Below are 72,089 nucleotides of genomic sequence, written 5' to 3'. Positions count from 1 at the left end.
GAGGGAATGTACACTGAGGAGGCGCCCCGCCGTTCCATTGTGGTTTGAGATGATTGGCCCATAAACACTGCAGTTTCATCCACAGCAATCATGTTGGAAAGATTGTATTTAGAGAAGTCAGCATCCTCGATAAAGGACTTGAATGCACGTGCTCACTTAATAACTTGAGCATCTTCCAGCCTAGACAATGCTGTGGATCTTCCTGAAGACAGTTCACTGCGCTGAAGGAAATGATCCAGCCAGTGCTGTGATGCTTTGAAGTCTTCGGGGGCTATGTCAAACTGGGGTGCCATTGCAAGGGCAAATTCTTGAATCTGAGCCCGGTTCACAACCAAAGCTTTTGCTCTCCTGCCAACAACCCATTCACAGATCGGGTCTTCCAGCTCGGAAATTAATGGTTGCCGACCTGATCCGCACTTGGGCTTTTTAGCCTTTCCCTTGTCCACTTGTTCCATGAAGTGACCATACTCTGCTCGCCATTTGCGGACCAATCGGATACTCAACATCTTCTCTTTGCAGAAAGCAGTGAGATTTTGGCTCCAAGAGTCTTCCACCATTCCTTTCTTGTACTCCAGGGAGTAGCTTTTTCTTTTTGTGCTCATTTCTAGGGGTAAAAAAAATGACACTGGGGTATCAGGGTGGGGGAAGGGGCATCACTTAAAACGACACAGGAGGATCAGAGGGGGGAATCAAAATGACACAGGAGAATCAGAGGGTTGGGGTTACCATTTTGTAACCCCTTCTGATCCTCCTGTGTGTTTTAAGTGATACCCCAGTGCCATTTTAAGTGATCCCCCTCCCTCCACCCTTATGCCAGTGGACACCTTCACCAGACATCCCCTACCCCTTTATCAGACATTACCCCCTACCTTAGTCACCCCTGCGTGTCCACACAATGTGCCGACTCCTGCCCCGTGTGACTCACTGTCTAATTGTGAGTCAGCCAGACTCCATCAGGACAGAGCGAGCAGCAGACGGCAGTGTGTTCTGGCGGCGGCGGGAGTTCTCTGATTAAAAGAGACCTCGCACTTCCTGTCTGCGCCAGCTGTGCTGTGGCCAATAGTGACCTGTGCAGTGGTGCCTGCCCTTACGGTCCAGAGTTACCGTAGATTCGGGGGGCTTATTATTGGGGGCCTTATTATCGGGGAGGTCTTATTTTCGGAGAAACACGGTAAATACTGCTAGCTCCTGCTACATCCTCATAATTATTCCTATGCCTGAGAGACTGATTGCAGCCACGGTGTCACTGCAGCTAGGTGAAGGCCTTCTCTTTTTTTATTGTCATTTTATTGGGGGCTCTAACAACTCTTATCACAATCCATACATCCATCCATTGTGTCAAGCACATTTGTATATGTTGCCATCATCATTCTCAAAACACCTGCTTTCCACTTGAGTCCTTGGTATCAGTTCCATTTTTTCCCTCCTTCCCAGCCCCGCCTCCCCCTGAATCCTTGATAATTTTTAAATTATTATTATTTTGTCATATTTTACACCACCCGAGTCTCACATCGCCCACTTCACTGTCCATCCCCCAGAGAGGAGGTTATAGGTAAACCTTGTAATCAGTTTTCCCATTATCTCTCACCTTCCCTCCACCCTCCTGATATCGCCACTCCTGATATCGCCACTCTGGTCCTGAGGGGTTCATCTGGCCAGTATTCCCAGTATTTCCAGTTCCTATCTGTACCAGTGTACATCCTCCAGTCCAGCCAGATATGTAAGGTAGAATTGGGATCATCATAGTGTGGGGAAGGAAGCATTCAAGAACTAGAGGGAAATTGTATATTTCATCATTACTGCACTGCACCCTAAGTGGCTTGTCTCCTCCCGCAGCCCTTCTGCAAGGGAATGTTCAATTTCCCTAGGTCCCCACTCTGCATCCCCCTCATTCACAAAGCCTTTAGTGCCTGATATCTAATTCTTTCGATGCCTTGTGATCTCACAGGCTGGTGTGCTTCTTCCATTTGGGCTTCATTGTTTCTTAGCTAGATGTCCGCCTGTTTATCTTCAAGCCTTTAATACCTCAGATGCTATATCATTTGATAGCTGGGCACCATCAACTTTCTTCAGCACTTTTGTTTATGCACCCGCTTTGTCCTCAGCGACTGAGTTGGGACAGGCTGGTGTGCTCCTTCCATGTGGGTTTTGTTGTTTCTCAGCTAGATGGTCGCTTGTCTATTGAAGGCCTTTTTTTCCCCATGTTTTACACCAAGCTTTATGTCCTCCTCCAGGTTCTGGTCACCCCTGGTCACAACCTGGCCAAAGTATGTCTGAAGCCTTGCCATACTTTCCTCTAAGGAACACCCTGACTTGTACTTTTTCAAGACAGATTAGTATGTCCTTTTAGCAGTCTATGGTATTTTCAATATTCTTCTCTAGTACCACAAATCAAACACATAGATTCTTCTTTGATCTTTATTCAATGTCCAAATTTCAAATGCCCACAAGGCAACTGAAAATACCATGACTAGGGTCAGGCATACCTTACCCTTCAAAGCAACATCCTTCTTTTTTTTTTTTTTTAAACATTTTATTAGGGGCTCATACAACTCTTATCACTATCCATACATATACATACATCAATTGTCTAAAGCACATCTGTACATTCTTTGCTCTAATCATTTTCTTTTTTTACATTTTATTAGGGGCTCATACAACTCTTATCACAATCCATTCATATACATACATCAATTGTATAAAGCACATCCTCACATCCCCTGCCCCAATCATTCTCAAAGCATTTGCTCTCCACTTAAGCCCTTAGCATCAGGTCCTCTTTTTTTTTCCCCTTCCCTCCCCGCTCCCCACTCTCTCATGTGCCCTTGGTAATTTATACATTGTTATTTTGTCATATCCTTCTATTTTCAATATTCTAAAGAGGTCTTGTGCAGCAGATTAACCTAATGCAGCACGTCTTTTGATCTTCAGACTGCTGCTTCCAGGTGTTGCAATTGTGGATCCATGCCAGACAAAATCATTAACAAGGTCAATGTTTTCTACTTTTATCAACACTTTATTGGTCCAGTTATATGGATTTTGGTCTTCTTTGCATTGATTGATAATCCATATTGCATGCTACCATCTTTGATCTTCATCAGCAAGTCCATCCAGCCCTCCTCACTTTCAGCAAACAAGGTTGTATCATCTGCATGTAGCAGATCGTTTCTGAAGCCTTCCTCCAATCTTGATATAGCATTCTTCTTCATATAATCCCACATCTATGATGATTTGCTCAGCATACAGACTGAAAAAGTAGAGTGACAGGATGCAACTCCAAAGCACAAGTGTCCTGATTTTAAACCACACGGTGTTCCCTTGTTCTGTTTGTACAACTACCTCTTGATCCATGTGCAGCATCAGGTGTTTGAGAAGTCTCATTGCTCTTATGGTTATCCATAGTTTTTGTGATGCACACAGTGGAATGCTATGGCATGTCCATAAAACACAGCAAATATATTTCTACTATTCTCTGCTTTCAGCCAAGATCCATAGGACATCAACAATAATATCCCTTGTTCCACTCCCTCTTTTGAATTTGACCTGAACCTCTGGCAGTTATCTACCAATGTACTGCTGCAAACCTTGTTGGATAATCTCCAGAAAAATTGTGTTTTGCATGTGGAATCAATGATAATCTACTCGAGTTTGAGAATTATGTTGGATCACCTTCCTTTGAAATGGGTACAAATATGGGTCTCTTCCTGTCAGTTGGCAAAATATTTGTCTTCCAAATTTCCACACATAGATGAATAAGTACTTCCAGTGCTTCATCAGCTTGCTGAAACATTGCAATTGATATTCCATCAATTCCTGGAGCTTGTTTTGGGCTAATGCTTTCAGTGCACCTTGACCTTCTTCCTTCAGTACTCTTGGTTTATACTCATATGCTACTTCCTGAAATGGTGAAATCTCAACTAGTTCTTTCTGGTACAGTGACTCTGTGTATTCTTTAAATCTTCTTTTGATTTTTCCTGCATCAAAATGTTTTGCCCTGATAATCCTTCCATATTCCAACTCAAGCTGGAATTTTTTTCTTGAGTTTTTTTTTCCAGTTGAAGATATCTTGAGTGGGTTCTTTTTGGTTTTCTAACTCTAGGTCATTTCACATTTCATTATAATACTTGAATTTGTCTCAAGCTATCCTTAGAAATGTTCTATTCAGTGTTGTGACTTCAACCTTTCTTGTATGTGCCTTAGCCATTTTACAATTAAAAACCAAGTTTCAGTCTCTTTGACAACCACTTTGATCTTTTTCTTCCTTCCTGTTTTTTTAAATGAACTTTTCATGAATGATGTTTTTAATGTACTCCCACAGGTCTTCTGTCGTTTCTATTGAATTATTCAAATCTGTTGAGATTTCCTCAAAATTCATGTGTTATAGACTTGTATTTTGACTCTCCTGGACTTGTTTTAATTTTCTTCAGCTTAAACCTGAGCTTACATATTAGCAATTGATGGTTTGTTACATAGTCAGGCCATGGCCTGGTTTTAGCTGCTGACACGAGCTTCTTCATCTTCTCTTTACTCAGATGTGGTCAATTGATTTCTGGACATGCCACCTGGAGAGGTCCACATGCACAGTCACCATCTGTGTTGTTGAAGATAGGTATTTTTTCTGAACAAGTTATTGGTCTTGCAGAATGCTCTCATCTGATTTCCAGCTTTGTTTGTCTTACCAAGTCCATATTGTGTAACTGCTCCCTGCCTCTTTTTTCCAACTTTTGCATTCTAGTCACCAATAATTTTCAATATATCTTGATTGCATGCTTGATAAATTTCCAATCAACATCTTTGGTAGAATTCTTCAACTTCTTCATCATTAGCTTTTGTGGTTGCTGCATATATTTGAACAATAGTTGTACTGATTGGATTTCCTAGAAGGTTTATAGATATAATTTTATCATAGACAGCATTATAATTCAAGATTGATTTTAAAATGTCCCTTTTGACAATGGATGTAAGGCCATCACTCTTGATCATGTTATTCCCAGCATCATAAATCCTATGATTTTCTGATTAAAAATGGCCAATACCAGTACATTTCAGTTCACTGTTGCCTAGGATATTGATCTTTGTGCATTCCATTTCAATTTTGATAGGTTTCTATTGCCCTAGATTCATACTTTGTACATTCCAAGTAACAATCATTAGCAGATTTCTGTAGCTATTGCTCCTTACCTTGTGTCTAACTTCATCCACAAATGAGTCCTCTCCCACAGGCTTTACAGCACTCACTTCACCGTGGTGGACTCCATTCTGAGAAAGCAGCTCCTCCTCAGTCACATTTCAGATCCTCTCTTACCTGAAGGGCCCATCCTCTGGCACTGTCTCCAACAATGTTCTACTTCCATTCATTAGCCCTTCAGTATCTGACAATATCTCAAAGCTATGAATCACGCTTTCAGCAGTTTGGATGACCCAGATGGCTTTTGAAATATGAGTGATATAGTTTCTAGCATCACAGCAACACACAAGCCACCACAGTAGGACAAACTGATGGGCTTGTGGTAGTGAATACATGAGGTAGGTGGAATACAAGGAAAAATGAAAATGTGTAGAAGTGGTTAATTTTACATTATGTGTGGGAGTAACTGAGCATGATCAGTTGTAACAGAAAAAACATCAAGAATGTTCTAAATGTTCTAAAACTGAAAGTGGTGATGAATGTATAACTCTTCTTGATGTGATGGAACTATTGAATTTTATGATATGTGAATTATATGCCAATAAAACTGTTCAAGTGAAATGATGTTTTGCCTTGCAATGCAAGAATGTTTAAAGTAACAATGACATATTACTTTTAAGAAATCTGATGACTAAGTGGCCATTCAATTGGATTGTAAAATAAAATACTTAACTAATATAAATGATTTTATTTATGCATATTTTCAACATAGCATACATAGCAACAATAAAAAAATCAGATTATCTTCGTGTTCTGAAAACCCTTGTTTATGTTCATATGTGACACTCCACTTATCCTCCATTGCTCATACCTCAAAACCCACATTCTGTCCTATTTAAAACATACTCTCTGTGTGGCTTCAATCCAAATCCTGTGGTAACTGCACGTTCTTACTTTTATCTATCACCTTTTTCTTGCTCCATGCTTGTTATTTCCCCCCACTCAATATGGTTACAATATTTGTCCTCTCCTTTAGTGTTTTTTAATATTGGTACTCTTTATTTTATTTTAAATATTTTTGATAATTTAAAGTTGTTACCATTTCATGAAATTAGTGTTTGTTTTATGAATAATCCTAGAGACAAATCCTCAAGCAAACCATCTCTTGTTAGCAAGTTAAAGAATAATTTGTTCACCTGCATATTTCATGTATTTATTTAGATGAAAGTAGTTACTTAACAGAGTGCTTTGGAGAGATAAGTATAGAAGACCAAAATGTTAAATTTTATTTGAACAGTTAAAAATTTGTCAGTTGATCCCCCTTCTGAAGCACGTTGGACCTGATCTGGTTTTCAACATTTTCTGTATTTTGTATTGTTTTTGTTGTTTGCTCATATTAAGTTTTAGCTCAGAGGTGTTATGTCATCAGGTGTCACGCTCTTGAAGTTGTCTTATACATATTTTTCTGATTTTTGGTATTTGAAACGCAGGATTGATGAACCTATAGAGACAGCAAGTAGAATAAGGGTTTCTGGGGTGCGGGAGTGTGTGGAAGAGTGGGGCTGGTGGCAAAAGGAAGACAATATTAAGGAGTCCTGGAAAGAGAAGAATGTTTGGAAATTGATTGTGGTAGCAATTGTACAATACTTCTTGAATAAACTATGGAATGATAGGCTATATTAATGAAATCTCAATTAAAAATTTGAATAAATAAACAAGAGAGAGAGAAAAAATATGACAAATGGAACTCATCATCTCATTGCCTCTTGCATGCAGATATATTGCTCTATTGCCTATTACTTTCACCAGGTCTTGGGAATCATTGTTTACTCCTTTTTATCCTTAAAACGAATTCTCTAACACCCACTAAATATCTTGGTCCTGTTAATTTCAAGTCTTAAGCACCTATTAGCCTCCATCCTTATTTGAATTAGTCTTTTTGTTGTAGTAGTTAATTACTACTGTAACCTGGTTTATTGCAACAGCCTTCTAATTGAACCCCCACATTTTTCTGACCACATTATTTGACCATATCAACTACTTACGTCTCAGCCAAAGATGTAAGTTTATCTGGCTGCCTGTGATTCTTTGCACTGGTACTATATTTAGGTAGTTTTGCTAGTACTGTCTTCATTATCTAGAGTTGCTATAACAGAAATATAGCAATATAACAGATATATATATATAGCAATATAACAGACATATATAAATATAACAATTGAGTGACTTTAACAACCAAAATTTTATTTTCTTATATTTTAGGAGGCTAGCAGTCCGAAGGTTTTCTTTCCCTACAGATTCTGTAACAAAGTTCCTTATCACTTTGAGCGTCTGCTCCTGTGTGAGCGTCATTTTCCATGGCTTCTAGCTAGCACTCTTTCTTGCTTGCTGGTTTAATTGACTTTTATCTCTAAAGAGATTGACTCAACACACACTCAACCCTAAACCTGACTACTCAATCTCTAATGAGATCATAATCAAAGGCATAAAATAAAAAAAAACAAAAAAATGTTCACTGCCATTGAGTAGATTCCATCTCATGACCCTCCTACATGACAAGGAAGAACGTCTCCTGTGAATTTCAGAGACTGTAATTCTTTATGGGAATAGAAAATTTAGTTCTTCCAGGAGCAGCTGGTGGTTTTGAACTGTCTACTTTATGGTAAGCATCCCAACTCATAAACCAGCAGGTCTCCTCAACCACAGGCAGAGGGGTTGGGAATAACGATACATGTTTTTGTGATGGTAAGGGCATCATTCAATTAATAACAGGTTCCATTGATCAGTGGACCTTGCCTTTAAGAGAATGAAATGTTGCCTAGTACTGTGTCATTGTTATTAGTGTGGGTGTATTAGTCTGGAGACTTTAGAGAAACAAATCCACAGAAACTCATGTATAAGAGAGAATTTTAGATAAAGGGTAAGTGCACATCAAGAAAACATCCCAACTCAGTGCTGCCCAAGCCCACAAGTCCAACATTAATCCATTCACACATATGTCCAACACCAATCTGCAAAGTCCTCCTCCATCTCACAAAACAGACTCAAGGATGATGACTGCAGGAGGAAAGCTGAATCAGTGAGCATGCAAACATCTCAGCACTGGCAGGGGTCTCCACACGGCTGCTCCAGCACCCAGGGCTGCATCAGGCTAGGTCCATGTGGCTTCTCCTTGGGGATGTCTTGAAGGAAGTCAGCCTTGCAAGGTGAAGCAGGGAACTTCTAAGGCAGCTACAACCTGGTCTGACCATCACAAACCAAGAGACCCGAGAACTAGAAAGACAAGGCTCACCGAGCCATTTACCCCTCCTTCCTTCAATCAACCTCCCCTGTGTTTATTGGCCAGGTTGGCACAATAAACTAACTACCTCAGTTGGTATGTTTAAGCATATTGTTTCAGCCACTGAGCAGTCCATCATCCTGAATGTTTCTTATTGTTTTTATAGATCCTATTACTTTATCAATGATTACATCTTTTCACAGTACTGGTCTTTCCTGTCCAAAATAAATTAGCTGAAGTCTTCTTCTTTTTTTAAAAAATCATTTTATTAGGGACTCATACAACTCTTTTTACAATCTGTACATACATCATTTGTGTCCAGCTCATATGTACATATGGTGCCATCATCATTCTCAAAACATCCACTCTCCACCTGAGACCCTGGCATCAGCTCCTCATTTTCTCCTCCCTCCTCTCTCCCCCTCCCCCTGAACCCTTGATAGTTTATACATAATTATTATTTTATAATATCTTACACCATTCGATGTCTTCCTCACCCAGTTCTCCGCTGTCCATCCTCCAGGGAGGAGGTTACATGTAGACCTTGTCATCTGTTTCCCATTTCTCCCTCACCCTCCCTCCACCTTCCTGATATCGCCACTCTCACCACTGTGCCTGAGGGGCTCATCTGTCCTAGATTCCCCGTATTTCCAGCTCCTATCTGTGCCAGTTGTACGTCTTCCGGTCCAGCCGGTTATGTAAGGTAGAATTGGGATCATGATTGTGTGGGGGAGCAAGCATTCAAGAACTAGAGGAAAATTGTTTGTTTCATCCTTGCTACACTATACTCTGTCACCTCCCCACAACCCTTCTGCAAGGGGATGTCCAATTTCCCCCAGATGGGCCCTGGGTCCCCACTCTGCACTCCCCCTCATTCACAATGCTATGATTTTTTTTTTTTGTCTTTGATACCTGATACCTGATCCCTTCAATGCTTTGTCATCTCACTGGCTGGTGTGCATTTTCCATGTGGGCTTTGTTGTTTCTCAGTTAGATGGCCTCTGGTTTATCTTGCAGCCTATGGGACCCCAGATTCTCTATATTTTGACAACTGGGCACCATCAGCTTTCTTCACCGCACTTGCCCATGCACCTGCTGTGTCTAGCTGAAGCCTTCTTATTTATAGTTTTTAGAGTATTCTGTTTGTATTTCTTCTAAGATTCATTTGTTTGTTATTCTGGAAGTCTACATTATATAAATTACATTTGAAAACATTACAATTTGAGTGCACCAACTTTTTTGCCTTCCCTTCTTTTGTTTCAGATTTCATATGCTTATGAGGAGAGTGAAAAGAGTTCCTTAGTTATCAAAATGGCATCTTTGCATTTTACAACTTTAAAGATATCTTGGGCAATAGATTTGGCTAATGCAATACATTGCACTACACTATTGGCTTTCTTTGTTTCTGATGTTCAATTCAAGTTGACTAACCTTTGACAACTTCAGTTTATTTTCAAGTCTTTAAGACCCCAGATGCTATATCTTCTGATTGCCAGGAACCATCAACTTTCTTCACCACATTTGCTTATGCACAGATTTGTCTTCAGCAATCGTGTTGGGAAGGTGTGCATCATCAAATGCCAATTTGAATGCAACAAATGTAAAAATGTGCTTGACGCAAAGGATGTATATATGGATGGTGATAAGTGTTGTAGAAGCCCCCAATAAATTGATTTTTAAAAAGTCACATATATCGTACATTAAATAGTTAAACTATATATATGTGTGTGTGGAAATTATTAAAAGGATAAACAAAATTATGCCACAACTATATTTGGTTATTATAGTTAGAAATGTTAAAATGTGCTTCATAATTGCTGACAAAAATATCGATTGATATACTTTTGTCCATATAAAAGTGTATGAGGGATTTGTTTTCTTATTAAAATAGGGATAAATTTCAACTGGACGCTCAAAATATTTTTTAAATCAAAATTGATGATTCATCATTAATAATAAAATGTTTTTAGAATAAAAATAAAAACCGAGGTCAGAGGAGGGAATTGTATTAGAGCTTAAATTCTGGGAACTTCGTTTGCAGAAGATTAGGAATAACAGTGGAACATCCATGCTGATTAAGCCTCTATTGGATTCTCTTGGACCATTAACCATTGACCAGGAATGTGAATATTCTTTCTCTCAGACAGAGTACATTAGAAAATGGATTACTGCAGATATAGTTAGGCTAAAATTTAATATATTATCATTTGTTTTCCCTTTGATCCATTTTAAATTTGTTCTAGTTTTTATTATCTTCTGCTTTCTCTTGGAACGAGGCTTCCTGTGCTTTATTTTGATGTAACTGTGGAGTTTTTTAATATGATTTTATTTACATAAAATCCAATATTGGTAAATCTATAGAGACAGTAAGTAGATTAATAACCCTTTAGGGTTATAACTGGATAGATTGGGAGTTAATGAGTAGCTAATAATAATGGGCATAAGAATGAAGAAAATGTTTTTAAAATGATTATGGTGAAGATTGCACAATTATTTTTAGTATATTTAGTCCTTTGAATTGTATAGATTGTATAGTATGTGAATTACATGTCAACAAAAATGTTCAAAAAAGGATACCTGGAAATGTAATTCAGTCAGTTAACTAACATGAAGGAATACTGGAGTATGGGGAAGTCTAGTCTAAACTGACTAGAAGAGGAGAAGTCTCAGAGGCAAAGAGAGAGAAGCAAGATGAACGTATGTAAACAGAGGCAGAAATTTAATCATCCTGTTACAGTCAAGGTAAGTGTGGGACCAATAGATGCTAGAAATATCAGGCTCTGATAGCGCTACGAATTCAGACGTCTACCCTCCATAACCAGGAAATAATGAAGTCTTATGGTTTTAGGCCACATTTGTAAAATCTTATTGAGGAAGCCCTAGAAAATAAATACAGTGTGGCCTATTTGTTTCTTGGAATAACTGATATGATTTCTATTTTCCCATCTGGCCACATAAAAATTATTTAGCACACCTGATTTCAGTGACCTAAATATTGTGATTTTTAACTCTGAGGTGATGAGATATAGATGTAATTTTTGAATTGGATGATTTTATTCTGTCTGTGGTATGCATGTGAAAATCAAGCAGTTGAATTCCATACTGTTAGAAATGATGATGATTTCAAGAAGATTCCAAGGTTCTAGTAACAGAATCTGTGAATATAGTACATTACATTGTGAATATACAACATTACATTGAAAGTTACTTTGCTATGCTGTTGATTGAATTATGATTGAGTCTTAAAATATATGGATATTACACTAGATTAACCAAGTGGGATCAATGTAATCATATAAGCCATCAAAGCAGAATTTCCTTTGACTGAAAGCAGAACGCATGCAGAAGAAAGTGAAAATGGGGAAATTTCAAGCTTGAGAAGCTTTAGGTGTACATTGCTGTTGCTGAGATGTCACTTCAGACTCCTGTGATCTAAGACCATTGTGATCTAAATTCAGCTCCAAGTTAATCACTAGGAAGAAAAAAATGGTCCCCGATCCTATAAAACTAAGGAGGTGATGGCTCCCAACAGCATGAAAACCTTCAAAACAAATTATTCTTCAGACCCTCCAAAAGGACACAGCAGTGTAGACAGCTTTATTTCTGTCTTGGGAAGAGAAAAATCAGTCAAGCCCATGCAGAACTATGTGATAAGAGATAGATTCTGTTTTAATGCATATACTTGGGGTGACTTGATATGTCAGGAATAGGAAAACTACTGTATGAGAAAATTTGTTTAGATGATAAATACATATAATTTTAGTAATTTTTAAAAAACAAAGGAAAGAAGATGAGAGCTAATAGCTAACCACATGTACCAAGAAATATCAGGGAATACAGAGATCATGAGTACGCAAATTGAGTCTCTCAATTAAGCACCGGAGGCGCCCCTCTTCTCTTACACTAGGTAAGTATTACTTGCTCCGTCCTGCCTCCTGCTCTGGCCATTGGTTCTGCTGCAGCTGCTCTCTGCTGCTTCTCCACCGCACAGTTTTCTTTCCTTGGATCTAGGCCATTCGCTTTGCAGGGATCTCGACCATTAAAGAAAACACATCACTGCTAGCTCTTCTTTCTTGGTTGTAGTTGGATCCATTACTCCAGCTACTGAGATGGATCATTTTATACAAAACAGGAAGGCAAAATCGATCAATTCCCACATTAGAGATCCAGGTTTTTACAATAGTAATTAACCTTGTTAACAATCACTCACAAATGAATCTTAAAATCCTACTAGAAACTTCTCCCACCTTCTCTTACCCTAACCCACCAGGAAAGGAGTAAATACACTTAATCTGCATGGTATAACTCAGTCTGTTTGTAAGAATTACATATATATGTATATATGTTAAAAGAGTCATGACATGTAAATGACTGTATCATAATTTTAAACAGAAAGGAACGGATACATCTTCAGTAACAAAAAATGATACTTTACAATTACTTTATATTAGTAATGCACTTTAGGAAATTTAATTTTAACAAAATAAAGTAAATACATCAGCAAATAAGATATAACTCATATTCAATAAATGTGACTGTAAATTAGGAGTTTGTCACTAATTCTGATACAGCTTTTGTATGTGTTTGTAGAAAGGAACAGAAAAATGTAAACAACATCCACTTTATTTTGTATTACTTATATTTTGAGAAAACTTTAATATGCTACTAATTATATGAAGCAATGTATATTCAGTTATTCTAAAAACAAAGGTTTATGTGATAACAATTTTAAAGAAAGATACATGATAGTCAATTTAAAGAACGACATTCCAGATAAAAATATTTCTAGCCAACCCACGAGTCCAGTTTTACTTATACCTGTATTCTGTTAGAAAGTGAAATCCTAACGCTTAATCCTATTGCAGTTTCTATCGTGCTGTTTTAATTTACTCCAAACTATAACACAGACTATTACAGTAAACTGTTCATTTGATATTAGCAATCCTTTAAGTTTAACTGACTAGAAATCATAACTTGTTTTCTTAAATTTATATATTTTTGTATTCATTTTAAAATTATTTCTATTATTGTTACTTTTTAATATGAATTAGGTGAAAGTTCACAAAGTAGATAATCAATTTTGCACTCAACAATACATAAGTATTTCACTTGAACTTATTCATTACAATCCTCTCAATGTACTGTCACTTATCTGACTTCCTTCCTGTTTCTATATTTCCTAATACTCTGAACTTTTGTCAGAAAAATTCTGCCATTATAATGTGAAATGGTTGATTATTCTAACACAGAGTGAATTCAGTTCTAAACCTAAAGGTGACTAAGGAACATAGATTTGGATGTCCAATCAATGTCCATCTGATCAGTATTATTTTTAGTTTTCTTCCTCATTTTTCTACCACTGTAATCATGAGTGAAAAAATTCCAGCACTGACTTGCAAGATTGAAAATTTCTATGGGCAAAATATTAGATGATACAGGAAGCATATAAAGCACTAGAAATAATACGCAGAGCCACGGTACCAAAACAAACTACATCCCACCATTTCAGGAGATAGCATATGAGCAAGCAACAACGATGCTGAGAGAGGTGCAAGCTACATTGAAAGCATTACCTGAAGACAATGCTCCAGGAATTGATGGAATAGCCATGGAAATGTTTTGACAAACTGTTGAAGCAGTGGAATTGCTTACTCCTCTATGCCAGGAAATTTGGAAAACAAATATTTGGCTAACTGACTGGACGGGCTCCATATTTGTAACTTTTTCAAAGAAAGGTGACCCAATAGAATGCTCAAATTATACAACAATATCATTGATATCACATGCAAGCAAAATTTTGCTAAAGTCCATCCAACAATATTTGCAGCCATACATCAGCAGATAGCTGTCAGAGGTTAAGGCCGATTCAAAAGAGGATGTAGAATAAGGATGCAGATGCTGATATCAGATGTATTACGGATCAAAACAGAGAATACCAGGAAGGTGTGTACTTGTGTTTTATGGACTATGCCAAAGAATTCTACTGGTTGGATCAGAACAGACTACATACATCCCTGAGAAGAATGGGAATTCCAGAACACTTCATTTTATTTATGTTGAACTTGTGCATAAATGAGTAAGCAGTTGCGCGACCAGAACAAGAGAATACAGCATGGTCTAACATCAGGGCATGTGTGTCAGGGGGTATCTTCTCAGCATACTTATTCAATCCGTAGGTTGGGTAACTAATCAGAGATGCTCGATTTTCAGGGTCTACACAAAAACGTGATTTTTTTTTCAAAGTTGTGTATTTAATTTTTTTTCAAAGCTATGTATTTTGTATATTTTTTAGCAAATCAGTTTTATCACCTTCAAAGTACTCTCCGTTACATCTATCAAATCTGCCATTCCATTCTTAGAAACATTTTTCAAACTCCTCTGTTTGGATCGTTGACAGCACCTCTCACATTTATTTCTTCACCTCTCCTATGGCCTCAAATTGCTGTCCTATCATGTCCCTCTGCAATCACAGGAACAAAAAGAAGTCACATGGAGTGAGGTCAGGTGAATCAGGTACATGGGGAGCATATTGTTTTTTTTTTTTTTTAAAGAGGTGGGTTTTTTTGGTTTATTTTTATTAGGGGCTCATATAACTCTTATCACAATCCATACATATACATACATCAATTGTATAAAGCACATCTGTATATTCTTTGCCCTAATCATTTTCAAAGCATTTGCTCTCCACTTAAGCCCATTACATCAGGTCCTCTTTTTTTCCCCTCCCTCCCCACTCCCCCCTCCCTCAGGAGCCCTTGATAATTTTTTTTAATTAATTAATTTACATTTTATTAGGGGCTCATACAACTCTTATCACAATCCATACATATACATATACATTCATAAATTGTATAAAGCACATCCGTACATTCTTTGCCCTAATCATTTTCTTTTTTTTAAATCTTTTTATTGGGGCTCATAAGGCTCTTATCACAATCTGTACATACATCAATTGAGAAAAGCACCCTTATACATTCGTTGCACTCGTCACTCTCATAATTCACCTTCCACTTGGGTTCCTGGAATCAGCTTGGTTTCCCTTTTTTTCCCCCTATCCCCCTCCCTCCCCGATCCCACCGCTGGAGCGGCCATCTAGCCCAGAAGCAACCGAGCCCAAACGGAAGCAGCACACCAACATAGGTGACCATGAAGGACAGAGGAGACCAGGTCTCCAACATCAAAGGTGGGGTGGTGGTGAGAATCACATCACCGTGAAAGAGGGGGAGTGCATGATGGGGACCCAATGCCCACCTGTAGAGAGCTGAACACCCCTTCCAGAGGGGTAGTGAGGAGGAGATGGGCCACTCAGGGTTCAGTGTAACAACAATGAAACTCAAAACCTTCCTCTAGTTCCTGAACGCTTCCTCCCCTCCCAATCATCATGTCCCCAATCCTACCTTGCCTTGCGGACCTGGTTGTACCAGAGGATGTACAGCGGTGCAGTGGGGATCTGGAGGCACAGGGAATCTAGGACAGACGAACCCTTCAACACCAGCGGTGGGAGTGGCGACACCAGGAGGGAAGGGCATGTAGAAAGGGAGAACCGATCTCGGAGATCTATGTGTAACCTCCTCTCTGGGAGATTGGCAAGGGGGAAGCGGGTGAGGGGAGACGCCGGGGAGTGTAAGATAAGATAATTATAGATTATTATTTTGTCTTATCTTTCCCTATCCAGAGTCTCCCTTCACCCCCTTTTCTGCTGTCCGTCCTCCAGGGAGGAGGTCACATGTAGATCCTTGTAATCAGTTCCCCCTTTCCAACCCACTCACCCTCTACCCCCCCCCCCCCAGTATCACTCCTCTGGTCCTGAACGTATCATCCACCCTGGATTCCCTGTGCCTCCAGCTCCTATATGCACCAGTGTGCAACCTCTGCTCTTTCCAGTCTTGCAAGGTAGAATTCGGATCATGGTAGTTGGTGGGGAGGAAGCATCCAGGATCTGGGGGAATGCTGTATTCTTCATCGGTACTACATCACACCCTGACTGACTCATCTCCTCCCCTGGACTCCTCTGTGAGGGGATCTTCAGTGGCCGATGAATGGGCTTTGGGTCTCCACTCTGCATTTCCCCCTTCATTCACTATGGTATCCAAAAATAAATAAATAAATAAAAATACCATAGTATTTAATTTTTTTAACAGAACAACCTTATCACCTTCAAAGTACTTTACCTTAAACTTAGTAAATTTGTCTAATCTGCAATTCCATTTTTGGAATAATTTTTAAACTCATCTGATTGGATGACTTATAATACCTCACATTTTATTTTCTTCACCTCTTGTGCACCATTAAATCACTGTCCTTTCATGACCTCTTCATTCATGGAAACAAAAAGAAGTCACATGAAGGGAGGTCAGGTGAGTATATGGTGGGGCAAAAGGGCAATAGAAGCAAGTTGTTTTTTGCCAAAAACTTGCACACTGAGATGGCTGCATGACCAGGTGTATTGTACTACTCATACACTTGAGTTTCCCCCATAGTACTTTCCTCGTAAGCTGTGTTCAACATCACAACAGTTTCTGTGGCATTTTTCATCAGTAGGAAACACTATTTCACAGTCACATGCTGTTCTGTTAAATTGGCCATCACAGAAATGAGGTTTGACTGAAACAGCTTTCATGAAAAAACACACTGTGACCAGAGAGAACCTTCCAAAGAGATGCCACTGAGTGCACTAACTCAGAGCAAAATGCTTGATGATGCACAATTAGTGGGAAAAAAATGTGTGCTATGATAGTTTGGCTCTGCCCGGCACAATTCCTTTAAAAAAATGTTATTACACCTTTGTATGAAGAAGAATGCTGTATCAGGAGTAGAGGAATATTTATTAAACACTTCCAATATGCATATAACACAACCTTGTTTGCTGAAAGTGAGAAGGACTTGAAGCACTTCCTGATGAAGATAAAGGACCGAAGGGTTGTAACCTTCATGATGGATTCCAACTCAATGTTAAGAAGATCAAAATCCTCACAACTGATCCAAAAGGTAACAACATGATAAATGGAAAACGTTGAATTTGTCGAGGGTAACATAATCATTGCTCAGAGAAGCAGCTGCCAGGAGATTAAAAGGTGCATTTAGGTAAATCTGCTGCACCATACCTAGAGTATTGGAAAGCACAGACATTATTTTGAGGACTAAGGTTTGTCTGATCCAAGCCAGGGTATTTTCAGTTGTTCATATGCATGTGAAAGTTGGACTTTGAATAAAGAAGATGGAAGAGAAATGCATTCATTTGTGTTATGATTCTGGCAAAGAATTGTTGGAAGCCCCATGGACTGCTGAAAGGACAGACTAAGCTGTTTTGGAAGAAGTACAGCAGAGAGCTCCTCAGCAGCAAAAATGGAAGGGCTTCATCTTACGTATTTTGGACACTTTGTCAGGTAAAACCAGTTCTTGGAGAAGGACATCATGCTTGCTAAAGCAGAGGGTAGTAAAAAGTATAACAAACCCAGGGACAAGGGAACAATATGGGATCCAAATTGGTGGTGAGGGATAAGTGGCAGGCCTGGTAGGGAATGGCCAAGGGTAAGATTATGTAAAGAAGAGATATAGCTGTAACCCAGGTGGGGACGGAGCATGATAACGGGACAGGAGGAAAGTCAAGGGAAATAGAGGAAAGAGCTAGGAGGAAAGGGGCATTTATAGAGGTCTAGACAAAACATGTACATGCAAATATATATATGAGGATGGGGAAATAAATCTATATGTCTATATTTATAGGTTTAGTATTAAGGTGGCGGAAGTACCTTGGGCCTCTACTCAAGCACTCCATCAACGCATGAATACTTTCTTCTATTAAATTGGCATTCTATGATGCTCATCCTCCTGACACAACTACTGAAGCCAAAGCGGGTGAACAAGAAAATGTAGTGAAGAAACCTGAAGGTTCCTGGCTATCAAAAGAGATAGTGTCTGGGGTCTTAAAGGCTTGAAGGTGAACAAGTGGCCATCTAGTTCAGAAGCAACAAAGCCCACATGGAAGAAGTACACCAACCTGTGTGATCATGAGGTGCCAAAGGGATCAGGGATAAGGCATCATCAAAAAAAAATCTTACCATAGTGAATGAAGTGGGAAGTGCAGAGTGGAGACCCAAAGCCCATTTGTCGGCCACTGGAGACCCCCTTCCAGAGGGGTCTAGGGGTAGAGATGAGTCAGGGTGCGATGTAGTACCGGTGAAGAATACAGCTTTCCCCCAGATCCTGGATGCTTCCTCCCCAGCAACTACCATGATCTGAATTCTACCTTGCAAGACTGGATAGAGCAGAGGTTGTACACTGGTGCATATAGGAGCTGGAGGCACAGGGAATCCAGGGTGGATGATACCTTCAGAACCAGAGGGTGAGGGGCGATACTGGGAGAGTAGAGGGTGAGTAGTTTGGAAAGCGGGAACTGATTACAAGGATCTACATGTGACCTCCTCCCTGGGGGATGGACAACAGAAAAGATGGTGAAGGGAGACTCCGGATAGGGCAAGATATGACAAAATAACAATCTATAAATTATCAAGGGCTCATGAAGGAGGGGGGAGTGGGGAGGGAGGGGGGAAAAAGAGGACCTGATGCAAAGGGCTTAAGTGGAGAGCAAATGCTTTGAAAATGATTAGGGCAAAGAATGTACAGATGTGCTTTATACAATTGATGTATGTATATGTATGGATTGTGATAAGAGTTGTATGAGTCCCTAATAAAATGTTTAAAAAAAAAGTATTTCTCCAGTGAGATAGATTGACACAGTGACTGCAAAAATGGGCTCAAACATAAGAACAATTGTGAGGATGGTGAAGAACCAGGCAATTTCTTCAGAAACACAATTTCATTCTGTTGTACATAGAATTGCTCAGTCACAACCTACTCAAAGGCACCTCACAGCAACTCCGTCATCAGGGTTGTATCCTGTCACCATACTCATTCAAAAGAATCGGGGAAACTTCATTTTATGAAGAAAATTGCTGCATCTGGGTTGGAGGAAGGCTGTGATAGGTAAAGGACACAACCGGGCTTGCAGACAGTGAAGAGGATTTGAAGCACTTCCTGAGGAAGACCAAAGATTTCAACCTTCCCTATGGAAGGCACCTCAATGCAAACAAAACCAAAATACCCACAACCGGACCAACAAGTGGAGAAAAGACTGAAGTTGTCAAAGATTAAGTTTTCTATGCTCACGGAAGGAGCATTCAATAGGTCAAACTACACACTGCACTGGGTCAATCTGTTATACAAGACCTCTTTACAGGGTTGAAATCAAGGAAGTTCCTTTGAGTAATTAGGTGCAACTGATCTAAGCCATGGCATTTTCAATCTCCTCATATGCATATAAAAGTTGGGCATTGAATAAGGAAGCTAGAAGGTCAGTCAATGCAAGATGAATCAAATTATGGATCTGGTTATGAAAGTTGAAAATATCATGGACTGCCAAAAGAGCAAAGAAATAATGGTTGGAAGAAATATAGCCAGATGCTCCTTGGAAGAAAGGATGATGCGACTTTTCACTTATTTTGGCCATGTCATCAGGAGAAACCAGCTTGGGAAAATGATATCATGCTTAGTAAAGAGGGGAGATGACGGAAAATAGACAGGCCTTTGACAAGATGACTCCATACTGGGGGATCAACAACAGGTTACACCAAAAGAACTATTTTGAAGAAGGCTCAGGACTAAGCAGTGTTTCATTTACTTGCAAACGGGGTCACAACCAACTCAAGGGCTCCTATGTAACAACAACAACACACTCTCTACTTTGGAACTCCTGAAAGGCTGCGTTGGGACAACATGTGCACTGGTACAGACAGGAACTGGAACCACAGGGAATCCAGGACATATGACCCCTTCAGGACCAGTGCTGAGAGTGGTGATGCCTGGAGGGTGGAGGGATGGTGGAGTAGAAAGGGGGAACCAATTAAAAGGCTCTACATATAACCTCCTCCCTGGTGGATGGACAACAGAAAAGTGGGTGAAGGAAGATGTTGAACAGTGTAAGATGTGACAAAATAATAATAATTTATGACTTATGAAGGGTTCATGAGAGAGGGGGAAATAGGGAGGGAGTGGTGAAAATGAGGAGCTGATATCAAGGGCTCAAGTAGAAAGCTAATAAATGTGAAAATGTGCTTGACACAATGGATGGATGTATGGATTGTGATAAGAATTGCATGAGCCCCCAATAAAATGATTAAAAAGATTCATATAAATCTTAATATTTATCAGATAGTAACTGTAGAACACACATTTGAAATTTTACAAGGTGATTTTTTTTATGTTGTAAAAGTTACAATCCTTGAGATTATTTTCTTGGTTTTATTCATACATATTTTATATTTTGTCATATACATGCAAAATTATTGGTTTATTTTTCTATTTATTAATTTCATGCATTTGGAAATACTACTGAATTTTGTGTAATGATCTTATATCCTGCGATTTGGTCAATTGACTACTTAGTTCTAGTAGCTGCTTTGAGAATTGTTGTAACCTGGTCATCGCTGGAGGACCTTTGCTGGGAGGTCTCTTGACTCTCAAATCTCATCACCACACGTGGTATTAGCTGTAATGCTTTGCAAAAACCCTGTGTCAGGTTGAAATGTTCTTTGCATTCTGAAATTGCCAATAATTTACATCCAACTGGGTGATGAATTTTGTTAAATTGTTTCTTTATCTTTGCACTGTTAATGTTATGCTTCTTAATTTTGTTCAAAAGCTGAATGATAGTCTGTTTCTCCATATTTGTAATATCACAGAGACTGTCCTATAGTGTCACTTTGCATTGGCATTGACTCAAGGACAATGTGGTTTTTTTAGTTTAGTTTTACATTTAGTATACTATAAAAACCTAATATAATGCTGGTCTAGAGAATTCATGGTAACACAATCATTCATATGTGTGTTGCCAAAATTCCCTCTACCTGCTCTCCACTGTAAGTATTAATTCAATTCTCTTGTTGAATCCACCTGTTTGGTACACTTTGTGACACCTGCCTTGTCATCCTTTTGATGACTAAAGTAATCAGAATTCAAGGGAAATGCAGATAGGAGAAGTGGAAACGGAAACAGAAGTTAAAGGGCATTGAAATTTGAGGCAAGAAGTTTATTCTCTGGGGCTTTTAATGAAAACTTATTCTTTGTAATGAGACTTAAGGCAGCATTGTAAAACTCCAGAAGATTGGAAAAAGTTCTGAGCTGTTATTTTTTTCTTCAGGCATTTTATTTTCTGATAAAATAGTCATGTTATACACACACATGTACATAGAGTACCATAGGAAATATTTGTTAGTTATATACAATGTTTGGAATTAATATTTGATAAATACATGAGTTTAATTGAACAATTAAGTGCATAATATAGCCCCACTGCTGTTCAGTCAAATCCAGCTGATAGCAACCCTATAGGACAAAAGAGAATTGCACCATATGGTTTCTGAGACTGTAAATCTTTATGGAACAGATTGCCTCCTTTTCCCACAGTTAGCAGCTCAAAACCTGACAGGCTACACCGTTAAACACCTTCAAAAATACAATATAAGAAAATAAAATTAAAAGAAATGAGTAATAATTTGGAATATCTTTAGCAAAATATATAGAGAAATGGAATGTTAAATATAGATAAATTATGAGTAACTGAACAGAAGATATAAAAAGAGCCTAGGCTGATATTCTATATAAGCTCTTAAATGAAAAATATACCTAGAATTTTTCTGTAAGTCAGCTTCACTGTGGAAACATGAATTAGGTTGCTATGGCAACTTAAGCACCAACTAATATAAATTGGTAAAAAAATTTTGTTTTTGTTTCCTTTTTTTTTTTACATTTTATATCATACCCCCTGAAGATAAATATTCTCAATATTCCACTTTCAGAGCATAATTAAGAGCAATATTATATCTTTATTTTAATTCCAGGTATTTCCTTATACACAAGGATATTTTAAAACAGACATGGAAAATTTTGTAAAGGCAACTGAATTCTTCCATCAATATTTTGAAGTTATCATACATTTTCTACTATTATAACTTCCCTATTATTTCAATTTGAAGTCCAATGTCTTCTTTTGTTTATTACGCAGCCTACATTCCAGATAAAAAACAAACAAACATACAGATTGAGTAAATTTGCTGAACCAATACCTCTTAAAGAGTTGAAGTGTTAAAGGGCCGAAATCAAAGTTTTCACTTTGAGGACGATGGTGCACCTGACCAAAGCAGTAATATTTTATTTTCCTTTGTGTGTATTATTTTCTTTAATAGTTTTATGGGCATATACATCACATATCAAACAATTTAATCATTCAATCATATTAAGAAAAGTTTTGAAATCATTACCACAGTTTCAGAACATGTTTTTCTACTGCTCACTTTTACTGGCTCCCCATTTTCCCCAACCTCCTCTATCAGGTAATTTTTAATCCAGCTAGATTTACCTATCCAGTATTTCACATACACAAAATCAAACAAATCATAAACAGGAAACAACAACAATGACAAAACAAAACTGAAAAACTTCACTCAAAAAGAAAACAGAAAGTATTAAAAACTAAAATAACTTTAAAATGGGTCAAAACAAAGATCATGTGATAAAGTGATACAATTTAACTGAAGTACATTTGCCATAATCGATTTTACATGCTCTCTGTTTTACAATGCTCTGAATCCGATAGCAAGCCTATTCACATCCATCCACTATGATCAGAGGCTTAATCCATGCAAGGATCCTGCAATTGGATTTTAGATTTCCACTGTCATCCAGAACCTGCTGCAAATCACGTGTTCAGAGTTTAAGTTCCATTACCTTTCCCTTCTTCAGATTGGAATGTTATAAGTCACAATCCTTGGATCACACTGGCTGGTTTGCTTCTTCCATGTGGACTTAGCTGCTGCTTCCCTGGTTGTTAGCTGCCATCAGTTGGTTCTGACCCACAGCGACCCTGTGCACAGAGTGAAACATTGCCATGTCCTGTTCCATCCTCACAATCATTCTTCTGCTGTGTCTATCGAACTCCTTGAGGGCCTTTTCTTTTTCCTGCCCCCACTTTACCAAGCATGTTGTCCTTTTCCAGGGACTGACATCTCCTGAAAATATGCTCCAAAGTATATAAGACCAACTGTTGTCTTCATTGTTTCTAAGGAGAGGCTGGCTGTACCTTTCCCAAGACAGAGCAGTTTGTCCTTTTAGCAGGCCACAGAACTTGCAATATTCTTTGCTAGCACCACAATTCAAAAGCATGACTTCTCTTTCACCTTCTTTCTTCAATGGCCCTTTGCATATGCATATAAGGCGAGTGCAAGTACCCTGGTGGAGAGGAGACAACTGCCTGCATAGTCAGTCATCTTGATGGCTCTCCCAACAAAAGCTTTGGAATAAGGGAAGAATTTTAACAGCCTGAGCTCCACACCCACCACTGAGAAAGGAAGCAATTGTTAAGGTACTACAGAGAGAACTGACAAAAGAACTCCACACCAGGTTGGTGGGGCAGGGAGGGGGGGGAGTGGGGAATAAAGCCAGGGATTCTGTTCTGGGCAGGTGGGACACTTTCAAGATACTAGACAATTTGGACAGCAGTGATGAGCTCATAACCCTTATCAATTCCACTCCTCAGCATAATGGGAGAAAGATTGAGTGGGAATTTGATCAAGAAAATACATGGGTCTCTGAACTCTGGAACTGAGAGAAACCCATATCCAGCAAAAGAACACCTCAAATATGAAGGAAAAAAACCACATTCATAGACAAGGAAAAACTAAGTATTTATAAAAAACATGATCACATTTGCAAAAAAATATTAAATAAAATTTGTGGACATAATGTCTATAACAACAATATTGTTATTATTGAGAAAACCTTCTACTTAGCCATTATACAAAATGAAATAGAATTAAGTAAATTAAAACAAGGTATTATAAACAAATTCTTCTATGAAGATACAAATTTTTGAAAAATGAATTAGAGCAGAGGAAACAGAGCAGACAAAAATACTCAAAGAAAGAATATATCAAACCATTCACAAAATACTTTGAAATTAATTGCAAAGGAAAATATAAAAACAAACAGCCTAAAAAGAAATTATTTTAATTTCAACAACAAAAAACCCAAGAAGAAAACCACATAAGCAAGACAAACAAGATTAAAAACAAAAAAAGCAAAAAGAGTAACAAGAAAACTTAAAAGCAACAGGAATGCCACTCAAAAATCAACAGGAAAACTGAAACAAGTATATATATATATATATATAAAACAATGGTGTAGAGAAAAATGTGGTGAAGAAACATAGTGTCTAGCTTTAAGCAAGTAAAGTGTCTGGGTTCTTCAAGGCTTGCTTTCATAAAAGCAGCCATCTAAGTGTGATATCGACTAAGTACACATGGAAGAAACACAGCCGCGTGTGGGATCTAATGACTGTAAATAATATAATCCACCTGGAAGGAGGAATGGTATCAGAGCTTGTAGACACCTGCCTTCTGGGAGGCTATGAACCACGGTGGAAGCCTGAAACCCATTTTTAGAGTCCACACAAAAATTAAGCTTCTAGTTAATCCTCTGACTGTAGTCAAGGGATGTTACTAGCCTTGTAATCAGACAGAGAGTATTATAAACCTTCTTATGGCAAGTATAATTAGATTAGAATGTACTATCTTATTTGATTTCTCTTTTGAGTTGGTTCAGTTAAAAAAGAAAAAACCTAGATTAAGCCTTAGGATCCCTTCTGATTACAGATCAGATATGTGAATAATGTAGGTGTGATGCAGAGGGCATTGAAAAGTGAATTATTACAGATATAATTATGTTAAATGTAAAATCTTATAATTTTATCTCCATTTTGACATATTTGAAAGTAGTTCTAATTTTTAATGTTTTCTCCTTTTTTTCTGTTGAGGGTTTTCTCTATTTTACTTTGTTATTGTTAAATTTTGTTGTGGTGGTTGTGTTGTTTATTTGTTTCTTTATGTATTTTTTCCATATATGATATCCAGGATGGCTAAATCTATAGAGACATTAACTGGAATAATGTTTCTTTGGGGTATGGCACAGGAAGTTGTGTAAAACTGGAAATTAATAACAATTATTGCAATAAAGAAGAAACTTCTAAAATTGATAGTGGTAATGATTGTATAACTTTTCTTGATATTATTGAACTATTGAATTGTATGATATGTGAATAATGTGTTGATAAAACTGTTATAAAATATAACAAAATGGCATAAAGAAAATAGTATTTATCAAAAACAACATTAAATGCAAACGGACTGAATTCGCTAATGAGAGACAAAGGCTACAAGAATGGATAAAGAACGTTTCATATATTGTTTACAAGAAATGTACCTTAGATATAAAGATCAACAAGACTAAAAATTAAAGAACAGAACAAATATATCAAGCTAATTGCAGTCAAAAGAAAGCTGGAGTAGCAATGTTAATCTCAGACAAAATAAACATAAAAATAATAACAATGAGAGACAAAGAAGGTCACTACATAATTATGAAAACTTCAATTGAACAAGATCCCATAACCAAAATTGATATAAACACACCAAACAAAAACCCAAAATATATTAATCAAATTCCTAAGAAATGAAGAGACAAACAGATCATAATATAATAATATTAGAATTGAATACAGCACTTCCAACTAAAGATTGACCAAGGAGACAGAAAACCAACAGATACAGAAATATCAAATAACACAATTGATCAACTTGATCTCATGGATATGTAGAGAATATACCACCCAACAAAAATTCACTTCGCTTTAAATAGATCATAGCTTAGGTCACAAAACAGACATCAATCAACTAAAGCACTGAGGTAATGCAAAGCAATGTTCAGATCCTAATGCTGTAAAATCAGCATCCAGAATGAGCAGAAACAGAATGATCAACTCCAGAAATTCAAGTCCATGGAAATTGAACACCACTTTTCTTAGGACCCGCTGGGTAATTGAAGAATACAAAACACAATCAAAGATTCATGGAAACAAATGAGAAGAAAAATACGATATATCAAAACTGTTGGGACAGGGCAAAAGCAGTACTTAGAAGGCAGTTTCTAGCAATAGCTGCACAAATCCGTATGGCAGAAAGAATTAAAACAAACCCCTTACTTAGCATAATCAACTACAAAGAATTAGTTAAAATACAGTAAAAGAAACCATCAGTCACTAGAAAAAATAATAAATATTAAAGCAGAAATAAATGAATAGAAAAAAAATTAGTAGAAATAAAAAATAACAAGACAAGAAGTTCGTTTTGAAAAGATTAACAAAATGGATAAAACTGAAAAACTTGAAGGAAAAATGAGAGAAAAAGTTCTATGAATATAAGAAATGAAATGTATGATATTACAACAGAACCAAATGAGATAAAAATATAGTCACTGAATTTTGGAGAATTACATTCCAACAAATTAAAAAATCTGGAAGAAATGTATACATCTCTAGAAAGGCATCATTTGCCTAAATTACCACAGAATGATTTAGAAAATCTCCACAAGCCTATAACACAAAGAAATATGTCTAGTCATAAAAAATGTTTTTAAAATCTCCAAATAAAATAGCCTAAAACAAACTAGTTTCAAAGAGGAACTCTATCAAACCTTTGGAAAGACTCAATACCAATTTTACATAAATTGGTACAATACAATAAATTGTACAATACACAAATGGACAATATACTGTCAAATTTATTCTATGAAGCAACTACATAACTCTGATACCTAAACCAGGCAAAGACATTACCAAAATTGAAAATGACAGACAAGTATCTCTAATTAATATAGATGTAAATGAAGTACTTGCCTACAGCATTCAAATGAGCATCAAAAACAAACAAAACAAAAAAAATGTGTGTAAAAGTTGGCCCTTGAATCAGGAAGAATAAGAAGATTGATGCATTTGAATTATGGTACTGATGAAGATATTGAAAATACCATGAGCTTCAAGTAGAACAAATGAATATGTGTTGTAAGAATTATTGCCAGAACGCTCCTTAGGAATGAGGTGGCAAGACTTTGTCTCACGCACTTTGAAAGTGCTTTAAGAAGACTATTATCAAAGAAAAAGACATTACCAAAGCTAACTGAAAGGTAGAGTAGAAGGGCAGCAAAAGAAAGGAAGACCTTTGATTAGATGTATGGACGATGTAGCTGTAAAAACAGACTCAAATACAGCAACAATTGTGAGCATGGCAAAGTATGGGTAGTGTCTCCTTGTACCTAACCATGAATTGGAACCAGCTGGATAGGACTAACAACAAGAGGTCTTTTTAAAAATCACTGTTTTTATTTCAGCATGTACAGACTTGATTTTCTTTTTTCATTTTCTTTCGTTTTGATGGTGAGGTTGCTTTGTTAAGGTAAAATAGGAAAGGAAAATTAAAGGCTATTCTTCAAATAGATATTTCAACTACAACCTGTGGGATAGTGTGGGAGCAGCTAACTATAACTCATCATATCATCCCCATTAGTGAATCAGAGTTGCTAAATTAAGCATCACGTAATTGATTCACCCAGGCAAACCCTTTATGACTCATCCTGTTTTCAAAGTTGCAGTTATAGTTTCCGACAGATTAATAACTCTCATGCCTTTGCCACCTGGTAATCTTTGAAACCCTTTATTTCCATTGACTTAAAAAAACACGTTTTCTAGCTTATAGCTCTCCTGCTTCACAGTAGTAAGTGAGTAAATATTTGAATAATTTAAGGCTTTCTAAAAAATTATCTTTTCAAATGGGTAGCAGGGGAACAGGACATTAACCCACCCTACAGGAGGGTATTGTTTATATCTCCACAGGGAAAGAGGAATCAGACTTCAATCCGGTGCTGTAAGATGTGAATGCAACATGCCTGGCATGGAGTAGGGATCCAGTGGATATGTCTGAAGGGCCAGTCCCAATCCCAACTACGTGGACAGCTGCTCCTCCCCTCGAAGAATTGATTTCAGAGGACAACACTGAAGCTGCAGCTCAGGGGGAGAGACATGTCTGATAAGAGCACATGGGAGCAAATGAAGGGGAAGGCACAGAGAGTAGAGCACATCCTGGCCCATCAAGCCTTGAGGATGATATTCCCACTCAGAGCAGCCAATCCACAGAGAAGACCATATGACCGGCCCCACTATGAGACACGACATCTATCACTGACCCCTAGCCCTAGATGTGACAACACTGGAGACACAGTGTGGGAATTCTGCCCGATCTGATCCCACCACACCGAGGCAAAACTCTAAGGGCATGCAACAGAACAGCAAGGGGAACAGAGCAAGGAAGTTCCCAGGGAACACCAACAATAGACTTTGGGGCCAGGGCTTGGCAGCCCATCAGACTCGACCTGAAAACACTCCTAAAGGTCAACAAAGAGTCCTTGAACTAACTACAAGCTTTTCTTTTTTGTTGTAGTTGTGCTGTGTTTTTTTTTTTGTTTTGTTTTGTATTACCATTGGCTTTTTGTTGTTGTTGTTTTGTTTTCTTTTGTGGCTTGATTTTGCTCTGTCTTGTTTTTGTGCATGTTATTATCTCCCCAGGTCTGTCTAAATAAGATAGGCCAGATGAATAATCTGGAGGAGAAAACAACAGGACCAAAAATTCTGGGGGGACATGGGAGAGGGAGAGGTGAGGGGAAAGAAAGTGGTCTTAACAAACCCAGGAACAAGGGAACAACAAGTGATCCAAATCGGTGGTGAGGAGGGTGTAGGAGGCCTGATAGGGTGTGATCAAGGTTGATGTAAACCAGAGGAATCACTGAAACCTAAATCAAGGCTGAGCATGATAGTGGGACAAGAGAAAAGCAAAAAGAAATAGAGGGAAGAATGAGAAGGCAAAGGGCATTTATAGAGGTCTAAATAAAGGCGTGTACATATGTAAACATATTTATATATGAGGATGGAGAAATAGATTTATGGGCATATATTTATAGGTTTAGTATTAAGTTAGCAGTTGGATGTTGGGTTTCTACTCAAGTACTCCCTCAATGCAAGAACACTTTGTTCTATTAAACTGGCATTCCATGATGCTTACCTTCCCAACTCAATGGCTGAAGACTAAGCGGGTGCATAAGCAAATGTGGTGAAGAAAGATGATGGAGCCGAGCTATCAAAGGATATAGCATCTGGGGTCTTAAAGGCTTGAAGATAAACAAGCGGTCATGTAGCTCAGAAGCAACAAAACCCACATGGAAGAAACACACCAGCCTGTATGATCAAAAGGTGCCAAAGGGATCAGTTATCAGGCATCAAAGAACAAAAAAATCATATCATTGTGTAAGAGTGGGAGTGCGGAGTGGGGACCCAAAGTCCATCTGTAGGCAACTGGACATCCCCTTATGGAAGGGTTGTGGGAGGAGACGAGCCAGTCAGGGGTCAGTGTAGCAATGATGAAGCATACAACTTCCCTCTATTTCCTAAATACTCCACCCCCGGCCCCCACCCCAGCCTATCATGATTCCAATTCTACCTTACAAATCTGGCTAGACCAGAGGATGTACAGTGGTACAGATAAGAACTAGAAACACAGGGAACCAGGGGAGGATGATCCCTTCAGGACCAGTGGTGAGAGTGCTGATACTGGGAGGGTAGAGGGAGGGTGGGTTGGAAAGGGGGAAACAATTATAAGGATCTATATTTAACCTCCTCCCTGGGGGACGGACAACAGAAAAGTGGGTAAAGGGAGATGTTGGACAGTTTAAGATATGACAAAATAATCATTTATAAATTATCAAGTGTTTATGAGGGAGGGGGAATAGGGGGGGAGGGGGAAAATGAGGAACTAATGCCAGGAGCTTTCATGGAGAGCAAATGTTTTGAGAATGATGAGGGTAATGAATGCACAAATGTGATTTATACAATTGATGTATGTATGGTTTGTGATTAGAGTTGTAGGATCCCTCAATAAAATGATTTTTTAAATTATATTTTAAAAAATGTGTAAATATTGCCTCAGGAAACAAAACATTAAGTACTTCTGCCCTAATAGGTAATATGTAGGTACAAAGCATTTCAAAATGGAAAAATAATGAAATTGAGCTATTGGTATCATTTTCCAAATCTCAAAGTTGGTGGGAAAAACAAGAATGAGGCAATCATTTTTGTTGTTATTACCATTATTTATACACGGTAATAAAAACATGTAAAGCTTTAGATGAAATTTATCTCCTCATAATTTAGTGAGAAATTTATGTTTATTACTTTATATCCTATATTAGGTAATATAGAAAACAATTAAGCTATGAAAATAGAAGCCTATTAGCTCATAGAAATAATTGCTATTGTTGTCGTTAGGTGCCATCAAGGTAGATGTAAATCAAGTAACAGAAATCATTCTTGTCACAGTACAACAGAAGTAAATATTACTCAGTCCCCCACTACGTTGAGAATTGTTTTTTTATTTGAAATCATTTTACAGTCACTGAGTCCATCCAAATTGAAGGCATTCCTCCTCCTTGCTGCCCCTCCAGTTCATCAAGCAAGATGTTCTTCTTCAGGGACCAGTCTCTCCTGACAACATGTCCAAAATACATGAGCTGGAGTTTCACAATTTTTGGATCTAAGGGGTATTCTAATTGTATTTCTTGGAAGACAAATTTGTTTGTCCTACTGACAATTAACTGCAGTTTCAATATTCCTCAAAAGCACCCAAGTCCAAACGTGTCAATTCTTGTTCTGCCTTCCTTTTTAATGTCCAACTTTCCCAAGTCTATGAGGTCATTGAATATACAATGGCTTGGTAAGGGTACCTTAATCCTTAAAGTAAGATCCTTGATTTTCAACATGTTAAAGAGATGCAACACATTTATCCAATGCAATACGTTGTTTGATATCTTGACTGCACATTGATGTGAATCCAAGCAACACGAAATCCTGGAAAATTTAAATCTTTTCCTCATGGTGTTACCTACTGATCTAGTTGTGAGACTTTAGGTCTTCCTTTTTTATATTTATTTACATCATTTGGGGGGGGGGGGACTTGTACAACTCCTATTGAAATTCATACATACATCCATTGTGTCAAGTACATTTATACATTTGTTGCCCTCATCTTTCTCAAACCATTTGCTCTCTACTTGAGTCCTTGGTATTAGCTCCTCATCTCTCCCCCACTGAACCCCCTCCCTAATGAACCCTTGATAACTTATGAATTATTATTATTTTATCATATCTTACACTACCAGACATCTCCTTTCACCCACTTTACTGTTGGCAGTCCCCCAGGGAGGAGATTATATGTAGATCCTTGCAATCGGTCCCTCCTTTTGACTCCACCTTCCCTCCACCTTCCCAGTATCGCCACAATCACCACTGGTTCTGACGGGATCATCCTCCCTGGATTCCCTGTGTTTCCAGTTCCTATCTGTACCAGTGTACATCCTCTGGTCTAGCCAGATTTGTAAAGTAGAATTGGAATCATGATAGTGGGGGTAGGGAGGAAGTATTTAAGAACTAGAGGAGAGTTGTGTGTTTAATCGATGCTACACTGCACCTTGAGTGACTCAACTCTTGAAGTCTTGAAGGTAGACAAGTGGCTGTCTAGCTGAAAAGCCACAAAGCCCAGAAGTCTGTGTTGTACTGACGACGATAACCCTTTCTCATCATCAATAAGTGTTTCAAGTCCTCCTTACTTTCAGCAAGCAAGGTTATGTCATCTGCATATCTGAGGTTGTTAACAAGTCTGTATTGTATTTCATATACAGAAAAACATACACAACAAATTCTAGCAACATAGCAAACAAGAAAACCACAAAATAGAACAGCAAAATATCAATCAGAAAGAACAAAGTATTGAAAACGGAAACAACTATAAAACGGGTGAAAACACAGATCGCACAATACAACATTGCATTATAACCTAACTGCATTTGCCATAATTGACCTACCAATGCTCTGTCTGAGAGCAAGGCTACTGATATCCCTGGACTGTGATCAGAGGATGTCATCAGAGGCTTCATCCATATGGGGACCCTTCACATTGATCTTACTTAAGCTTCCAGTGTCATTCCTAGCCCTCTGCAAGCTGAATTTAAACTCGGATGCCTTTCCCTCCTCCAAAATTGGATTCCATTATTTTAAAATATTTAAATATTAAAAATATTTGTGATCCAATCCTTGTATCACACAGGCTTATGTCCTTCCTATATGTGGACTTGGCTGATGCCTCAGTCAGATGGCTATTTGTTTGAAGATAAGCATTTAAACCCCTAAGTGCTAGTCTTTTTTTTATGCAAAAATAACTTTAAATTTATTCCCTCGATAACACACTTTGTAAGTCAGAAAGACTCAAGAGGAAGGGTTTACTATTTAATTAAGGATTAATTCCACTAAAATTTGATGCCCAAATAACATTCATCTCCAAAGTACAATAAATTTAAATTAACCATGCTAAATTAAAATGAAAAGCAACAAGTAATCTAAATACCGTATTGAAAAAAATTTAATAAATAAAAATAATTAGATAAATAAATAAATGTTAAGACTTTAAATACTAACCAAAAAATAATTTTAAAGTACAAATTCATTAAGACTTTTGCACGAATACAGCAACTTTCCAAGCCAACCAACAAAATAATGTATCCAGTGTTTTTTCTTATGAAGTGAATGAATAAAATACAGTATCAGTATGCATACGTGAACCTGTTTTTCTCTCACAGGTAAAAGAGATATGGCAATGTCTAACATCGTGGGATCCAATGTGTTTGATATGTTGTGCCTAGGTGCTCCGTGGTTTATCAAAACTGCAATTATAAACCCATCAGCCCCTGTAGAAGTTAACAGCAGAGGACTCACTTACACAGCTATCTTTCTGAACATTTCAATTCTTTTTCTTTTGTCAGCAGTTCACTTCAATGGTTGGAAATTAGACAAAACTTTGGGAATAGTTGTCCTACTATTATACTTGGGGCTCGCTACATTATCAGTTCTGTATGAACTTGGAATTATTGGAAGTAATAAAATAATAGGCTGTGGAGGTTGACAATATTCACACTATGTGGGGAATGTGAATAATGAGGACAGAGCAGAGAAAGGCAAAATAAAGTTTTAAGCCCAACAACAACAAAAAAAACTTGCTGAATTTTAGGATCTAAACCTTACGGTGACTTTTTCTATCACTAAAGTAATGCAACTTAAAACCAACAAAAATTGCATCCTAGTTTGCATGAGCCCTTTCTTTTCAAGGACAACTGCATACACATAAAACAGAAGCTTTGAAAAATTCATCTGTGGTTAACCTTACAGTTGATTAAAGTTGGGGAAACCTGAACAAATTAATATCACTAGGTAGTACTGAAAATAACAAGAAAATGGCTTATTTGATTAAAAACAGTATAACCATTCATTTAAACTGAATGACCGGATGCTCCGTCTTTAAAAACCCAAACTTGAGATTAACAAAACTCACAGTATATTTTAACACTACACTGTAAAAAGCTGGTGGGACTTGTAAAAGTTCATTTTTTACAGCTTGTATAAGCATACAGTGTTACTAAAAAGTGACCTTGACTAGAAGATTCAGCCCCACACGTTTACCAATGTTCTACCCGTGGTTCCACTAGGCGCAACGATCCCCGGCGAACATCAATCTCCCTTCCGCTGATTTTGATGCCATTCATGATTCTGCAGGCTTTCTCCGCCGATTCTGGGGAGTCAAATCTGACGGTCCCACAGCCTTTCGACTTCCCATTCTCCATTTTTATTTCTGTAAACATGACATGACCACATTGACTGAATTTCTCTTTTAGCTTCTGCCAAGTCAAGTCAAAGGGAAGATTTCTGACAAAGATCTGGTTGCCTTTGGAGCCTATTCTCTCTCTCATTCCGCTTCCCATTGGACCTGATAAAAATTCACGATCCATATCGATGCTCCTTTCCAGGACAGCTCCTATACCTGGTCCCATTCTGTCGAAGCTCGAACTCATCCGGTCCAGTCCCATACCTATTCCTCCGGTCATACTGTTCATGCCACCCATTCCACCACCAAGTCTACCAAAGGAATCTCCAAATCCTCGATTTATTCCAAGATCACCACGGCCAAACTCTCTCTCCAGGCTACTAGTCATCGCACCTCCGTATAACTCTCCCATCCGGCCAACTCCGCCAAATCCTCCCATGCTATTCATTGCTTCCAAGCCACCAAACCCAATGCCACTTGGACCCAAATTTCCCATGACACCCCCTATGTTCAACTGGCTGGCACTAATAGGCTGTCCTCCTGGACCAAGTCCCATTCCAATGCCTCCAAGACCACGTGGTAACTGTGGTGTCTTACTATCAGATGAACGGTAGTCTTCATGAGGAACAGACTTGTCATCCATTTTCACATGCATGGGTCGATCAAACAAAAACTAGTCTTTTTGTTAGCTGGCACCATCTAATTTCTTTATCACACCTTGCTTTTGCACTCATGCTTTTAGTGATGTCTCCATGAGGGTGAGTATAGCACAAGGCTATGTTTTAAGAACTAATTTTTTATGCAAATGCTATAATTAAGTGAAAATCTAAAGTTAATTCATACATTTTTATTTATATATGTCCTTGGTTCATTTTAGAAATATCTTTATCATTTTATTGGAAAATATTATAAATCATTCCCAAGGGGCATTAGGCAATTCTATTGAAAATATCAGTAGGTTAGCCAATGATATAAAATTTAAACACTGTTGAGAAAAGGAAATTACACATATATATGGCAGGTTTGTATACCACAATACATGAATTGTTGACATGTACATATTAAAACTTAAGTAACTGGGCATTATTTACACAAACAGTGAGGGTTGGGGATAGGGAAAAACTTTCATAAACAGTCATTCACAAAGGCAGAACTATGCTGGTCAGACTAACATGTCATAAAAAAAAACAAAGAAGGAATAAAAGTAGTAAGTATATAGTATTTCTGTTAGGTAGTTTAGCTTAGGGTCTGGGGCATCCATTACGCATGCTCAGAGGTTCCAGCTACCAGCCCATGAGGGAGTGGTCCACTGCGCATGCTCAGAGGTTCAGGCTTCTGGCCAGGAAGCGGAGGTTCACCTGGGGTGGGGTACTGCACCTAGATTGGCCCAATTAGGCCAGGTGAAATCAATTCAGCCAGTGGGGTGGACCAGGGTCATCCACCACGCTTCCCCATGGAATAATTGAAAAGTCAGGAACCTGGAGCTGCTTTAGGGAGACTGCATGGGGTGAGGAGCCCTGTGGGTGCCTATGTAAACCTAAGACTTCTTCCAAGTCTCATAAAACTCACTTGGATCACAAACCAGTTTTCTGCGTGAATTCTTCCTCTCGTGGAGCCAAGGATCGAGGTATGTTATGTCTCTACCCGGAGAGATCACACAATTCTAGACCACCATTCTTCACGCACCCTCAGAGCTAGAGACCCGAGTCAAAACACAAAGACTACCAATACTACACTCATGGATTTGCTGCTTCCTGGCCATCTGCTGCTGCTTCTCATAGAAGATCATTTCAGCATTAAGGCCAAGGGAATATTTCAGTTCCTGAAATTTGCTTCAGGTGAGTTTAAGGTAAAGCCCAGTTTGCTTAGTGAGGTTTCCAAAATACATCTTTCTCACGTGCTCTGTGAAAGGTATTGTGTACCTCAAAAAGCAGAGTCTGAAGTCCCAACATGTGACCTGCTTCACCAAATTTGCGATAAAACCTAGGTCAAAAATGCTCAATTTGGATCACGGTATTGGGCATATTCTCCCCTTGGGGACCATGTAAGTAATGTTAAGTATTTTTCCCAATGTCAGGTTGCCCCAGCCAGTTTACCCACCAACAAATATGCTCTGAGACCTCTTGACTTGAATTTCCAGGTTCACTAATCACTCTTACAGGTATGTCTGTTGATCTGGGTGATTGTAGAACAATGTTAAATGATGGGAACTGATGTATGTTCTCCTTCTTGCCATGTTCTGAGAAACTACCTCCAGCTAAGGTGAAGTTGCGTTGCTGGAAGTGATTTTTCAGAGGTACGAGTATGCGTGTGGTGTGTTCATGGAGAACAAGGCAAGCTCGTTGTTGTGAGACCGGATTAGAAGAAAACATGATGTGAGATCTAAAGCCAGTCTTTGTCTTGGATTTTATCATTTTAATAATGAACTCATATAAATTTTGTCCTTTTGTTACTGTCTAACTTTACTCAATATAGTGGTTTCAAGGACCATCCATGTCATGAGGCATTTCATGTATTTACAATTATTTTTAAGATATATATAATATTCTATATTTTCTTTATTTATTCTTGTACTGATGTGCATTTAAGTTGTTTCCAGGTTCTTTACATTATGAACTGTGTTCCAGTTCACACAGGAGAGGATATATACCTGTTCATGTTGTGTTTTGTCTGTTATTTTTGTAGGGTAGATGCCCTGCAGAGGTATTGCTGGGTTTTATGACATTTCTATTCCTAGTTATTTTAGGAATCGCAGGTAGCTTTCCACAATAGTTATACATGTATGCAGGTCCACCAGTAGTGTATAAAAGTTTGTATCGCTCCTAAAGCTCATCAGCATTTGTTCTTTGTTTTTGTTTTTAATGGGCTATCATTGTGGGCGAAGGCAATAGCCCATCATTATTTTGATTTGATTCTCTCCAATGGATAATGATAGTATTTTTTTTCAAGTTTTTGTTAGTTATTTGAGTGTCATTTTTGGTGAACTCTGTTCATACTTTTGCCAGTTTTTAATTGTATTTTTATTATTTTCTAATTGAGTTGTTGCATAATTCTATATTGTTCGAAGCCATTGAGTTGCTTCCAACTCATAACAACACTGTGTACAACAGAGGAAACACTGATTAGTCCCGGGACACCCTCACAATTGTCCTTGCCTTTGAGTTCATTACTACAGCTACTGTGTCAATCCATCTTGAAGAATAGCTTCCTCTTTTCACTCTCCCACCACTTTACAAACCACGACGCCCTCCCCCGGAGACTGATCTCTCCTGACATGTAGAATTTAGTATTTAGTCTCTTCTCTGTTTTGTCACTGCTGAAGACATTTTTCCTAGTAGGTGGCCTCTTATTCTACACTGCTGATGAAGTATTTTTATGTGCTCAGTTGTTTAATTTTTAGTGGGTCCCACTCATCCGATTTTGCTTCCCCCTGTGGGTGCTTCCTTTATTATATTTGACAGTCTGTACTAGCCCAGCTATTAGGCCCCTAGGTGTGTCCCAGTGTTCTCATGGATGTTACTTATGCCTCTGGAGTTGACTTTTAGATCGTTGATCCATCTCGAGTTTGTTTTTGTGTGTGGGGAGACATCTGAGTCCTATTTCAATTTTGCAAAGAGATAGATCCAATTTTTCCTGTACCACTTGTTAAACATGATGCCCCTTTCCCATTTAATGTTTTGGTCCTTTGTCAAGAGTCATTTACCTTTATTTCTGGGTTTCCTATTCTGTTTCATTGGTCTATACATTTATCGTTGTATTAGTACCATGCTCTTTTTGTCTACTGTACCTATGTAATATGTTTTGAGGTCTGGTAATGCTAGGCCTCGTACTTAATCTTCTTTTTAAGGAGTTCTTAATTTACCCTCTCCATATGAAGTTGGTAATTAATTTTTCCATTTCTTTCATGATTGAACTTGGACTTTAGATCCTAAGTGCATTGCATTCACAGGCTCTCTGTGGAGTCCTTGGAATCCTCTCTATATAAAATCATATCCTCTGAGAATAGGGAGATTTTCATTTCTCCTTTGCACAATTTTATTCCCTTGATTTCTTTCTGTTGTCTAATGATTCTGGTACTATGTAGATTGAGTGGTAGCAAGAGATATTCCCTTCTCAGGGTAATTTTTTCACTTTTTCGATGTTGATTGTGATGTTGCCTGTTAGATTATTATATATGGTATATATTATGGTGAGTAATTTCCCTCCTATTTCCATTTCATTCTATTTCTATTTCATTGAAGGCTTTTATAAGAAAAGGATATAAAAATTTTATAAAAGAAAAAGGATATGGGTTATTGCTAAATATCCTATGCATCTATTGATATGATCATGTGATTCTTAATTTTTGCTTTATTTATGTGGTAGATTTATTTATTGTTTTTCAAATACTGAAACATTCTTGCATCCCTGGTATGAGTCCCACTTGATCATGATAGGTTTTTCATTTGTATGTGTGTGTGTTGTAAGTGGTTGGATTCCTTGCCTAGAATTTTGTTGAGAATTTTTGTGTCTATGTTTATGCAAGTCTGTAGTTTTCCACCTTTGTGGGGTCTTTGCCTGGCTTTAGTATCAGGATTATACTCAACTTCAAAAAATGTGTGTGGGAACTTACTGTGCCTTTCTATACTGAATTTATGGTAGAATTCCCTTGTGAAGCTATTTGGTCCTTGACTTCTCTTGGATTTAACTTTCTTGATGACTTCCCTATTTCTTCTTTTAATTGTCTTTTCAGATTTTCTATATCTATTTGTATTAATTGTGGTAGCTGGTGTATTTCTAGGTTCATGTTTTCTAGATTATCAAACTAGGAGTAAGGTTCCAGAGTAGTGTGTTATTACTCTTTTGGAGGTGGGGGAACACGGGCTGGATCCATAGTGACATCATGCTGTCATGTTTTTCAGTTCCAATCCTTGATATATGCATCCTTTCTTTAGTCTCCTTTGTTAAGTTTGCCAGCAGTTTGATCCTGTAATCATCTAAAAAAAAAATAAAATACAAACAAATAAAAAGTAACAGTATTGAGTAACTGATCCTGGGGGTGTGAGTCCTCTTCTGTCGAAGTGTTTTTGTAAGGTGTGCAGATAAGGTGAAAATGATTCATGAGCACTAGGCAAAATCACTAAGTAATTGCCTGGGATACTGGGTTAGAGGATTACATGACCTAAAATCAGAAGTCTGCGTTTGGCTTAATGCTTATCCTTATTGCATCATACAATATTTGTCCTTTTGTGATTGAGTAAATTTATTCAGCAAATGTTTTCCAAGTCCATCTTTGTTATGAGGTGTTGCATGGTGTCATCATGGTTTGTTTGTTTTTAAAGAATGCATAGTATTTCACTGTGTATATGTACCAGAGCGTTGTGTCCATTCTACTGATGGGCATTTGGGGTTTTTCTAAATTCTCGTTCTTGTGAACTGCTGTCCAATGAACATAGGAGAACACATGTCTGTTCATGTTCTGACCCTTACTCCTTTGGAGGATTGCTGGCTTGTACGGTATTTCTATCCCCAGTTGCTTTAGGTAGCACCATCACAATCGCTATACATGTTTCCAACCCCCACCAGTGTGAGTGCCAGTTCCTCTGCCCTCTCACCACCATTTGTTTGTCTCCCTGTTTAAAACAGGCCCATCAATGTCAGTTTATCGTTGTTTTAATTTGTATCTTCTGGATAGCTAATTTTGTGAACATATCCTCTTATGTTTGTTAGCCATTTGGGTGTCATCCCCGGTAAATTGCATCTACATTTCCTTTGCCTACCTTTTAATTGGATCATTTGATTTTTTTCTTACTGAGGTATTGTAGAATTTTATAGACCATAGTGATTAGTCCTTTGTGTCATTACTAAGGAATTGTTCCCCAATTCTGGAACTCTCATTTAAGCTCATTAATGAAGTATTTTGATGTACGAAAGTGTTTTATTGTTAATTTGACTCAGTTAACTCTTTTGTCTTCTACAGTGTGTGCTTCCTTTAGTTTATTTGGTGTTCTATGTAAGCCTTGCAATAGAGAGCTTCATTTTTCTGAATTTTCTTATTGATGGTGCTTACAGCTTTGGGGTTTGCATTTAGGTCGCTAATCCATCTTGAGTTAGTTCAGTGGTTTTCAACCTGTGGATTGCCACCCCGCTGGGGGTTGGATGATCCTTTCACCGGGGTTGTCAGATTCATAATGGTAGCAAAATTTCAGTTATGTAGTAGCAACGAAAATAATTTTATTGTTGGGGGGGGGTCACCACAACAGGAGGAACTGTACAAAAGGGTCACAGCCTGAGGAAGGCTGAGAATTACGGAGTCTCTTCATTGATGTGCTTGTGGAGAGGTTGTTATTATCCTGAAGATTGAGGTCCAATTTTCCAGAAACATTTATTAAGCAGGGTCTCTCTTTCTCATTTAATGTATATTGGTCCTTTGTCAGTTCTGGTGATGGATGGATGTATTTATTGGTTTTCAATGATGTGCCCTTGGTCTATATACCTCTCATTGCACCAATACCAGACTGCTTTGATTACTATGACTCTGAACCAAGTCATGATGAAAAAAAGTTGAAAAATTCTAACATCTTCAGAAGGAAGCTGGTCAAACATGCAATCAAGGTGCAGTGATAATTTTGGCAATTGGAATTCAGAAGTTAGAAACGAAGAGGAAGGAACAGTTATTAGAAAACATGGTCTTGGTGAGAGTAATGAAGCTTGAGATAGCATGGTATAACTTTGAAAGACCAACGACTAGTTCATAGCAAATAGCTTTTCAACAATACAAAATGGAAACATGGACTTCTCCAGGTAGAATACATAGACAACAAACTGACTATATCTGTCACAAGAGAGGACGGAATGGCTCACTATCAGCAGCTAAAATTAGGTCAGAAACGAACTGTGGAAAAGACAATAAATTACTCATATATAAGTTGGAGATTAATAAAATTAAAACAAGTACATGATAGCCAAGAAAGACCGTGAGTGAATCCCACCTGAATTCCAAGACCATCTCAAAACGAATTTACTCCACTGAAGCCCGTGATAGAAGACTTGAGGAATACATCAAGCACATCATCCATGACCAAAGCAAAGGGTCATTTAGAAGAAAGGACAAAAAGAAAACATCAAAGGAGATGTCAAAAAAGACTCCGATACTTGCTCTTAATCTCACAGAAAGTAAGACAAGTAGAAGGAATTATGAAGTTAAATAGATGAACAGAAAATTAGAGTGAAAAAATTATAATGAAATGTGCCAAGACTTATAGTAAGAAAACCCAAAATAAGCACATGCTCAGCATATCTTTAACTAAATGAAGTGAAGAAAACTTTCAAGCTTTGAGTTACAACATTGAAAGGTTCTATGGGCAAAATATCGAAGGATTCAGGAAGCATCAGAAGAAGATGGAAAGAGTGCGCAGTCACTATCCCAAACAAACAAACAAAAACTAACCAACATTCCACCATTTCAGGAAGTAGAAAATGAAGAACCCATGGAGCTCCAGCTGCAGAGAAAGTATTAACCCAAAACAAGGCTCTCCGAATTAATGGAATACAAATGGAAATGCTTCAGCAGGCTAAAACACTGACAGAGCACTTTTCCAGTACCTGGAGAAGGACTTTTTTGCAAGGTGATGGATGGACACAGTGGCTGCAACAATGCGCTCAGACACAGAAACCATCTTGAGGCAGGCACAGGACTGTGCTTTGCTTAGTGCCATTGTGCATAGGGCTGCTATGGCTCACAACCAACCCGACGGCACCAAACAAACAGCAAAACTCCTACTACTTTGTACTGGAACTCCAGTATGATAGTGAATAAGTGTGGTGATAAAAGGCATATTTGTGTCTTCCTATTTTTAAGTGGAATATTTTCAGTCTCTGTTGAGAATAATGGTGTCTATTTTTTATAGATGACCTACATTAGATTTGCAATTTTCTCTAATTGTTGATAGTATTTATTAGAATTAGTTCATATCAAATGAATTCTCTGCATATATTGATTTTTGTGATTCTCTTCCAATTTTTAATATTGTGTTAAATTATATCGAATGATTTTATATTAAACAATCCTAGAAAATTCTGCATCCTTTGCTTTGATCATTAAGCAATATTCTATATAACTGCGTTCTAATTGTATTCTATTCTGTAGAGCTGTTGTGTGTGTGTTCTATTGGGTAGAAATGTGCTCGCTTGCTATGGGGAACTATGTTACTTGCATGAACCATTTTACTCTGCTTGTTTATGTGATTAGCTATCATCTACTCTACTAGGATGTTAAGATGTTATTTTGTTTATTGCTTGTATATTTGATTGCTTCTGTGTGTGTGTTATGTTGGTTGTCCATCTGGATCTGGCTGAATGGGAACATTCACCATTTGTTTGGATAGGTGTTGGTGTTGACAATGTGCCCTGGGCTACTTGCTAGACCATGGGGCTTCACTCTGGAGCTCCCCCCTAAGAAAGCTATTTCTGTTTCTGCTCTCCCTTTGTCCTGTCTTTGTCCATTTCCCTGTGCCTCAGTTTATCTCTCATTTGTGCTGTGCATCAGTTCGTCTTTACAATTAGTCCTTAACCCAAATGACTAGGGATTAATGCCATGAGTAGATCTATCCCTATTTTATGGCTTTCCTCAGATCTGTGGTCACCTGGATCTCTGGGATTCGAATTCTCTTTCCTGATCTGGTTCATTTTTTGTCACCTTGCTTATTCTATATTTGTCTATTTGTATTTGTCTACTATTGGTTATCTATAAAGTTGCCTTTCTGCATTTCTCACCCAGGAATGCTACTTCTTTATGACTTCATTGGGCTGAACTGGTTTGTTGAACATCCACAATCCCCATGTCCCCTGGGGTTTCCTTACACAAAGTATTCTACCTTATTACTCATCATGTATTTATTTACTCCTTCATTTCCTTCCTTCCTCCCTCCCTCCTTTCCTCTCCCTGTCCCTTTCCCTTTCTCTCTTTTCACAAAGTTCCAAGACTGTTATATCTTTCTGCTTCACTTGATTTCTTGGTCTTTGCTGTATAGTAATGGCATGGTATACCTGGCAAATGCCACCTTCCTTTGATTTCTAGCTCATGGAGTTTTCCATGGTAGATATTTTTGAAGGCAGATTGCCAGCTCCTCCTGCAAAGGTCCATCTTGATAGACTCAATCAGCTAACAGTTTGGTTAGCAGCTGAAAATACTGACCATTTGTATCCCCCGAACACTCCCAGGGCGAGGACTGCCAAGATGGTTTCATGTTATGTGGTGCTTGTTATTGTTAATGTTAGTTTATCTAGCCCTGTAACTAGTGAATCACATTCTACAGTTTGGAAGATTAAGTAGATAATACATTTTTGAATTGCAGTCATTTTTGCATTGACTTGCATTTTCACGATCACTTTCCAGAAAGTTGGAAATTCTGTACCTGGGAGTCCCACTCTGCTATTATTTAAAACTAAAACCTAGGTCTTCCTAAAAATAATTCTTATTAAGTTAATTCTTATTCAGTTTTTCTAAAACAATTCTTATTAAATTTAATAAATAATGTTATCATAAAATTTGATTTGTGTCTTCTCTATAGACTAAATATATGACACTTAAATAAATAGATCATCTCATTTAATTATTTTGCTGTAATAAATAGAAAGATTCCTATAATTAAAAAATAAAAATTTTAGTTGTGTTAATTATTCTGTATGCATTTTTAACTTTTAGTTCATTACTGTGTTTCTAATTTCTTTTTTTTGTTTTGTTTTTTACTATCTGGTTGTTTTCCCAAGTGTTTGAAACTCTTTGCATCTGTGCATGATTTGCTATCATAATTATCATATTGGTTGTCATTGTTTATTTTATTTGCAGCATGTTTTGAGTCTACAGAGAATTTTGTTGGTTTTCAGACTAATGCTTTATATTTTGTTATTCAAACAGCAAAAAAAGAATTACAGAATTATTGACATAGTTTTTTTTACTTATAGTGGCAATGTGTTCTCAGAGTATCACCTACAGTGTTGCAAAGTATGATAGATATATGATAACCTTCTATTTCATGTGTGCACAGAATTAAATAACAGTAATTAAGGTTATTTTACAATATATTTATCTCCCTATGCCTGATCAACTTACTGCACTGTACATGAGAGTATGTACAGTGCATATGTGAATATGTGAAACTGATGTCTATATGACAATGGTAGACAAGCAAGCAACATTCGATCCAATCCTCTAACATACATAATTCTGTATTTCAAAATATGTGTTTCAAACTTCATAGATGATGAGCCTAAAAATATTAGTACAAATTACTAGAAACCTTTATTAAACAAACATATCAAATGCAAAGCTATATTTCTCAGCATATCCTCCCTTGATTTAGGTTTCTACACTTCTTAAGGCAGTGCTTCCAATCTCTAACCTTTTCCCAAATAATTCTGATTTCTTTAATGTACACCATGCCAAACTGACAGTTCTATAATCCGCATGGGACTCAAATCGTGCTACTTTTCAATGGTCTTTGAGATTTCTTTTTGTTTTTTGGGAGGTGGGGGCAGGGCTGTCTGCACAAACAAGATCAGTACTGAAGGGTGGTGGGACAGGGTTTCACAGTGAAATTCCAGCCGGACAGTCCTTGCTTCCCTCGAAGTTTAAGTGGGTAACTTTATGTGAGGGGGGAACAGACATTTCCACTGCACAGATTGTCTGGTTTTTTTTTTTTCATTAAAAGTTTTATTGGCATCTAATTCACTTATTGTGGCAGTTACATAATCTCCTGTTAACTTGCAAAGAGGTGGAGTCTAGCCTGCCAATCAGGTCGCAGCTGGATGACCAAATTGGGAGGAGGGAAGGAGATTTTCTACATTCTTGTCTCATTGTTATTAGCTCTCTGTTTTCCCTAAGGGAGAAATACCCAGGTATTTCCCAGGAATGATTAATCCAGTTACTCTCTATATAGATTTACCTATTCTGGATTTCATCTACAGAAAACATTTTAATACAAACAACAGCAAAGCTAAACACACACAAAAAAATAATGTAAAAGAGACAAAAACTTCAATAAAAAGCAGAAAATATTAAAAACTAGAACAAATTTAATTGGATCATGAGGAAGATCAAATAATAGGGTACTAAATTTTAACCTAACTGCATATCTGTAACAATCCAATTTCCAACATTAATTTCTATCCAGGTTCATCACATCCCTTGTTCATAGTCAGAGGGCATTCACCAGGGGCTTAATCCATGTGCGTTTCCCTTCCCTTTTATTTTTAAACTGAAGTAGTTTTAACATAGGTAAAAAGGGAGATCAAATGATAGTACATTTTGACTTAATTTTGTGTGATCATTTGGTTTTTTGTTTTGTTTTTTTCAGTTTCTGGAAAGGCTTGAATATTATTGGGGGTGGGGGGCGGTACTGAGTCCTTGGCAGTGGGGGTCCTCTTGGCTGCCAGCAGGTTTCTCAGCTCTTCTCTCTTCCTCTTGGCCCAGATGGGTGTCCCCACCTGCTTCTTCATGAACTTAAGTGCCCGCCTGTCCTTGGAGACCTTGAGCAGTTCCATGGCCCTTCCTTCTTAGGGTGAGAAGCAAAACCTCCTGGATCATGTCCTGCAAGAACTTGGTGAGCTCGGTGAGGCACCGGTGCCTCCGCTTGCTCACATTCTTGGTCACCTTGTGGCCTTTGTCAAGGCCCACGGCCATGGCCTGGCTACTACTCTTCCATGGCTGCTGCGGCTGAAGACAATAATTTGTTTTTTGTTGTTTTGGTTTGTTTGGATTTTTTTTTTTGCTCCCATGTGGCACCTCTAAGAAGATGGGGGTGGAGTTTATCCTGTGGATCAGGTTGCAGCCTGGTGGCATCACTTGGAGATGTAGTCTAGATATATAGTGACTTCGTGGAGGCGGAGGTGAGTTTCACTCTCTCTCCCTCTCCCTCTCCCTCTCTCTCCCTGTGCAGCCTGTGGCTTGACTTCACTCATCTTGTCCCACCTCCACACACTTCAGCACCGAGATTGCTAAGAGATTCTGAATGACAATAAAAACAAACCCACTTCCATAGAGCCATTCTTACTCATAGTGATCACATAGGACCCGGCCAAACCATTCCCTGGGTTTCAGTGTTTATATGAGCAGATGGCCCATCTTCTTCCTGTGGAGCAGCTGGTGGCTTTCAACTACTGACCTTACAAGGAGCAGTCCAATACTTACCAAGCTACACTACCAGGCACCCTGAAGACATAACTCTTCAATGCATCCTTTTTCCCTTAATTAACTTCTTTAACCCTTTTCTTATACTTGCCCTAATGAATTTCTCATCTCATAATGTCTAAAACCTGTATTCTGTTCTGAAGAGAGGCTGTGGAATTCATTTTGTATTTATGGTGCAACACCTACCAGGGGATTAGTGATATGTACTCCAGATACTTATGAAATCACATATTAACATTAACACTCCAGAAGGATGTTCTCATCTTAGGATATTGTCTCTGACACCTTAACCTTTACAGTATAAGATGAGATGCTCCTCACACATTTTTATTTTATTGATTGTACTATGATTATGTGTTACTTAAAAATTACTACATTAAAATAGCATTCAAGATTTCACTTTCAGTCTCACAGTTAACGGGAGCAGGGAACTCAAATAATTTGAAGCAAGATTCTTGCCCCAATTATTCTGTATTTAATTTCATTTTCTTATTTGTCTTCTGCTCATTTTTTACCTTCCCTGTAATCCATTATAAGTCTTCAAGTCATCTATAAGTTTTCAAATCAACTATTACCATGTCAAAACAACATAAAATGAATTTTGTATTTGAAGTCTGCTAAGAGTATGCTAGGGAAGTTTGGATCATAAGATATCTTACTTCTAAGTTACAAAAACTAACATTTAAACGTAAGAGCTCTCCAGAGCTTATTGAAATGCTAATGTAATCTGCTGTAGAAGGTCTGTTTGGGAGCCACTCTCACTGATCCAGGTTTACAACCAAGCAGTGTTGTAAACTGTGGTGTCAAAAACTAATGTGTTTGCTGAACTATGACTTATCTAGATACTTAAGGAATTTTCAATGCTTTCTATGTGTTTTCTTTTTCTTTCTTTTCCTTCTTCCTTTCTTTCGCCCTTTCTTGCACATTGAGCATGTCACAACTGTTGATGTGTCTTTTGATAGAGGAATGAAGTAATTGGATAATATCATCTATTTAGAAAATACATCTTAATTTCCTCTGTCTATTTCACCTCTCAGCTGGAGGCAACATCTTCAAAACTGCAAGTTCTTGATAAATGACCTAGAGTCTCCCAGCAGGTAGCTCCTCTGGAAATGTGCTCTGCCTGTGAACATCTGAGGCAAGGTTCCACACCCCAGAGACCGAGTGCCATAGCACTGACAGGAGTTAGGGCTGTTTCTCGGATTCACATTTAATCCATCGTGTTCTGTAAAAGGTATTCTCATTTAAAAACACATTTTAATTTCTGTGTCAATTGGGTGAAGGTTTTCCAAGGAAACCATCAGTTTTACATTAAACAATTCATACATCCATTACTTCATTTCATTCATTGCAATCCTCTCCATGCAATAGCACGTATTCCTCTGGTTTTCAGTCTCCATTTCCATTGTCCTCCTATCGGCACCATTTTGAACTTTTTTCTTGGGTAAATGCTGCCCCTTTATCTTACATGGTTGATTGTTTCAAGGTGTGATTGCCCCACTAGTTTGTACCCACCCCTGTCTCTCCCCCTTTAGTACATCTGTCTATAGTTTAGCTAAAAAAGTAAGCCAGAGAGGTGGGTCAAGTTTCAACCTGAAATTTTACTAAGGGCTCCGCCAATCTCCTTAAATAATTAGTCTTAATTTCTGAACCTATATCACTTGGATCGCAAATAAAATTTTTATGGCCCAAAGAATTGTACTTCTTTAAATCTACAGGGCGAGGAAATGTACATACTTCTTTAAATCTTTAAAGTAAAGTTTTTTCCACAATGGAATATTTTACCTGTGGAAACTATAAGTTTGTTGCCAAATCTGAAGAAGTTGGGGGTTTGTTGTTGTTGTTTCCACCTGGTTATTTTGTATGTCTCATGTTCGTGTGGTAGCAGGCAGACGGGATCTTATACTTCCAGAATACTTTTCCATGTAGGGTTGTTGCTACATAATGGGGCCATGAAGACTGTTTCTACATCACAAGGAAGAACTATCAGTTATTATGGCACTACAAGGGAGAGTAAATCGGGTAAGAAAATCTGAATTATCTCACTAGGCAAGAAGAGGTGTCAAATGTAAAGCGTATATAGAAGATTGGAGTGGAGGGAAGTGATAAATGTAAATAATATAAACTCAAAATTAGCCATCTTAAAGACATAAAATTATTGTTTCTATGAAAATGCTTCTAATTTTTTAGCAATTCATAGAATTTAATTTTAATAAAAAATTACCAGCTCCTAGCCTATCAGTTACCTGCTCAGAGCCTATCAAGAGCGCATTTTTTATATTCCACAATAAAGTGATAGCCCTATCTCTAAAGTGGACCAGGGACATAAATGAGCTGTGAATGGGTTTTGATATTCTACTTAATTGTAAGTACTAATCTAAGAACAATTAATTTTATGACATGGCCATCATAAAGTGATCACTGAAGATAAGGGTGCTTCAGCAAAATGTGGTAAAGAAATCAGTGTCCAGCTCCCAGAAAGAATAGTATCTGATGTCTGCATCTGATCTGGTTTTCAATACTTTCTCTGTTTGTGCTTATTGGCTTTTAACTCAGAGGGGTTATGTCATTGGGGATCACCCTCTTGAAATTGTGTTGTATGCGTTTCTGGTTTTTTTTGGTGTATGAAACCCAGGATTGATGACCCTATAGGGACAGCCAGTAGAAATAGTGTCTCTGGGAGGGGGAGAGGGCAGCCGGATGGTTTACAGATGTGGTGGTTGGGGCAGGGGAGGTAAAAGTGAGATGATGTCAAGGAGTCCAGGAAGGAAAAGAATGGATACTCGCTGTAGTAGCAATTGCATAACACTGCTTGATGTGATGAACTATGGAATAATAGGATGAATGTATTAACTCCCAATTAAAATATAAGCTTGTCTTAAAACAAACAGCCATTTAAATTAGGTGACAATTAAGTCCATAGAGAAGAAGCAAAACCGTTTGTGTGATCTAAGGATTCATAAAATCCAAGATTGGAAGAAGGAATGTATTAGAGCTTAAATTCTGAGTACCTGGCTTCCAGAAGGCCATGAATAACAATGAAAGGCCAACATCCATTGGCAGTATTCCAACATGGATTACGCCTCTGGAGAGTCCCCTTTGACCATTGATTGGTTATGTGGATAGCATTGCTCCCAGACAGAATACATTGGAAAGTGTATTAAAGTTGATGTACTTAGGTTAAAATTTAACACCTTATTATCCATTCTCCCTTTGGACTCATTCAAATGTATTGTAGTTTTTATTTTCTACTTTCTTTTGGTTAGAGAGCATTTTGTGTTTTATTCTGTAATTGTTATTGCAAAGGGGGTTCATATGTTTTTCTTTCTATGAAATCCAGTATAGATAAATGTAAAGTGACAATAACTGGATTATTAGTTTCTTAGGGTTATGGCAGGGCAGGTTGAGGAAAAAAAATTCTTAAATTGACTGTGGTGATGATTGCATAAAACTTTCTAATATGCTTAAACCATTGAAATGTATGGTATGCCAATTATATTGTATGTCATATAATTGTATGGTATGTCATATTAAGTAATTCATATAAAATAACTCATATTAAAAAGTATCCCTGTAATCTGTCCATTTAACCCAGAAAAAGACACTATTTTCAATTTATCAATAGTCAAATTGGAATCACTTTTATCAAATTTATAGGAAATTATTTTGGTGGATGTTCTTGATAATGGCAGCTAAGTTACAATGACAAGAATCATTTTCTTATTGATGATTTTTATAGTTATCATAATATGACTCACTAGGAATATCCAAAACCAATGTATCATTATAATGTCATAATCCTTGTATGTTTTCTTATTTAACCCATTTCCAGCCTTATTGTTTAACCATAGGTTTCTAAATAAATCAGAAAAGAAGGGAGGAAGGGAGGAGGTAAGAAGAAAGGCAACTGAAGGTGTGAAAGAAGAACGAACAATAGAAAGGTGAAGCCATCTTGTCAAAGTAAATATGGTCTTGGAATAAGGTAGTAAATGTGATGAGGAATATGGAATGATTCACTTATCAGTACACTTGTCAAGAACTATGAGATTGAAAAAGATGCAGATCAATATTCATCCAATAGGAGATAAATGAGCTTGAAAATGGCTTTCTAGTTAATTAGACATTGAACAATTCCCAGACTAAATATTGAAAATATCACAAAAAATAAAACAAGAAAATGAATTATTTTCAGAACTCGGGAAGGAACTCATACTGGTGATAAGAAACCTGCTTATTAAGTGGTATGCTTCTAAATGCAAGGTCAGCAGTTCAGGAGATAGGATTTAGTGTGAGCCCCAAACCTGTTCCTGAATCTTTGTTTTTGTTTTGTTTTTTAATCTGCCCTTGGCTCCCTTTCAAAACCTCCTTGATAAATTTTGGTAGAGTCGTCTCTGGGGCATAACAAAGGGGATGTTGTCTATTGAGTGGCTGTATGTAAAGCTATGATGAGACCTCCTAGACAGGTAGACAGTAATATCATAGGGATGAGGGATAGGAAAATTGGGAGGACCAAACTCCAAACTCCAACTGGGGTAAGAGTGACTGAAAAGGCTTTCGAGGGTCCCTGGTGGTATGTGCTGAATGGGCCACATTGACCCAGGCTCCTGGGTACATCCAGGGGATCCAGGTCAGGTGTCATCAAATGCTGGGGAATTGAATCCTGGATCTTCAAGGTGCACTGCATCCTCAGAGGCTGCATCAGCAATAGCCAATGCAGAAAATCCACTGGGTGAACTAGATTATACCCTAAGTGATTTAGTGACTTCAGTAAAGCTTGGCAGATTGCTTGTTATACTCAGGCATTTTGTCATCATTTTACCTACATGATGCTTCTATGTTCTTAATATTGTTTTATTGCCCATGAAAAAGTAAGCTTCTACGACTTTCTCAAATATTTTCTCATCTAAGAAAAAGCAAATCCAAGGAAGTTGCCTGGTGAAAGACATGCTATGCTAAATGAACTCACTAACTCACTGCCATCAATTCTATTTAAGTCCATAGCAATCCTATAAGACCCACAGAAGCCTCTCCTTCTGGGACAGTAACTCTTACCTCCCTGGCGGTAATCACGAGTGTGGCTCAGGTAAATGTTAACTGTCAGAAGTGGTAACTCCGTGCCACACCCAGGATTACACTGCAGAGAAGTCCCTTAATGGTAGTAGAAAGCCTCATCTTTCTCCCAGATTGTCGCTGGAGGTTTTGAACTTCTGACCTTATGGTTAGCAGCCCAATGTGTTATCCACTATCCCACAGGATGCTGAATGCTAGCAGTTGGAAAAAGTGAAAATTGTGAGCAAATATTTTTCCCGAAAAAATAAGTTTTATTTCATTTTTCAAATGTCTTTATTGAAGCGTATTTAGTTTAAATATAGAAAAATTAAATCTACCATGATTCATTATCAAAAAGTAGTACTATCATATAACAGAAAACCAAGTTAAAATTTAATTTTGTCGGTACTTTATCGTTGGGCTCTGTGAGACTTGGAAACCCTAAAATTCCAAACCCAAAGACTCATTCTCTTGGGGTGTTTATGTCTAAGAATGTTTGATAACTTTATCCTCTGTGTGATCTATTCAATTCATGGATATATTTGCAGAAAGGTAAATTTTGTTTTAGGTGCCATCTGCTTGATTCTGACCTGAAGGTGACAGTTAGCCCAGTCTTCAAGCTTCTACAAATCTATGTCTGATCGATTCTTTTTTTATAAAAATAAACTTTGAGTTTGATTCCATTTTCCTGATTTGGAGCTGACTGTGAACAACAGAATGAAACGCTGCTTAGTGCCATCCATGTTCATAATTATTATGTTGAGCTCATTGCTGTTCATTGTTCCTCTTTTTTTCTGGCCTTCTTACCAAGCATCGTGTCCTGGTCCAGGGCCTGGTCTCTCCTGATAGAAACAGCCCGAGAAACAGTGCATGGTGCTTTCAACAGCCTTCAGCAACCCCAGAGTTCAGAAACGGCGCTTCTTCTGCCGTTTTCCTTACACATTGCACAGCCTCCCACAGATAAGAGTCCTTTGAAAATGTAATAGCTTGGTCTGGTACAATTTAGTCCTCAAAATTCTTTCTCTTTAATATTTTATAGAGGTCTTGTGTAGCAGATTTGTCATATGCAGTATATATTTTTTATTTCTCGAACATTTATTGTAGACCCCAGAAAATAAAATACTTGACAACTTTAGACTTTTTTCTATTTATCATGCTGTTGTGAGAAGTCTGGTTTTCTTTACATTGAGTCGTATTGCATATTGAAAGTCTCATACTTCATTTTCATCAGCAAATGCTCCAAGCCCTACTTGCCTTCAGCTCAAGTTCGTGTCATTTGTACATCACGTGTTGCTAATAAGTCATCTTCTAACCCTGATGCTGCATTCTTCTTCATATCGCCAAGATTCTCAGATTATTTGCTCAGGCTGCAAACTGTAACAGGAGATAGAACCTTGACACACATTTTTCTTTATTTTAAACAAAACAGGATTCTTTTGTTCTCTTTGATCCTGTACAATATTCATATAAACACAATTAGGATTCTGGAATTCCAATTGTTCTTAATGTTATTCCTAGTTTGTTATTATTCACACATCAGCCTTTGTGTAGTCAATCAAGAACAACAAACATCCTTCTGGTAGCCTCTATTTTGGTCCAAGACCCATCTGTTATCATCAATGATATTTCTGTTTACACATCCTCTTGTTAATCCAGCATGATTTCTGTTACGTTTTTGTGCTACTGGAACCATTATTAAAATATCATTAGAAAATTTTATTTGTATGTAATATTAACAGTATTCTCTGATTATTTTTACATTCTGTTGGATCACCTTTCTTTGGAATGGTACAAATATGGATCTCTTCTAGTTGGTGGTCAGTTAGCTGTCTTCCGAGTTTCATAAACTAGTAAGTACTTGCAGTGCTTAATCAGCCTGTCGAAACATTTCAGTTGATACTTTGTCAATTCTTTGAAGCTTGAAATGTTACTAGTGCATTCAGAGCAGTTTATACTTCCTTTTCAGGATCATTGATTTTTAATTAAATGGTGGAATGCCAACCAAGTCTTTTTGATACATTGTCTCTGTGTATGTCTTCCACAATCTTTGGATATTTCTTACATCATTCAATATTTTTTCCATACAATTCTTCATTATTGCACATTTTGAATATTTAATTTTGCTCTTTCAGGTGGAAATGTGTGCTGATGCTCTTCTATTTTTGTTTCCTAACTTAATGTCTTTGCACATTCATTATAATATTTAACTTTATCTTCTAAAGATACCCTTTGAAAATTTCTTTCCAACCATTTGATCACCATTTCGTCTATTTTCTAAATTCAAGAGCACGTTTCAGGGTTTCATCTTTTCTTACTTTCCTGTCTGTTTAAATACTTTTTCTTTCTTGATTTATGATGTTCTTGATGTCATCCCACAACCTACCAAGTCATCTCCATTACATTACATTCAATGATTTAAATATATTCTTCAGATGTTCACAAAATTCAGATTGGATATAGTTAGAGTCGTATTTAATGTACTTTGCTTTAATTTTCTTCAACATCAGCCTGAACATATGTATGAGCAATTAATTGCTCCAGTCAGCCACGAGCCAAGTTTTGGGTGCTTATATTAAACTTCTCCCCTATCTCTACCCATAGATGTAGTCAATTGTATTCCTGTGTATACCATGTGATGAAGTCTTTGCATACAGCCACTGTTTATGTCATTGGAAAAAGATGTTTCTTATGAAGAACTTGTTGGTCTTGTGAAACTCTAACATGTACTCTATAACTTCATTTCTACCATGAAGGTCATATTTTCCTTCATCTTAATTTCCAACTTTTACACCCCAAACATCAATAAATATTAATGCATCTTGATTGCATGTGTTGTCAATTTCAAACTAAAGAAACTGGTATAATTTTTCAGCTTTTTCATTAGTTTTGGTAGTTGTTATATGACTTTGAATAATAGTCATATAAATATTATCCTTTCACAGAGAGCATCCTACTTAAGGAGAAACCTACTGCCATTGACTTAATGTTGACTCACATGTGTCATGGTGGCATAGTGGGTTACACATTGGGCTGCTAATAAAGGTAAACATTTGGAACGCAGCAACCACTCTTCAGAATTAAGATGAGGCTTTCTGCTCCCCTCAGAAGATCAAAGGCAGCTCTGTTCTGCCTTCTAGTTTCATTGCAAATGTGTTAGAACAGGTTGACTAGAGAAACAAATCCAATGCCATGCTTATGGTTCTAAGAAAGAGCTTTATATCAAAGAGTAATTATATATTAAGAAAACATCCTAGCCTAGAACAGATCAAGCCCAAAGTTTGATATTAGCCCATAAATGCAATACTAGTTCATAAATTCTTCTTCAGACTCACTCACTCACAATGATGCCAAATGCACAAAGATCACAGGCTGGTGGGTGAAAAGTCTTGTGGATCCCATGGTGGTAGAAGCATTTCAGTGCTGGCCCAGGGTTCCACGTGGCTCCTCTAGCACTCTGAGTGTGACTCCTCAACAGCAAAGTAGCATAAAGAAAGATTGCTTCCTGTCTCCAGGGAGGAAGAGAGGAAGTTCCCAGAATCCTCAAGAGAAGGCCATACCCACAAGGATGCATCATGCTGTGACCTGATTGACAGGCTAGATGCCACCCCTTCATTCTTAATATTCTCAAGTTGACACGAGATTATGTAAGTACCACAGACCATTGTGTGTCCACTTGACACTTTTGTACAACTCTACAGCCATTCATAATTTTAAAAACAGACAGTAAAATCATATCTGTGACTAACAGGATAAAACTAAAATGCATATAATTCAAAATTTGTCAGCCTCATTTAAACATAGTACTCTATAAACAAGCACATTATATACATCAACAATTGCAGTTATATGAACACCTATCATAATCCTATAATCCTATGACTATAGTTTGTAAACCATCCATTTCAGGCCTTTATCATCCCCATTTTTGGTATCCACTTTCTTTATTTCTTTTTCTTATTAATAAATAATTTCATTGATGACTCTTACAGCTCTTATAACAATCCATATATCAATTGTATCATACAAATTTGTACGTATGTGTCCCATCCTGCGGGACATTCACCGTGGATCCTGGAGGAGAGAGTGGGAATTGGGGGGGTACAAGAGGCACGGAAAATGAGGACAAGACAATATCCTGATCAAGTCCTGTTTTAATGAACAAAGAGTCACAGCTTATAACGGCCAGCAAAGGGGGGGAGCCTCAGTCACACATGCAGATTAGGCTACCTTGGCAACAGGCCAATCAGGGAGTTCAGGGGAGCATGCCCTGCCCGTGAGTCAGTAAGGGCTTACAGTCTTCAATTAGGTACGCAGAGGAGTGGCATGTACATGCAAATCAAGCATAGGGGAAGACGATCTTATGCCCAATCAAGGGGATGCAGGGTATGGGCGCTTATCTAAAGAGCATCACCCCTTGTTTGCTCAAGCTTTACAACTGCAGTGCTCTGTCACTTAGGCTGGGGTAGAAGAATGCCCAGAGCTCAGGCTAATAAATTCCAAGTAGTGGCCGGGCCTCATGGCTCCAGGCAAGTCCTAATAAATTCCAAGTAGTGGCTGGGCCTCATGGCTCCAGGCAAGTCCTAATAAATTCCAAGTAATGGCCGGGCCTCATGGCTCCGGACACGTATGTTGCCACCATTATTTTTAAAACATTTTATTTTTGCTTGAGTCTATGGTATCAGTTCCTCTTTTTTCCCTCACTCCCCCAATCTCCCACCCTCATGAGCCCCTGATAAATTATAAATTATTATTACCTTCATATCTTATACTGTCTGCTGTCTCTCTTCACCCACATTTCTGTTATTCATCCTTCTGGTGGGGTGCTATATATTGATCATTGCATTCAGCTTCCCGTTTTCTCCCCTTCCACCACCTTCCCCTACCCTCATGGTACCACTACTCCCATTACTGTTCCTGAGGGGTTTATCTCTTCTGGGTTCTGTGTGTTGAGAGCGCTTATCTGCACCAGTGTAGCCTGTACAGATTCGGGCCTAGCCGGATTAGTAAGGTAGACCTGGAATCGCGATAAGGGCGGAGAGGAAGCATTAAAGAACGAAAGGAATGTTGCGCGTTCCCTCGATGCTGTGCTGCATCCCGACTGACTCGTTCCTTCCTTGTGACCCTTCTGTGAGGGAATGTCCAATTATCTACAGATGGGCTTTGGTTCTCCACTCCAAACCTCGTCATTTTGCATCAATATATATATCAATGCAAAACAACAAACAAACAAGGGTTTCCACTTTCTCTAATGCCCTCTTATATCAACCCAATGTTTTGAAGAGACAAGCATGTTCTTTGATCTGCAGAGTCTTCAATCCAGTAACCTTCTGAGTCTGCATCCATAATCAAAGTCAAATCAGGACAGGTCATCTGTAAAGTCAGCAGCAATATGCACCAGTTCATAGGCACAAAACTCATCTCTTCATCTGGTCAGGTTCTGGTCAACTCAATGTGAGCCACTGCCTTGCTTAGCCTAACCAGGGTGCCCATCACCACCTCACCTTTGCCTATGGGTCCCTTCACAAATTCTCAAAACCGTGGTCAAAGTCATACACTTCAGATTAGCCAACTTGCTCTTTTCTTAGTCCCTGTGAAACAGATCCGCGTGTGTCAGTGGCCAGACTCCACCTCTCTATTGCTGCCTTTCTCAACTGCCACTCAACAAGTGGATCCAGGTGATCGCCTAGCAAGCATTTCAGGCTGCCCGCAGCCTATCTACAATGTTCAGTCCTAGAGAGAAACGTTTCTTCATGGCTCCAAATTTTTCCAACTTCTCACACAGACCACTAGTTCAAAATTCAAAATGGCATCGGTTCTAAATTTATGAAACCGAGCAGTTCTACTTTGCCCTATAGGATCACTGTGAGGTGGCATGGACTTGATAATAGTTAGTTAGCTAGTTAGTTTAGTTAGATTTTATAATAAAGTTACCACATATCCACTAAAGGATATTATCCTCTAAATTGTATATAGACATTTGGAAGGTTTTCAGATTTTATTAATAATACTATTATTTCTATAAACATCCTTGTATATGCATTTTTGTGCAAAAATGTTTGCATGTATTTTGGATACATTCCTAACATAAAAATTGCTAAATATTCGATATATGCATAGTCAACTAAAATTGAAGTGTGAAAAACTTTTCTAAATTTCTTGTTTTAATTTTTATTCCTATGCAGCAATGTAAGACGTTTAATATGTGTCAGACGTTTAGTTTTAATGTGAGGCACCATGGTGTTGAGCTGCTAACCTAAGGTGACCAGACGTCCCACTTTTGGTGGCACAGTCCTGATTTTTGACAATTTGTCCCATGTCCCGAGGCATTTTTTAAAAGTCCCGATTTTTAGAAAGAATAAACGACAAGCTAGGGAACAGCGGGAGAACGGGAAGGGAATATACTTAATACATAGCGCCATTCAAACAGCTGCTGATTTGTTGCCTGTAGATGTGGAAAATATTGTTATTAAAATATATTCTTATTTCTATATATACACTGTGCGCGTTGAAATGCTTAAAGAATTTTGTGGGACTGCAAAAGTCGAATATCAGAAAATACTTGGATACAGTAAAACACGCTGCTTAGCTCTTTTGCCAGCTGTCGAAAGAATTTTAAAAATATACAATCCTTTGAAATCCTACTTTCTATCACAGGATAAATGTCCTAGAATTTTAGAAGAGTTTTTTGAAAAAGAATCTTCAAAAATTTGGCTGGAGTTTGTATACAATCAAGCAGCTCTTTTTCAAAATGCTGTAAAACTTATTTAAAGTGACAAAATTTCGGTAATTGAAGTAGCAAATGAAGTGAATAATTTAAAATTTCAGTGTCAAGAGCAGTTAGAAAATAATTTTCTTCCATTAACTATCTGTAATAGTATAAGCCAGCTAGAAGAACAGGGGGCAATAAATTGTGCAGATATCATGAATCACATTAAAAAGTTCTATAGTAACTTCATAGATTATTTAGAAGAGCGGATGGTACATTACAATGATATTGAACATTTTCATTGGGTTACATTAAAACAAGAACTTAATTGGAATGATGTGCAAAAATCATTTGATCATATTACTCAAAATTTCCCATATAGTAATATTTCTGAAAAATGATCTTTTTAATGAGGTATCATTATTGAAAATATATATTGGTAAGGAAAAGGTTAAATCTTGGGCATCAGCAAAAATCACAATAGAGAACAAATTGTTAGAAATATTTCATCATTTTGAAACAAACCGTGTTCCATATGATAATGCACTAAAAATTGTGGAATACGCACTGTCTTTACCAGGAACTAATGCTGTGACTGAACACATTTTTTCTATGGTAAATAAAGTGTGGGTATCAGAAAAATCACAATTAAGTGTTGAGACTTTGAAAGTCATTTTATGTGTGAAATATAATTTAACAAATTCTTGTGAAAAATTTCATGACCTTTTAAACGACAGCTATCTACTAAAAATATTCACTCAAATGAGAAATATGCCAAATAATAAAATAATACTATACATAAATTTTTAATGTATTATATTTGTAAATTGTACTTAGGTTGAAATTAAAAAATATATATTACAATACTATTTTTGCATTCTATGGAAATTTTTGTTGCTCCATATAGACCAAATTTTCAATCAAGTACCCCACCGCACCCCCATCAATGGTGTCCCGCTTTACCAATGTTAAAATCTGGTCACCTTATGCTCAGCTAACCTCAAGTTCAGTGGTTCAAAAACACCAGCCTCTCCACAAGAGAAAGATGAAACTTTCTCCTTCTATAAAGATTTATAGTCTCTGAAACCCACAGACACCGTTCTACTGTGTTCTATAGAATCACTATAAGTTAGAGTGAGTGGGTGAGTTGAGCTAGTGTAAGAAACTTCCACTTGTTCCACACTCTTGCCAACATGTGACATTACCAGCCACTTTAACTTGTGTCTATGGGATGTTTGCATAATACAATTTATTTAGGTTTTAATCGCATCTTCTGGATAATCATACAATCGAGAACATGACAATAATTTTTGAAGTGCGTTCTTAAGAATTTTACTTATTTTTATTCTAAGATGCTTGCCCTTTTCCTATTGAATTGTAGCTCTCATTAGACCATGGCTGCAAGCCTTTTGTCAATAATACATGTTGTAAAAATTGCCTCGAATTCTTGGACTTACTCATTGACTCTTTGAGCCGTGTCTTCTTAATTTTTTCAATCCCAAGTGCAAAATTTAGTTCAGTTTGTCATCTTTATATGGTTATTGTTTCTGGAAAATGCTACAGAATCTTTGCCTTCTATAAGTTTCTGAAATCATTGATATGTATTTTAATCTAGGACAGGCACCTAAAAACTTGACCAAGTAGCCAAAGCAAACTATCACCTGCTGTTTTATGTCCAGCGAGCAAATAACACTAAGTATCTATGTCATTTTCTTTCTTTGCCCTTATCTTAAAATATTTACTATCTGGTCATGTTTGGAAAATTTGCTAATCCAAAATTTATAAGAGATTTTTACTCAAGAGATAATATACATAATATATTTAGTATTAGTAATATTACTACTAATGCCATTAGTAGAATTTAGTATTTAACACAGATATTTATTAAACCGAAGTTTAAGAAACTTCACAACTAAAATATGTAATTTGTCCACTTATGAGCATAAAAATTAAAATAAAACCAAATACATTCTACTATACCTACATGAGGCAGACACAAGTTTAAATGATGACAATGTTACTTCCTGGCAAGAACGTTGAACAAGTAGAACTTTTTATACTGCTAGCAGAGCTACATATTAATTACACTATAAGGTTTTTTTCTTATAGTTTTCCAATTTATGCAAGAGTATTTATTAATGGGCTTTCATTTTCTTGTTGACCTCTGAGGTCATACTGTCACCATATCTAATGTCTGTATATGTGCAGTTGTTTGAAATCTTTATGGAGTTCTATTGATTGACTTATCTTTGTGTCAACTGACTGGAAGTGATCCATATTTGTGCCCATTTCAAGGAAAGGTGACCTAACTGACTGCACAAATTGTGGAACAATATGATTAATATCACATGCAAGTAAAATTTACTGAAGACAATTCAACATTGGTTGCAGCCGATCGTTGAAAGTAAACTGCCAGATGTTTCAAGATAAAGGCACATCATTGATGATGTCAGATAGATTTTTGACTAAAAACAGGGAATGTCAGAAAGATGACTACTTGTGTTTTACTGACAACATGAAGGCTTGTGACTGTGTGGACTATAACAAACTATGGATAAGCCGTGCAGAATTTGTACATGAATCAAAAGGCAGTTGGGCAAACAGAACAAGGGAATGCTGCATGGTTTAAAATCAGGAAAACTGTGGATCAGATTTGTATCTTCTCATCATATTTATTCAGTATGTATGCTGAGCACATAGAGGAGCTGGTCTCTGAACAAGAATGAAGTATCAGGATAGAAAGAAGGCTCATGAATAAATTGCAATATGCAGATGACACAGTCTTGCTTGCTGAAAGTAAGGAGAACTGGAAACATATGCTGATGAAGACATTGCAATCTTCCACATGGACCGTGCAAGCAACACCAAACTCTTGAAAACTCGGCTAATAAATGGAGAAGAGCTTGAAGTTGTCAAGGATTTAGTCTTGTCTTACTTTCAATCAATTCTCATGGAGCAGCAGTCAAAAGGCCAGATGCCACACTCATTGGGTAAATCTGCTGCACAATGCTTTTAAAACTCATTGTAAAGCATACAATTTTCTTGGTGTGATTCAAGTATTGAATTATATGATATGTGACTTATATACCAATAAAACTATTAGGGGAAAAAAATAAAAGAAAATTAGCCGTGGATATAATGCCCCAAAAAGTTTTCAAACAAGGGTATTACTTTGAGGACTAAGGTGTGCATGACATAGGCATGGTATATTCAATCGCTTCATGTATGCATGTGAAAATTAGACGTGGAATAAGGAAAACTGAAGAATTGATGCATTTGAATTACAGTGTTGGAGAAGAACGTTGAAGGTACCATGGACTGCCGAAAGAACAAGCAAACACAAGCTCTGTCTTGGAACAACTATCATCAGCATGTTCATAGGAACGGGAGTTTCATTACAGTACTTTGGACACATTGTCAGAAGAGCCCGGTACCTGGTAAAGGATACCTTGCAGGCTAAAATACAGGGGCAGATAAAAAGAGACAGGCAATTTATAAGATGGTTTGGTGCTGTGGCTGCAATATTGGGCTCACATATCACAAGTGTGAGGATAGTGCAGGAGCAGGCGAGCAGTTCATATTCTGTACTACATAGATAGCAAGCCTTTTAGCCAGAGCCAACTCAATGGCGCCTGACGGAAGCTACTACCCAGAGTTACAACGAGGGATCTCTGGTGGCATATCATTGGATAAGTGTTGTACTGCTAACGAGAATACTAGCAGTTCCAACTCAGCAGCTAATTTAGTAGCTATTGAGAAAGGAAATTAAGTGTGAAAAAAAAGTCTAAACAGATGTGGAAGGCCTATAACAATATTAAGTACATAGGAATTGCACTGTTATTGAGTTCATGGGAATTCACCGGAATCCAAGAGCGAAAGGCTGGAACTGCCCCCAGGGGTTTCTCTTAAGGGGGGTTAGGAAACCAGGATTTTCCTCCTGCAGAGCGGCTGGTGGTTGCGAATTACGGATCTTGCTGATGACTGACAGCCCTCTGTCTGACCTCTATGCCAAGAGGGCTCCGTATAGGAATTACAAGAAGTTGGTAAAGCAAGGAGAACAAGCAAGCTAAAAGGACACGGACTAGTAGGGGATTACCAAGGTCTGAGGGCGTGGAGGAAAGGCATTTTAGAGCGGGTGCTCCCAGCAGAGACCTGCGGGCACGAGGAGCGTGCGGCCCGCCTGCTGCTGAGCTCTTCACAGCGCCACCTCTGCCGGTCCTCACAGGAAAGGAAAGAGCAAACAAAACAAACAAACGACAGACAATGAAACAATTGCTTTCTCTCCATAGACTGCCGTAAACAAGCGTTCATGCAGGTGTCTGCCACTTGCATCTACTGCCACTTTATACATTCTCCCTGGCTAATTTTAGCCTCCATCCCAAAGTGAAATGCTCCCATCATCTGTCATTTGTTTCTACATTGTTTAGCAACCTCAGGAGATATATATCTCTCTCTTCCTTTCAGAATTGTTAAACCTGCATCCCAATGGGCAGCAACTCTATCAATTAGGATGCAACGCTTTCAAGCAGTTCCCTTGCTGCTTCAGTCTCACTGCCTCCGTTTATTCCCAGAATTATGTAGGTGAAGAGTTGCTTCCCTCCACATTCCTTTCAAAGTAGCCCTGCATTCCTAATGCAGTCAGATTAATTTGCTTTAGCCCGCATTGTATTCTGTGAATCTCTGCTGTCCTAATTTTTAATATTTATATTAGTTTTCATTTGGTGACATTGCTCTGTGGTTTTTGACAAGTGCATATCCACAGATCGTTGTAGTAGTACCATAGAGAATAATGTAACCATATTAAACACTTCTGGGTTAGTCTGGCTAGACTAGAGAAACAGATTCATTGGTACTCATATATGTATAAGAAAGCGCTTTATATACAAGAGTAATTGTACATTAAGAAGTTCAGACCAAGTCCATAAATGTAATATTAGCCCATATGTCCTCTGCAGACTCACGAACCACATGCAATGACGCCAAATGCAGGAAGATCACAGGCAAGTGAGTGGGAAATCTTGTGGATCCAGTTATGTTGTAAGTGTCTCAATGCTGGCAGGGGTCTGTCTCCACGCGGCTCCTCCAGCTCCCAGGGTTCTTGCTGCATCAGGGTAGCTTTATGTAGCTTCTTGTCAGAAATGTCTCACAGGGAGTGAGCATGTGCCCCACCTCCAGTGAGCTATTTATCTCCTGAGCACCTCCAAATCAAGTCATCAAGCTATGACCTGATTGACAGGCTAGACTCCACCCCTTCACTCTGAATCCTCGAATTGACAACAGATAATGCAACTATCACAACTTCTCTGCACTTCAACTTTTCAACCCTCTTTCCTTCCAACCTGGCAACCTCGGATGCGTTTTCACCTTTGTAGTTCTGTGTTTTACAAAAGGTCATATCAATGGAACACCGTCCTTTCCCACTGGCTTCCTTCACTTAACACAGTGCACTTAACATTGATCCCTATTTTTGCAGAGATTCATAGGTCATTTCATTGATTAATGGATAGAAAAATCATGTAGACATTCACCATTCGACACAGAAGCCCCACTGTGAGAAATGCATTCAAAGGGTACATTTGTAAAAACTAAAAATGACAAGTGAACAAATAATTCCCTCTACAGGTAATAGCCAAAGGCATGAAACAACCCATGTGCCCATGAGCATATGGTTGAATAGACTATGACATATCATTATATTTTCATGAAACCACTAAAGTGAAAATGAAAGTCACTGTATGATCTGCATGATTATTTCCAGGATCTATTGTCCAATGAAACCAAGCAATGTTCTTGAGTTCCTATAGTATGCATATTCTAGTGTCAAAAAGCACTATGATAAATGTCTGTGGATCCATATTGTCTGAAAAACAATAATGATATACAACTATTAGAAGTGCTTACCTATAGAACAAAGGATAGAGAGAGGGAAGGGGGCCTTTTGAATGTGGTCCCTGAGTAGTTTTTATTCTAAACCATGCAGTATTTTTATATAAATAAAACAAAGCAAATTTTTTCCAAAAGGAAAACAAAGCAATTCTGTCCCAAGGGAAGATTCAAGATGCCTGCTTTTCAGTTACATACCACATCACGAGGACTCCTCATTAAAATCAAACCATTTTATTTCCAGTGTGTGGCACAACTCACCCTCACTGCCGTCGCTTGATGCTGAATCCTAGTGACCCTACAGGACAAGGTAGAACTGCCTCTATGAGCTTCTAAGAATGCAAGTCTGTGAGGGAGGGTAGAAAATCCTGTCTTTCTCCCACAGGGTGGCTGATGGTTTACTCTGTAAAGCACCTCATAATATGAACAAATTGAGAGGATAGTATGTTCAGTGTATTAAGTCAATCAAAAAGGAAAATATTATAACTTCACTTTTGTAAAAAAAAATGTCAAAAAATGTGCACACTAAAGCAGCATTATTTGATGGTTATCAGGAATGGAAGGGAGAAGGAAGGGCAGTCAGTGGCTCCAATTCATAGTGACCCTGTATTCAGAAGAACGTTGTATAAGGATGGGGTTTATAAATTGGTTCTCATCTGATTAGTTTTAAAGGCACTGACAACTTTGCCTTCTTTGGCACTAATAACTCTTTCTTTATTAGTCAAGAGGGTTCTGCTAATCCATGGTATTTTGTGGTAATGTTAATGTATAAAATATCAGCACCAAGAGATGAGGCATTGGTGAGAAGTCAGATACAGGTGAACTTATATTTGATATTTTCTGCCATTTGTTCAGGATTGAAAGCATAAGGAAGCTGGTTGATGGGTATTATATACAATAGAGAAAGGGGTTAGGAAGAGAGATGAGTTGAGGGCTTCAGAGACAATGATCTGCATAAAAGACATCAAAGATTTCACTTCTGCCCTAAAATAAGTATTATTTCTTATACTAACAGAGTTGATATTTCTGAAATTAAAAAAACAACAACAACCAGAACTTTATTGTAAGAGTAGATGAGTTACAACGTCAATTTTTGCCGGGATTGAATGGTTTCTGATGTTAAAGGATATTTTATCTTAATTAATGCTCTCTGTTTCATCTCTCAGGGTTCTAATATCCATGGCTACACAGAACTCAAAGGGAAAACTCATGTTTAAAGGGTCTATTAAGGAAGTTAAAATTTTGTAATGGCAGTGAGAAAGACTCGGGATAATTATTTATCAGGACATTCACAAAGTTCTGTCAAGTCTGCTAATGAGTGCCCAAAGGAGCATACTACTCCACTGTAAGCCTCAGCCCCAAGGCATTCAGCTTAAGTTCCAGGGATCAGCAGACCCAGCTCCCTGAGGCACCCCGCAGCAGTAATCCTCAGATCAAAAGTCACTCAAAAGTAGGTCAGCAAGCCCAGCCTCCCTAATTAAGGGCCAAGAGACAACCCACCCAGCAGGCCCATCTCCTGTACAGAGGACTCAGCACCACTTATTCTATATGGGTTTGTAAGATCTTCAATCTGTCCGTGATCGTGATCTGGCTCTTGGTTCTGCTGCTGCTCCTCCTCTGATGCTACCTGTCTTCTGGATCCAAGAGGTTCACTGTGTGGGCATCTCATATCGACAGGATGTACTGCCTGCTATCCTGGCTCTTGCTGGTAATAACATCCCTCCTCCTGCTTTGCACAGGGATCACGTATACACAGGAGGATGGCACTCCAAGGAATCCTGTTCACAATTACTCACAGTGATTCCTATAAATATCTTCCCCCACCTTCTTACCAGACCCATGCAGGGAAAGGTGGTTAGACAGGAGTTAAAAACTTTGGCTCAAAGAGTCACAATTAATAATTCTCTGCCCCTGTAGACACATAAACTCACAGATTGCGTGCCCAGAAAATATACCTTACAATATCAGTGAGGAACAAATTTGGGAAGGGAGCCCTAGAATATTAGAAGACTGCTAATTTGTGTAAGTCGCATTTGGTAGTTGGAACTACTTCAATTCAATTAAGACACTTAACTACAATGAGTCTGACTGGGCCCCAGGGTAGTAGAGGTCAACTGGCAGTACTTAAATGACAGAAAACAGGGAAGGCGTGAACAAGGAAGGTACCACGATCACTGAAGTGATCAGAATAGTGTGGACTTACAGCATTCGCTACTTAGGCAGGGTGTCTTAGGAGCTGGATAGATAGAAATTTACTAAATATTCACTTGACCTATAAAAATGGAAGAATTCTGTATCAAGTGAAAAATAATCTAAGTTAGCTCACAAGAATAAGGCATCACATATGGCTGGCCCCACTTTGAGACACGACATCCTGCTCAGAGCAGCCAATCCACAGAGAAGACCATATGGCCGGCCCCACTATGAGACATGACATTCCTCACTGACTCATAGCCCTACAGGGGACAACACTGGAGACAACAGTGTCAGAATTGTACCCGATCTGACCCCTCCACACTGAGGCAAAACACTAAGAGTGTGCAACAGAATAGCAAGGGCCAGAGAGCCACGAAGTTCCCAGGGAACACCAACAATGGACTTTGGGTTCAGGACATGGCTCCCTATCAGACTCGACCGGAAAACACCCCTAAAGGCCAACAAACAGTTCTTGAACTATCTACAGGCTTTTCTTTTTTTATTGTTGTTTTGTTTTCTTTTGTTGCTTTGTTTTGCTGTCTTGTTTTTGTGTGTGTTATTATCTCCGCAGGTCTGTCTAAATAAGATAGGCTGGATGAACAATCTGGAGGAGAAAACAATGGGATCGAGGGTTCGGGAGGACATGGGAGAAGGGAGGTTGGGGGAAAGGAAGTGGTGTTAACAAACCCCGGGACAAGGGAACAAGTGTTCAGAATCAGTGATGAGGAGGATGTAGGATGCTTGGTAGGGCTTGGTCAAAGGTTATGCAACCAAGAGGAATTACTAAAACCCAAATGAAGGCTGTATATGATAGTGGGACAAGAGGAAAGTAAAAGGAAATAGAGTAAAGAACTGGGAGGCAAAGGGCATTTATAGAGGTCTAAATAAAGGCATGTACATATGTAAATATATGTATGATGATGGGGAAATAGATCTATGTGCATATATTTATAGGCTTAGTATTAAGGTAGCAGATGGACATCTCTACTCAAGTACTCCTTCAATGCAAAAATACTTCATTCTATTAAACTGGCATTCCACGATGCTCACCTACCAGACAGGATTGCCGAAGACAAAGGGGGTGCATAAGCAAATGTGGTGAAGAAAGCTGATGGTGCCTGACTATCAAAAGATATAGTGTCTGGAATCTTAAAGGCTTGAAGGTAAACAAGTGGCCATGTAGCTCAGAAGCAACAAAGTCCACATGGAAGAAGCACACCAGACTGTGTGATCACAAGGCGTCGAAGAGATCAGGTATCTGGCATCAAAGACCAAAAAATCAAGTCAGTGTGAATGAGGGGGATTACAGATTGGGGACCCAAGACCCATCTGTAGGCAACTGTAGATCCCCTTACAGAAGAGTTGTGGAGAGGAGACAGCCAGTCAGGAGGTAGTGTAGTAACGATGAAACATACAACTTCCCTCTAGTTCGTAAATGCTTCCTCCCCTCCCCCACACTATCATGATCCCAATTCTTCCTTACAAATCTGGCTAGACCAGAGGATGTACACTGATAAAGACAGGAACCGGAAACACAGGGAATCCAGGACAGATTATCCCTTCAGGACCAGTGGTTAGAGTGGCGATACCGGGAGGGTGGAGGGAGGGTTGGATAGAAGGGGGGAACCAATTGCAAGGATCTGCATGTAACCTCCTACCTGGGGGATGAACAACAGAAAAATGGGTGAAGGGAAACATCAGATGGTGTAGGATATGACAAAATAATAAGTTATAAATTATCAAGGGTTCATGAGGGAGAGGGGATGAAGAGGGAGAGGAAAACTGAGGAGCTGATACCAATGGCTCGCTCAGGTGGAAAGCACCTGTTTTGAGTATGATGATGGCAACAAATACACAAAAGTGATTTACACAACTGATGTATGTATGGATTGTGATAAGAGTTGTATGAGCCCCCAATAAAATGATAAAAACAAAACAGAATAACAGGTCACTACTCCTCAATCAATTCCCAGACTTGAGTTACTTACTGATCTTTACTCCTTTTAATGTAGTGGAGGTCAGATACCTTTGTGGAATAACCCCGCTACACTGTCAAAAGTTTAAACTATTCGTTTTTCCCAGTGTTTTCCAATGGGTCCTGGGGCCTTTTAAAAGATTGCTAATTGGAGGGGGGGGATAATAAGATTTTTCAGGGATTACTGGACACTGGTTCTGCATTGACACTAATTCTAGGAGACTCGAAATGTTTGAAGGTCCAGCAGTCAGAGTGGGTCTCGGGAGATTAGTGTTTTGTCCTTAGCTCAGGTACATTAGGTGGGTCCCCGAAACAAACCTATAGTAATTTCCACAGGTCCAGAATGCATCCTTGAAATACTTGTGGATATGCTCAGACACTGGCAGAACCCCCCTATTGTATCCCTGGGATATGAAAGAAGGTTTATTATGGTAAAAAATGCCACATGGAAACAGTTCTAACAGGCTCTATATGGAAAAATTGTAAAAAAAAAAAAAAAACCAACAAAAATTGCATTTATAGAATGATTACAGATATCATTTTCACCATAAAGGACTTGGAAAATGCAGGGATGGTGATTACCACGCCATGTCATTTAGTTTGCATGGTTTAAGTAAAAACACACAGATCGTGAAGGAAGAATATTGCAAACGTAACCAATTGCAGAAGCTCCACCAGCTGTGATTCCATTGCTTGAGTAATCTGGTATTTCTTCTGTTTCTTGGTGTGCAGCTCCTGCTCTGGCCAATGCTTTCTTCTCAATTCCAGCTTTGAAGGATCGCCCGAACAATTTGTGTTCAACTGGAAAGGCGACTACACATTTCATTAACTTACCTCAGGGCAGTAGCAAATCTCCAAACTTTGTTATCATGTAATGCACAGGGCTCTAGGCTGCACTTCCCTGCCATAGGACATCACATTATTCAGTACATGGATGATATTATGCTGATTCGACCTTGTAAGGAAGAAGTGTATTTGATATGATACATGCCTGTAGGGCATATTCATGCTAAAGATGGAATCACCCAACAAAAATGGAGATGAATTGCACCTCCGTGAAATGTACAGGACTCTGCTATAGGACAAACTGGACATTACTTCTACAATGATGGAGGATAAGTTATGAAACCTGCCACCCCCCAAATTGGATCCCGAAAGCCAATTGGATCCATTTTATTTTGAAGTCAACATATCCCTCATTTGTGTGTGCTATAGCTTACCACCACTTGCCTGTCAGTTTAACACACTGGGTGACTTATGTGCCTGCTGCGCAGCTGGAAGGTTGGTCACTGTTATGTAAAATACCAGCACTGGCAGGGTCAATGAGATAGGGAAAAGCGAAAAGGATTTAGCTGAGCTAAACCGGATAAACAGAGTACAGAGAAAGAATATGCTGTCAACTTTGGAGGAATTAGATGCAGAAAGCCTTACAGATAGTATCAAAATACTCTGAGCTACTGAAGGCCTAATAAATAGAAGCCATGCATTCTCAGAGATGGTGACAGGAGATAAGTCCAGAAGGTGGAAAGGCTCTTAAAGGATGACAGAGGAACAACCTTATAAAAGTAGATTCAGCTAGAATGACCCTAGGGGATTAAAGCTTGTGGGAGTAAAACCCTCGTGACTGTCATTGCTGATAGGGCATGACTCAAAATGAGAAGAAACATTTGCAAAAATCTACTATTAAACAGACCTTGGCATGTCTGACATCTCAATCTAGGAAAAATGAAATAGTATACACAAAGATCGAAATCCTAGGTATTAGCTCAGAGGGAATGGTATTTGCCATTTTGAATCAGAAAACCATGGTTACTAAGCTGGGGATGACAGAAAGAAGAGAACTGGCATTGCATTCATCCTCAGAAAGGACACTTAAAGGTTTATTTTAAGTACAATGCTGCTTGTGATAGGATTCTCTCTCCTCATTCAAAGAAATCCAATCAATTCAACTATTATTTAAATTTACACACCAACCCCTAAAGCTAATGCAGGAGTTATAGGTCAATAAGATTAATTTTAAAATGTAAACGTTGGATTATTTGAAGAGGATGGAAATGAAGGCTACTCAATAGGAAATTAAAAGAACTGAGTTATTAAATTTGTTATTATAGCCCAAATTCAGGCAACATACATGTAACTGAAGATAACTTTTAAGTTTACTCTTCAAAGATCTGATCCTAGAAAATCTCTATTTCAACCAATAAAACTTATGATTGTGAGAAAAAAGTTACCATTGACATGACATTACAAAAACACTAAGTTATGGTGTTAGATGGATTCAAAACATATTGAAGTCAGGATGATCAATCTAGGAAAAATTGGGAAGCTGACCTTTAGAATCCAAGACTGGGTCTTTCAGCTTGATTGCAGTATCTTTTTAAAAAAAATGTCTAAAGACATGCATACTCCTAGAAAGAATGAACATTAGCCATCTCCGGACATATATAACCAAATTTAGTGGACTAAAGAAAAGTGTACAATCAGTTGATGGCTGAAGATAAGTTCTATCAATAACATACTTGTCTTTGTATCCTTATAGTGCCTTTAAAACAATCAGCATGATGGCTTCTGAGGGGGTCTACTGGGTGACTAAAAGTCAAGGCAGCAAGGTCAGCTCAAAGGACTATGATGACAATTTTTGAGACTCCAAAGAGTCTCAAAAATTAATTAAATTAATTAAATTAAATTAATTAAAGAATACTACATGCCATTTGGACAAATATAGATCTAATTAAACATTTTCTTCCCCATTATATTTAGGAAATTCAAAAAAAGAAAAAGCCCACACATTTAAATATGCATTTGTAATTTATTTTTATGCCAGATTAAACTTGACCACGGAGGCAGATCTTATAGATATAACAAATTGTTAGAAATAGCGTTAATTTAGTAGTTCTACATACATAAAAGCAAGTTGAATGATCCTTTCGTCTAACGAGCTTTCATTTTTGGAAGTGGTTGTGTGAGACCGGGTTGACTAGAGGAATAAATCCAGTGACGCTCCTCAATGTGTAAGAAAGAGCTTTATATCAAAATATAATTACATATCAGGGATCCATCCAAGTCCAGTCCAAACAATGTCCACAATCCCGAGACTAGTCCGTAGATCCTTCTCCACACTTACGTAGCCACATGCAGTGATGAAGAGTGCAGGAAGACCTCAGGCCAGTGGCTGCAGGGTCCTGTGGATCCAGGCAGGGTCAGTGGAAACGCGTCAGCGCACCAGCAGCTCTCAGAGTCAGTGGCAGAGTCCCACGGAGCAAGAAATTGAACAGGCCAGAAAGGGAGAGGTTCCTTTTCACAACCCCCACACCCAACTGGAGTTATAAGAAGGCCACGCCTTCAAGGAGGCATTATCAGGATGATCGACACGTTGGAGCCTACCCCAAACATCGAAACTTCTTAAAGTTGACATAAAGTTATTAATTGCCAGAGCAGCAAAGTAGCAATAGTCAAAGATATAAAAACTATAAATATCATGAAGATTTTAACTGATTACGTTTCTTATTATTTGCAGAACTACCTAGCTAAACATTAATTTTTAGTTAAAGACTAGCTCACAGCATTCTGTAATTTACTCAAATTGAAAAAGTAAAAATTAATAAATTATACTTGTTGGCTGTAAAATAAATAATTGATATAGGAAAATATTACAGAAAATTAGAACTAAGAAATGATCTTTTAAAGCCATAGTTATAATTTGTATTAGCTATTTTTTGTTTATGTTTATTTAAATGTGAGAATATCTTTATTAGTAGATTTTAAGAATCATCAAAAGTATCTATCAGAGAAACCATAAAGTGTGGCTACAAGCTCATGGAAACCTTTATTAAACAAAAATTTCTCAAATGTGAAGCTATTGTTTATCAATGTGTCCTTTACCTGGGTCTATACCTTTCTGAATACAATGTTCTCAGATATGTAAATCTTTCCTGAAGAATTCTGTATCCCCAACTACACCTAATCAAAACATCAGTTGAGTTACCTTTTAAACACTCAAATCGTTTTCCTCTTCAATATTATCTGAGTTTGGGACACAGAAAAAGAAGTCTGAAGAGGCAAG

Source organism: Tenrec ecaudatus, chromosome 8 (assembly GCF_050624435.1).
Source record: "Tenrec ecaudatus isolate mTenEca1 chromosome 8, mTenEca1.hap1, whole genome shotgun sequence".
In the NCBI taxonomy this organism is placed as follows: Eukaryota; Metazoa; Chordata; class Mammalia; order Afrosoricida; family Tenrecidae; genus Tenrec; species Tenrec ecaudatus.
Note: the sequence above shows the minus strand (reverse complement) of the source record.